The following is a 72089-nucleotide window of genomic DNA, read 5'->3' on the forward strand; positions in this document are numbered from 1 at the left end:
TCGACATCTCTCCCCTTGTTGATTACTTTAAGATTGCATTTTATGTATGTTTCTGGTGAGAGATGTCGATGCATAGATCGAACGAGGTGTCCGTGCTCGAGAACTGGCACTGCGCGTAAGGCATGGATCGACATCTCTCCCCTTGTTGATTCCTTTATTTAAAATGGTTTTTTCGTATATTTCAGATGGTAGATATATATTGGAAGAGGTGGTCGTGTTTGGGAAATGGTACTGTGCGCTGGGAATACATCCGACAGTTTTTCTTCTTTCTTTTTTTAACTTGGTATTTTATGTATGTTTGTGGTGAGAGATGTCGATGCATAGATCGAACGAGGTGTCCGTGCTCGAGAATGCGCGTTCGGCATGGATCGACATGTCGCCCCTTGTTGATTACTTTATTTAAGATTGTATTTTATGTATGTTTGTGGTGAGAGATGTCGATGTATAGATCGAACGAGGTGTCCGTGCTCGGGAACTGGCACTGCGCGTTCGGCATGGATCGACATCTCTCCCCTTGTTGATTCCTTTATTTAAAATTGTTTTTTCGTATATTTCAGATGGTAGATATAGATTGGAAGAGGTGGTCGTGTTTGGTAAATGGTACTGTGCGCTGGGAATACATCCGACAGTTTTTCTTCTTTCTTTTTTTAACATAGCATTTTATGTATGTTTGTGGTGAGAGATGTCGATGCATAGATCGAACGAGGTGTCCGTGCTCGGGAACTGGCACTGCGCGTTCGGCATGGATCGACATCTCTCCCCTTGTTGATTCCTTTATTTAAAATTGTTTTTTCGTATATTTCAGATGGTAGATATAGATTGGAAGAGGTGGTCGTGTTTGGTAAATGGTACTGTGCGCTGGGAATACATCCGACAGTTTTTCTTCTTTCTTTTTTTAACATAGTATTTTATGTATGTTTGTGGGGAGAGATGTCGATGCATAGATCGAACGAGGTGTCCGTGCTCGGGAACTGGCACTGCGCGTTCGGCATGGATCAACATCTCTCCCCTTCTTGATTTTTTTATTTAAGATTGTATTTTATGTATGTTTCTGGTGAGAGATGTCGATGCATTGATCGAACGAGGTGTCCGTGCTCGGGAACTGGCACTGCGCGTTCGGCATGGATTAACATCTCTCCCCTTGTTGCTTCCTTTATTTAAAATTGTTTTTTCGTATATTTCAGATGGTAGATATAGATTGGAAGAGGTGGTCGTGTTTGGTAAATGGTACTGTGCGCTGGGAATACATCCGACAGTTTTTCTTTTTTCTTTTTTTAACATAGCATTTTATGTATGTTTGTGGTGAGAGATGTCGATGCATAGATCGAACGAGGTGTCCGTGCTCGGGAACTGGCACTGCGCGTTTGGCATGGATCGACATCTCTCCCCTTCTTGATTTATTTATTTAAGATTGTATTTTATGTATGTTTCTGGTAAAAGATGTCGATGCATAGATCGAACGAGGTGTCCTTGCTCAGAACTGGCACTGCGCGTTCGGCATGGATCGACATCTCTCCCCTTGTTGATTACTTTATTTAAGATTGCATTTTATGTATGTTTCTGAGAGATGTCGATGCATAGATCGAACGAGGTGTCCGTGCTCGGGAACTGGCACTGCGCGTTCGGCATGGATCGACATCTCTCCCCTTCTTGATTCCTTTATTTAAGATTGTATTTTATGTATGTTTCTGGTGAGAGATGTCGATACATTGATCGAACGAGGTGTCCGTGCTCGGGAACTGGCACTGCGCGCTCGGCATTGATCGACATCTCTCCCCTTGTTGATTCCTTTATTTAAAATTTTTTTTTCGCATATTTCAGATGGAAGATATAGATTGGAAGAGGTGGTCGTGTTTGGTAAATGGTACTGTGCGCTGGAAATACATCCGACAGTTTTTCTTCTTTCTTTTTTTAACGTAGTATTTTATGTATGTTTGTGGGGAGAGATGTCGATGCATAGATCGAACGAGGTGTCCGTGCTCGGGAACTGGCACTGCGCGCTCGGCATGGGTCGAAATCTCTCCCCTTGTTGATTACTTTATTTAAGATTGTATTTTATGTATGTTTGTGATGAGAGATGTCGATGCATAGATCGAACGAGGTGTCCGTGCTCGGGAATGCGCGTTCGGCATGGATCGACATATCGCCCCTTGTTGATTACTTTATTTAAGATTGTATTTTATGTATGTTTCTGGTGAGAGATGTCGATGCATAGATCGAACGAGGTGTCCGTGCTCGGGAACTTGCACTGCGCGATCGGCATGGATCGACATCTCTCCCCTTGTTGATTCCTTTATTTAAAATTGTTTTTTCGTATATTTCAGACTGTAGATATAGATTGGAAGAGGTGGGCGTGTTTGGTAAATGGTAATGTGCGCTGGGAATACATCCGACAGTTTTTCTTCTTTCTTTTTTTAACGTAGTATTTTATATATGTTTGTGGGGAGAGATGTCCGTGCTCGGTAACTGGCACTACGCGCTCGGCATGGGTCGACATTTGTCCTCTTGTTGATTCCTATATTTAACATTTTATTTTTTGTATGTTTCATATGGGACATTTTGAGCGAACGAAGTGTCCGTCATTCGTAACGGGAAATGTGCCCTCGGAATGCCTGTACTTTTCTCAACGTGTTGTAGTATTTTGTAGTATTATCAACGTTTTTTTAGTATTCTTTGTGGTTGGTTTGTTATTCGATTTTATTGGCGCAAAGGCCACTCTTGGCTAAACGTACAGTCGATAAAGAAGATCGTGTTGTATAAATATATGGTGAGGTTGTATGAAAGTGTTTAAAATTCTAAAAACATTGAAATTTTTCATAAAATTTATAATTTGTAAAATACAGTTAGTTTTACGCATTGCAAAACTATATATGCAAAATACCTCTAAAACATTTAAAATTAGAGCAACAGATGTAAATAAATAGATCAAAGGGTTAAATCTTGTCTAATTAAACAATGTAGAATTAAAAACATACGAAATTGTGTTATGTGATAAAAACCAACAGAAAACTCATGGTAATAAATAGCAATGTTATAGAGAAAAAATCGAGCAAAAATGCTAAATATTTTTGTATTTTGTCAGAATAATATACTTTCTTTTCTCTTTTGTGTTTGCAAGGAGGTGGAGAATTAATCACTTCTGGGGAGTCCTCAGACATGTTATATTCTAATGTATCCCCATCTGACACAGAGGAGGAGCTCATCTCGGCATCAGTATCGGATTCCCGAGATTTTTTCACTTTTTTAAAGGAATAAGAGCATCAGCCGAAGGAAGCAATTTGGTTTGAATAGAAGTATCTGGAGTATTTTGTAAAGTTCCTGTGTTGGGATTTTTACGATACGATACGATATAAAATTTTGAACTTTTTTCAGCCTTGGTAACATTTTTTTTTTTTTGTTTTAACAGGTGAGGCCTTTTTCAAATTTCTCATGTGCCTAACAAGTTTAAAACCAGCCCTCGCCTAGCCTCGAGGGAAAGAAGAATGAAAGTCAAAAGCAGAAAGTAGAGTAAACATAAAGGGAGTAAAGATCCCTGGGAACCTCGGGATTAGGACACCCGTACTCACCTATAGTAGGTGAGCCCCTGAAGGTAGTAGTAGTGTGTGTGTGTGTGTGTGAGATATATCAAAGTATGGATCGATATGTTTGTCTTTTTGTATTCGTCACTCTGTGATTCGGCATGCTTCGACATTTCTTCTTTGTATTTTGATATCTGGCAGAATGAATTATTTAGCTTGCCACCGAATTGAAACTCTTTGGTATACAGTACTCCACCTTTCTGCTGCCTTCCACTGAGGGTCAAAGTTCCGGAATTTTACTTTCTATCAGAAACAAGAAGCTAACAGATCTTCTGCAGCTTCTCTAAGCCCTTCGTTTACTGTTGAGGGAAGAAGGAACGTTTTCCAAAGGAAGAAGAATCAGAGAGTGCTTGTAATTGAGAGTTCATCAAGTCGTCGCAACAAAAGAAATGCTGTACTGATGGGTTGCAGAGTCTGATTTTGACATTAAAGAATGCCCTTTAATTGAAATCGTACTGAATTGCTGTGTACATCATTTAAATAAAATGTTTATCTTAAACCATGCCGTCTCCATCTGATCTCCTTTTAAGACATGTTCATGTCGAAACTATAAATCGTGTAAAATGAATCTGATTCAAACTTAATTTATTTGAAATATTTTGAACAATCATGTAAGTCAACGTTAAATAATCTTGTATATTTCAGGAATTGATTAATACTATCTACCTAATGTTAAGTAAATTTTAAAACTTTCTATGAATGCCTCCTACTGGTTTCGGAGGATGTGCCATATTTAAAAGACGATCTGTATTATGTTGTAGAAGGATAATATATCAACAATTGTACTGAAATAAAAGAGGGCATGAAGCACGATTTCTAATCTGCTAAAATGAATCCGTCACATTCACTAGAATCTTTCGTTGAAAAGGAACCAGCTGGGGAAATTAAGCTGCATGGCATTCAAATGACAGTATTTAATAATCAACATAAAAATTGATGCTTTTTCCGTGACCTATTTAATTCAATGATTCATCAAAACAAAATGGTAACTAACGAACAAAAGCAGTATTACTTAAAATTTCAAGTTTCTGATGAAGCCGAAAGAGTAATCAAACATTTCGATGTAGTAGAAACTAACTGCACTAATATTTTGGATACTTTAGGAGATTTAAAAATTCTAGAGTATTGACAAATATGCAAATGAAACTTTTATTTTCCCTCTATTTCTCTAGATAATACTGTTGGTCTTAAAAATTAACTAGGTATAATGATAGAATGCATTTCTGCTCTTCCAAATTTAATAATTGAAACTGAAAATCTTAATCAGATTTGTATATTACATATAGATTGATGCAAGAAACCATGCGATTGAGGAAACAAAACGTTTAAAGAAATCGGGGATCTTAAAATCCTTCTTAAAAGGGCAGAATTCAGGAAATTTATAACACGATATGTAAGTTTATTCTTTTAAAATCAAATTGCCAAGTGGCAAAATGAAGTTGCAAGTTCTGTTCCGTTGAAGAGTTGGTAAATAAAATCCCTATTTTGTCAAATATTTTCAGAAAGACTCAAAATAGGTAAAATCAGAATGTATGCTTCATTTGCATCGAATTAGAATTAATAGACTTAATCATACGAGTCGATTTATATTCTTTTATTTTGATTTTATTTCTATTTATTTTATTTTTGACTGAAAGTTTGACGAAAGCAAGGAATACTCCCAATTTCCTAAACCAAAGAATTTGATGGATCCGTTAGAATTAAAACCAAAGTTCAATTCAAACCCTGAGAAAAGGTCAATAGAAATAATCATGATTGCATACTTTTACATATATTCATGCTCAATTAGATTTATTTTGGGAAACGGAAAAAACTCTGCTCATAACATACGTATGATGAAAAAAGATTAAATTTCAATAATCGATTCACATTTCAATTACTTTTCAAAGAAAACGTCCTAGATTTTTGAGATTCTCTTGTCACATTTCCATGATTCGATTCAAAAGGATAATATTCAAATTATCTAGCTGAAAACCTAACTTTGAATCACATGCACGGGTTAAATACTGATGATCCAATCATCCAGTTTACAAAATAGAAAATTCAACAACAAAACTTAGTTCAAAAAATTACAACCGGTATGTTGCTTAGTGATAAGTTACTTATCAGCCTAAATTTACAAGCAACCCTTTTTGCTATTTTACAAAGACAGTGTATATTGCAATCATCATATGTCTCGGATATCGATAAAATGTTGATTCGAAATACGAAAATCAAATACGTAAACGAATATAAATACGTATCAACGAATTCCAAACTGATTACCAAGGAATAAATTGTCGAAATTCAATGAAAATTTTTATCGAATAATTTCAAATAGCTTACAATAACGTTCAGCATGGGAAGCTTTGTATGTATTTCTAGCTATTCGTACTTTGAAATAATTCGCAGATGACGAAAAAAAAAAAAAAAAAAAGATTTCCAATAGGAGTTTGTATAGTCCAAAATGAGTTACATCGATAATTTAATGCCTGAAATAATCGAGAAAGCAATAAAAAAATATATGAATGTATTTAAAGTCATGAGATTCGCTTTGGGAAAAAGGGTTTATAACATGATCGAAAAAGATATTTTCGAAAGTAATCGAGAAAAGAGCAAAGTAAAAATAATGGATTTCAATTTTGAAGTCGAGACATTAATAATATGTAGGATTCAAAATGGCAATAAACTGTTACAATATGAAATTCGAACTAACAAGAAAAAACTCAACGGAACGAACCATTTTATTTCATAATAGTCGATTTGGCGATCAGCTGATTCACCGAGATATTAGTTATATTTAATTTCATTTGAAGTGTTTAGATCATATTCATGATACATTGAAATTATAGATATTATTAAGATATATTACTTTGTTTTGCATACAATCCATGCATTATGCACATGAAACCATCTTAGACCAGTTCCATCACATAATGGCATTATTTCAAATGTAAATATGTGATTGATCTACGTTATAAACTTCACTTTTATTCCGTTTCGTAAACTTTACAGATATTTAAAAGAATTCTCTTTCATTAGCTTTCAACAATGGAAGAACGTTAGGCGATTAAAAATTGTTGAAAAATGAAAAGAGTTGGAAATTAGAGAAAATATAACTTTAAAAATTTGCCAAAATTCAAGGAACATTCACGCGACTAATAAATGGTATCATTTAAAAGACAATTTTTGAAACGGTATTAAATTTATTTTTAGCAATAATATTTTCTGACGTAATTGCAGAAAAACGCAATAATTTAATTAAATAAAATTAATTTTAAATAATTAAAATTTTACAATAATTGATCATAGGTTCATATTCCTTTCTTCAAGATATATAAGTGCTGAATTTAATACTCTAGATAACACCTTCTGGCCTATAGATCGTCAACACATACACAGATTCATTCATGCTTATTAGTAGTAAAGATTAATAGACTACATGATACACTAGGTTGGATCTCCCCGATTGACCACGTTGCCCTCTTACAGATGCTCCTAAAGATTACACTGCATTAGCACCAATGCGCTTTCTGGTGGGCAGCGTTCTCACATTTCTCTATGATTCCTGTCTACTGGATCTTGCTGAAAATCGCATAAATCATTGGAAGAAACTGCAACACATTTTCAAGCATTTCTGGAACCGGTGACACTAAGAATGCTGTAATCAACCAAAATCTAAACACAAATGGCGTAGAATAAAACCCAACATACTCTAAACTCGGAATTGTATGGAAAGAAATTTCGAGCGGAAAAACTCAAATTTTCCGTTCCTTGATTTTTTATCGTCACCAAAGCAGGTTTAAATAAATCAGCAGAGGACACTTGTGTGAATGCATCCCAAGAATATTAGAAACATCTGTGGGAGGGTAAGTAATCTCATTAGTACGAGAAAGAAGAAATTTTAGTAAATCCCATTTGCAGATTTTTTTTCTTTGATAACAATTTGCTGGAAGTAAAGAATGTAATTGAAGATAGAAAGCGGATCTAAGAGTCCTTCTGTCTACGTCAACGAATGCGACAAATATTATCACTGGCAAGCTCTAAGATTTCCAGTTGACGGGTGCCTGGGACAAATGTTTAACGGACACGTCGTGCTTCATTCCAATGCGGTCTGTGAAAATTTTGTAGACTGTGGGAGCTTTCTTGGGATGGTGTTATTAGCATCGAATATAATGCAAACAAGAACATTTTGCTATTGTGATGTCGGGAGTACAGATCTAGAATCGGTGATTTCTACTAATTGCATGAAAGGAATCCGGTCTTCCAGCTGGAATAGAGAAGTCGTATCGCCTCTATCAGCATGAGAGACAATCAAAGAAAAGAGACAATTATTATGAAGATCACTTCCAAATGTAAAGGTCAGCAAACTCAGGGGAGCAAATATCTAAATCAAGACTGTGGAAGGTTCGTGTGGGTTCTGAAAGTACGTTTTTTCATCACTATTCAGCAGACAGAGACAGTTACAAGCCGTTCAATCTGCCGCTCAATAGTATTTGCACTCTCCAAAAATTATTTGTACTGAAATCACCAGTTATCAAAAAAAAAAAAAGTGTGGGAAACAGACTGCAGAAAGTGACTTTGTAACCGCTACAACTTGTAAGAAACTACTCTAAGCGGTGTACTGAGGAATAGATTAGAATTAAAATGGAAAACACTTCCTGGATTATTTGTTCCTGTGGCTGCATCATTGCGGATAATATTATACCCACGAATTTTGAAAGAAACATAATGGATTCAAGAACGATTCTTGAAGTGCAAGACAAAAAGGATGAAACTAGTTAATAATACACTTGATGTCAATAATTTTGGATCTTAGACCCCGATAGTTCCATGAAACGAAGGTACTCATCAAGAAACTTTGTTAGGAAAAGAATCATTCGCGCTCGTGGCTTAAGTTATCGCAACTCATGGTAAATTCATCCTCCTCCTCAGATGGATGGATGGAAAGGTGATCAGGATTTCTTGTGCATAACCAACCATCCCGCTACGATTGAACGAAGCAGTATCGACAGAGATGATCAAAACTATTGGGCTTGCCAAACATGGACGGTAAGTCCTTGTGAATTAAGGCCTTAGACCCAAAGATTCCTTATTTCTGAGGCTGAAATTCTGTATCTTTTACACGTCTGTTTATGAACGGCCAGGTGCAAGCATCGCTATCGCATTATGCAAGTTGAGTGTCAGAGATTTTTCATAAGTAGGTTTGTGCTTCTTTCTAATGTGTTTGTAATAGGAACAATGCTAGAAGACTGATCACATTCGAAGTCAGCAATTGTGACTGAAGCATTAGATTTGGAACCTTTCGTATCGCACTGGATACCCACAGTTTTAGATGATTCTTTACAACCAAAGCATAAGTGGTTCCAAGCGCAGGTATACAAGCTCTAGCTTCAGAAAATAACACCTACTCTTTAATCTTGACAGCAACACTTTTCTGTCTTCCAGGCGGAACATGAACGAGAGAGACTTGTGCTCTCTTGAACAATTTACACACTTCTTGAATGTACATTTAGTGCTGTCATGACCAGCTACTGCACAACAGGCGCATGTTACATCCCGCGGCAATTAGCTTTTGAGTAACCGAAACACTGGCACTAGAAGCATCTTGAAGGTTTGGGAATATAGTCTTTTGGACAATTTAATGCAAACGGTCTTTATTGACGCTGGCAATTTCGGAGAATTAAATGTTAGAATTAGATGCTTCGTGTTAAGTTGTCTGTCTCGCTGGATAGCTATGCGGTAGACATGCATCACTCCTTCACTTTGCAACTTCTAAGTAATTTCCTCCAAAGGAATATTAAGTAACTCCCTAAAGGTAATAGAAAGGTGTCTCAATTAAGTTTATTATTAGATATAAAATTGATTAAAATGAAGTTATTAAAGTAAATATATTATTTATATATATATTAGTAACATTAAAACTTAAATACACAAAATTTTAAGAAACATTAAGATATTTTTCCTTTTAAAATTTGAAAGACGAATCTTGAGAAGATAACAGAATAAATACACAAGCAGTCAAGGGTGACCGGTACGTTCGTCCAGATTATTGATTTTTCTAGTCTGATAAACAAATTATTTGGAATACATTGTTTTTATTTGTTCATTTGATATGATCTAAAAATTTGATAGAATTATCATCATAAAATAAGAATTAGGTACTGATACCTGTTCTCCACAACTTGATGGTCTTAAAATATTCTCTATTATATCCAATGTATGTCTCCATTTTTTCCTCCCAGTGTTTAAATCAAATGCTGGAGAAATTTTTTTGATAGGCCTTTCAAGCCTTCACACTACTTTTGATGGCAAAAAATATTTATCCTGGAAATATGTTTCTTTTTTTTAAACTTATGAAAAGAAAAGAAAAAATTGCAAGATACTAAATCAGGTTTATAAGGAGAATGGGAAATGTATACGATGTCGATTTTTGAAAGATAATGATGAACGGAACCCATTTCACACTAACATATGTCACGGGCAGTTTTCTTGTAAGAAACATAGTGACGATACCCAATGATATATTCGGTCTTTGTTATAGGCCTTTAAATGAGATTTGATGATGCTGGTGTTACTTATAGCACTTTAAACGCCCGTTGACAGTTATCTAATTTAAGTCGTTAAGTATGAGTTATCAGATTTAAGTCGAGTGAATGTCTTGTTTTTTTCAGTAGCGCCAATTAGGGTTAAGAGCTACTTCATACGTCACATTCGCTAGCACAATCCATTTTTACAGGGGGGGGGGGCACATTCACACACCTCACAGACAGAACACAGAAGAAAAGCAACAACCGGGACGCCCAGATCACGGGGAAGACGCGCTACCCCTATAACAGGACGCCGGCGTTTGATGACATTCTTTCATTGTTGATGTTTACTTCTGTTAAAGTTAGAGTCCACCTTCTTTTAAAATTCATAATATTCTATCCTTATAAAATTTAAACTTTTTCCAGATATACTAAAATTTTAAACATTTTCTAGCTGTGGTCTATGTGATACTATAATGAAAATCCAATGTGCTTATTGTGTATCACATCCATTTTTGGCATAGGCGGCAATGGAACAGCAAAATGCCAAGACAACAGCAGTGACACCATAATCATGAACCATCTATTCTCCACTTATTCTATTATACCTGATAGATTAAATTATTCCTTTTTTTTTAATTAACCTTTGAAAATGATGAAAATTCTTTATTGAACAGCTGTCATCAGATTTGAAAATTAGAGATAAAAGAATTATATTTAATTTTTCTAGGAGAAACAATTCGATTTTAATTAAATGCTTCCATCATTTTTTTATTTCTAATTACAAACGATTTTCAATTAATAGTTTATGAAAGACTTGGATTCCCAAAATATTAAAAACAAACCGATTTTATAAGACGATATTAAAAGATGAAGTATGATTTAATATTCAGACAAAGAAATTAGAAACCAAGTTAAAAATTCAAGTTTATTAGTGAAGTAGAATGAATATACAGACATGCAAACAATTAATACAGACTAATATTAATGATAACAAATGAATATGAAATAACCACAAATGCTTTTTTTTTATATTCACAGAAATATATTTATGAAAATTCCAACATCAGCAAATATTTTGTTTCAAAGATATTGATATTAATCCATAAATAAGATACTGGGAAAAAATTTAAGCCTGAACAGTTTAAGATATAATTTCAAAAATATCCCACATTAATTCTGACAACCATGAAAATTTAAAATTTTAATGACAGAATGATCCTGTACTGAACATATCAGAACAGTTCTCCTTCATAATCCTGTAATTCAAAATATCGGATTCAAAATTTCACTTTAAAACCAGTTATCAAACATAAGAACAAGAATGTAAATACCACATTAAAGTTAAATCAATATTTTTTTTATTAATTTTAAAATATTTTTTTTTTTGTGAACCATGAATTAACATTATAATTTTGATGATTTTAAAATATATTTGGGGTCACCAAGAAAATCTTTAGATGGGATAGCAAAATATGTTTCCTCTTTTCGCCAATGCCGTTTGCAAACATTTCAGAAACGTCATTCTAAATTACTCAATTTAATGGAGAAACACTTTTGTAATTTAAAATTTAACTAACTACTCTTCCAATAGTGATTATAGATAACCAGCCTTGATATTTATATTTCATTTTAACATAATTCCACATTGTAAAATATACCCTTAAGATTAATTCAAAGCTTTATCATTTTAACTGAAGTGAACACTGATATTAATAAAAACTTACTAATTTCATATTTCAAGTCACAATAAAATCAATACAATGCTATTCTTTAAAATGTCTTCATTTTATATTTTAAATATTTCAGAATATTATTTATTAAATACAGGAAAAGTAATGCACATTAGGAATTTTAATTTCTTCCAGAAATGGAAGCTGGATGCTCAAACAAATTTACTAAAGACCCTTTTATATATATATAAACGTTATTACGCAATGGAAACCAAGAAGGGAATTTAGAAATTTTTATATATTTACCCTTTAAAAAAATTATGCTGCAGAAAATGATGGGAAAACAAAAATATAATAAATAAAAATATATAAGAAGATATGTATAAAAATGAAATAAATAAATTTTATGACAATATACTGGATTATCATATTGACTTGGATAGGTGAAACAAAAAATACAGAATTAATACATCTGTTACATAGAATGTACAAGAACGAATATACATAGAATATACAAGAATACATTTACAAATATTAGAAATAACACGGAGTAAAATAATGTAATATTATATATGAAAAAAATAGGATGATCTCATAGCAGCATTCTTATATACAGTTTTAAGATACTTATAATTAAATAAGAAAATACATAATATTAGTTTTAAATATATTCATTAATTTTTTTTTCATAAATATAGAGTACATTCATATATTTTACCATTAATAAACATATTTTCAAATTAACACTTCAGAAATCTATTCATTTGAAAAAATTTTACATTATTACTTTAGCAGAATAAATTTCACTAAAATTTGAAATAGATCAAAAATCATTTAGGTAGAGTTTTAGTAAGGTAAGTTTAAGGTAGTTAGGTAAGTTTTTTTAAATTTCTTACAGAAACATCAAATAGTCAGTTCAAACTGAAGATAAGCAAAATTAAAGAAGCACGTTCATTGTTCCTAACCAGTAAAAATATCCTGGCTACACCAGAAACCTATTTCACAATCTATTTTAATCATCTAAACCTTGGAACCAACTTTTCTACATTTCTCATATTCATTTCAAAAAACAGATAACTTGCATTTATATGTATACATTCTTAAACACATGAAAAAGGATTCTTAAGATTTCAGTTATACGATTCATTAAAAGGTAAAGAAAGGTTCAGTTCATTCACTTTAAAATTTAATTTTTAAAACCTCAAAGCTATATGATCCAAATAATTGTGCGCTTGGAATGTTAAATTCAAAAATAACTGCACAAACATCAATATTCTTATTTACACAAGAAATCCAAAATGATCAAGCCATGTAATATCATAGCAAAACTGTTTTGAATTGCATGAATGATGACATAGAAGTTACCTTTAGTAATTCATACTTAAAAGAATTTTAATAATAACAGTGTTCCTATTAAATATATATCTGATTACTCCTGTATAATTAATATGTTAATTGTTGATGCTCTAGGCAATATTATATTGCAATATCAGTCAAAAGAAAATAAAAATTTTTGGAGAATAGCAAGAGAAATTAAAAATATGTAATAAATGAACTGGAAACCAATAACAGTAATGAGCATACCAAAACCTATTCATTTCTTTAGAAAACAAATTTTCACACTAATAAAATATAATAGATCAATATGTTTCATAAACAATTGTAATTTCAGTTTTTAGAAACATTTAATATCCCTAAAAATTTAAATTATCTTGAGAATACAGTATAATATAAAAGTATTGTTTAAAAACTAAACAGTTTTTATACATTCAAGATATAGTGGCAATCATATTTTCTGCACTATATAATAAAATATATTAACTGCATAAATTTAAAACAATAACAGATGACAAAATAATCCTTTATCGAATAGCTTTAAAATAACTTAAGTAAATATTGCCTTGTTTCTTGAATTGCTATTGATTATTAATAGTCTAAATTTATATTATTTGATAAATAAAATAACAACACAAATCAAACTATAAAGTAGATATATTATTTCTAAAAAAATTATTACAATAAAAGGATTAAAGCTACTACCAAACATGTTAACTGTTTAAGCTTTAAATATGTTAAATGTTTTTAAAAAGTACTTTACATGTTTGATTGAAAAAAGCACTTTAATTTTTATATAAGGATTAGAACAAAATTTAAGGGGGGAGGGGGGGGATCCACAGGGAAAATTTTTAGGATAAAGATTTAATTACAGATAAAATAAGACTAAGAGCTAACAATTTAGAGTTTAATATTATTAGATCAGATTAAACAACTGTTTGTTTAATATGCTCTTCATTTCAAAAATAGAATTTCTCCACAGATAAGTTACAGTTAACATTACAAGATGCACATTGTACCATGGAAGATAAAAAATATTTACATACATACTGCAAATATGACTAAATTTAAAGAAGGAAAATAAATCAGACAAACATATGACTAGGTTTAAAGAAGCAAAAACAAATATATGTGACTAGCTTTATGCAAGAGAGACTAAGTAAATAAAAATGACTAGTTCTAAAGATAAGGTCAGAGATTCAAACCAAAGCAATATCATTAAAAGAGGAAGTTCATAATGCAGAGAATATTTTCAATAGGAAGAAATAATTATTAGTATGGGCTTTTATATATTGGAAACATGTTATTTTGCCTTAAAAAAAAACATTTGAAAGTTAATGTTAACTGCATTTCTAGACCAAATAATGCTACTATTCCAACTTACAAACTAATAATGAAATACAAATGTGTCTGATGAAAAAATCATTTAAATCAATATGCCCTTCCTTCTAATAAAACTAAATAAATTCTATTTGAATGAAAACAGAGAAGACAAGTAAATTGTTTTAAAATTTCATATTATACTATTATCTTAAATATTTCCAGAAACAAGTCTCAAATAAAGTTAAGAGTTTTTAATTAGCATTCTCTAATAAGAATATATGTAACAATGTATTAAATATAGCAATATAATATACAGCTAATGTAAATTTGTTCATTATTAATATTGGTATTATATTTAAAGAAAGTGTTAAAAAAACTATTTTTGTACATAATTAATTGAAGTAAAAGCTTTTATTATCTTATTAAAATTTTCCCTTCCACATAAAAAATGAGGGCATTTCATTTAGTTACTGTAAGAAATGAAAAAAAGCGAAATAAAAATTTTAATCTTTACGTGTCTAAAATATAGTAATAAATTTTACTGTACATGGATATAATGCGAGAAATAAGACTACAAATGGTACATGCTTCAAAACTTGCAATCTTAGAAGTAATATGCAATTTAAAAGTTATATATCAATTGAAAAAAACATGCACAATAGAACACTTGATATGTTTATTTGCAATGATCAATAAAGGTAATTATTTAAAAATTTCTCACAAAAACAAGCTATCTGTATTTACTTAATATATAAGATATCCTTCTGTTTCTTAGATTACTATTTATATACTCATTAATTTTTTCATACAGCTTAAATACAGCACAACAAACTTCTATTTATATTATTCAATAGCTAGAACTTAAATCAGGATATTTTACAGCTGCAACCTCAATTTATGTCATTAAAATTTGACAGCATCTCCAAGATTATAAACCTAATAAAGAAACAAAAATAATTCAAAAACCATTAACTAATCAGAAATTCAATAAAAATTTAGAGCATTTTAATAAGAGATTGATTAATTTTTGTTACCAAAATATTGAAGACCTTAAAAAAACTCCTAAATCTTAATATCTTTCATCAGTTTTAGATATACTTTCCTACATATTTCATGCTTTTTTTTTTTAAATCTGTTTGAAAGCATCCGATATTCGACATAAATTACAGTCTTCAAACAATTTCTTATTAATTCAACAACAAAATTGCAAGATTAACTTTATAGGTAAGTAAACTGTCTTCTTTCCACTCTTCAAGTTTAAAACAAAATATGACAATATGCATTTACTTGTTAATAATTTTAAGTGTTCTTATAATTAATAATTTTATTATTGGATAAACTGTGCTTTTTAATATATAATCATATCTTCATTTACATTTAGTTTGGAAATAATATTTTTAAATTTAAAAATACACTATTCTGATTGCAAATAAAAAGGAAGCATGTATAATAAAATCGTAAAGAAAAGTAATGAATGAGCCCATTTCACTCCAATATCCCTCCCTCCTAACAATTAATGGAAAATTTAAATCTAGTTTAACTATTTTATTTATATATGATAAAAATAACATTTTTCAAAAATGAATTCATTTCTAAAAATTGTAAAAATATTTATTTCACTACACAATAGGATAATGTTTAATTATTGACAACAAAATAATACACATACATAATCATACAAAAGAATAGCCACATTTATCTTACAGCCATTGATATCTTATATAATAATATATTAATTTTCATAATCATTTTTTCCTGTGATCTTTGTCATTAAGTCTTAAATTTTTCATGACATTTTTTTTTTTTTATTTAATACAAATTTTCATTTAATATTGGATTAGGAGAATGGTCCAGCTACATATAACTGAGAAAATGCAAGACATTTTGAATGCTTTAATTGTACTCTATCTCTTAACTAATTTCATCGTAATATACTTTCTGAACATGCAAGAAAAATTAAATCTGATAAGAACATTTCATACAAAATAGAATAAATTAATGGAAAAAATAGTCTCCATCACCAAAATTTTAACTCGCTAATATAACAAAATACAGAGAATAACTGGTTAACTAATTGAATGTTTACAAATTAAAGTCATTCACCAGATTATACTCACCCAAATGGTGATGGTATATTGAATGTGATATGATCTGTACCTCAATACAAGAAGGTCTTGGATGATTGGAAGAACTGTACAAAGCTATACTCTATACAAGAAAAATGCATAAATAAGTTCAAAAAGAATTTTTTAAAAGCTGAATACTCTTTCTTAATCTTTTTTTTTTTTTTTGTAATAAAAACTAATAAAAAATTTCAAATGAATTCAAAATTTATACCATCTGGTAAAATACATATATCCATTATTACTAATTTGAATGCAAGAAACAGAAAAAACATTGCTAAGAAAACTAATTTATTAAATAAATTTTATTTACAATAATATTTTTTCTTTAAAATTAAAAATAAAATGTAACATTAATGTGAATTTAATTCCATCTATTCAACAGCAACCAAAATGAGCCAATCTTACAGAATAAAATATATATTATGTTTACCTGTATTGTCAAATTTCAAACACTTATAGATATTTTATCAATTTTTCACCAGCATAAACAAACATTTCTACTTATTATTTAAAAAAGAAATACAATTATCATTTTTCTCTGAAGAATAAGAATTTTTAATATATAACAATTCAAAGACTATTTTATTACATATGCCAACCAAAACTGTTTAATTATATAGTTACAATTCTTGATGTCACTTTAGGAATTATGGCAGAAAAATAAAAATTTCACTGCCCAAAAAATTTACAAAAGAAGCCTAAAAAATTTTCTATCTTCTTAAGATGTAGGAAATTTTAATGAAAATCTAATATTTAATTCAATCAAAAGATAAAAATACTCAAATATATTTAACTATTAAAAACAATTAGATTAAAAATAAGTGATTAGAAAGCATGAATTAGAATAGTTATAAAATAACAGCTTTACTTTCAACTTATATAATTCTAGTTGTACCATCAGGATAACAGTAGCATTATTTATCCAGATCTTCCAACATACATTCCCATTAGCAGATTTTCAGTTTCTCTTATTAGATTGTACTTGTACATATTCAATTTTCTCTGTTAAGAATATTCTATATATTTTTAAATGCTTCAGACTGATGGATGCCTTTTCATTCATATATTTTGAAATATGTAATTTACATATTTTAATAATTTATCTGCTTGTGAGCTATTTCCTTCAAAATATCACTTGTTTAAATATGTACGAGGCATACATATTTTGCATTTTTTTCCCTGTATCAAATTTATACATTTGTCTGTATACCATTTGACAATTATCAGTCTACACAATTGGATCTGCAATCAGAAGTACTACAGATTTTAAATAATTATGTAGATTATAAGAGAAGATGCTCAAAGGCTGTGTTACTCTGCAGTATTAATATCTGCAGATAAGTCATTTTCAATGGGCTGATCTTTCTTATTTATATCTTTTTCAACTTTGCAGGTCATGTCTTCTAACATTTTTGTAAGTCTAGCATTCATATTTGCTAATTCTTCATTGGCAGTTTCATATTTTCTCACTTCCTCCTGATAGATGCGGATTTTGGTGATTTCTTCCAGCCTCTTCTCAGCTTCCACTATTTCATCTTCCAGGTTCATAAACCACTCTATAAGTTCATCACGGGTCATTCTCTCAAATCTTTGACGTTTTTCTCTATGCCACATGACATTGAAATCATCACCTTCCGAGTTACTGCCGTCATACTCACTCAGAGAACTCGGATCTGAATTGTCAATTTCTTCCGATTTTCTTATAACTCGGTCATCAAACAGGAACTGATTTGTGTTTTGAGGCGCCAAAGAAACACCACAAGAACGTAAAAATTGGCGCTTTCGAAAATTTCTCTTTGCATTACGCTCGTCCACCTTCTGTCGTTCAGCAAAAGACAGTCTGTGGTAAGGTTTATATTTCCGCTTCTGGTTTCTGCCTGCTCGGTGTTTTTTCGTTCCAGATTTGCGTCTTCCTTTTTTACGTTTCAGTCCGTTAGCTGCATTTGTACGCGTTTCGATGGCAGAGGAATCATGATGAGAAGGTATTTCTTGTTTTTTCACAGCTGCTTCTTCTACATTTAACGGTGTACTACTCCCAGGCTCTGTCATTTGCTCACTCATTTGGAAAAAGATTCCACACAATTACCGCTTACAAACACTAACCCTAACTAAGCAAACTGATCGCGAACTGTCGAGAGCAATCACCTTTTATTGATAATGAAGTTTGTTATTTCATTTCAGTTCTGAAAAAAATTAAAAATATTTAGTTTGTTTCAGTTCCAACGCAATTTAAATGGAGAGGAGGGGAGGAGGGACACGCTCTTGGATATAACTTATGAACATTATTTCTAAAGAAATACACAAATTTTTTACTAACACATATTTTTGCTATTATCAATTTTAGCTATTTATTCTCAAAAATTTTATTTCAATCATATTAATAAACGTCTTTCTTTTTTCGATTTTAATTTCCATTATGTATTTTTACCCGTAAATACTGCCAACAAACAGCACAGCTATAAAATGTTCTGAAGTTGATTAGGAAATTGCAGTATAATAACTGGTACATGCTCAGAGTTGCTATTTAAAAACTATTAATAAATCAAGCCATTTCTATGGCTGGACTTTTGATAGATTACAGCCAACCTGCGTTTTGAAGCAGAAAATTCTGCTTCTTTTGCTTTCTCAAGTTGCTCAAAACATTTGCTTTTTTCCCCAGCCCAAACGTGTATATTTATGAAGGCTTCTCCCTTTCCTCTCATAGTCAACTTGCGCACTTTTATCCTGATAGAGGATCGTAAATTTGTGTCTTTTCCCAGTTAGCACAAAATATTGTACGATATCTCCATGATGTTATCTAACATATCGTAACCGTCTCCCAATATCGTAAAGATATCGTAACAATGTCGTTGGATATTTTGTGCTAATAGGGTTAAACTCAGTAAATGTTCTCATATTGTTTTTATTTATCACATCAAGAGAAAGAGAAATTTCCTCTTTAAAATTTCAGTTTTGCTCTCCGAACTTGCCATTCAAATCAAAGTTTGGAGAATAAAACTTGTGCAGTTTCGAGCAAATTGTCCTTTGGTGAAAGAGAACTACATCTCATTCATTGCGAGTTACATTGAGGTCACATTTCGAAGTAATGCATTATGTCAAGTAATACTGAAAAAAAAAAAATGGAAAAACAACATTGTTTTACATTGCTGAAATATGTAAAATATAAGACTTTTGTTATATTTATTTGTACTGGGTTCATATATTGTAGAAAATAATTTTTCCGTTTTTCGACAAGTTTTCCCTTTTATTATTCCAACAATTAGTTATACTAGAAATATTCCCAAATCAATGCTAATTACCTATTAGAGTACGAAAAAAATTATTAAAGCTTTTAGCGTTTGTCTTTATTAACTTTTCATCCTAAATTTGCTATATTTTAGGGTTCGCTCATATTGAGATTCGAACACAGAACTCTCGTTTGCAAATGTCGTTTTATTTGCGAAACAAATGAGTCCTAAAAACGCAACCGTTGATTATGGTAATTACATGTTTTACTTAATAGAATAAGTACTTACATATCTAATTTCGGATTACCCTTTTAAGTAATTAACTTTTTTTTTTCTTTTTTTTCAATTTTGTGTTAAACATGTAATTTGAAATCAAGGAAGAAGCGATTTCTCTCATACTAATATTTGCTATAAAATAAATAATGAATTAAATTGAAAAGAGCTAGCTTTTTTATATACAGATATTAAAACATTATTTTCTCGAAACTATTTACCCTTTTTTGGCTTTGATTATGAAAATTAAAATTTCAATAATAATATGATAAAACAAAGCTCTGTAAAATATGAGTTGCTCATCATATTACTTGATAGCTTGCTTAAAAATAATGTTCCATTTATAGAAAAAACTGGATAAAGAAATTTTCAAAAAGATTTTTTTTTCCCCTATTTTGTGACATTTTGCTTTCTTTATATATTTTTCTTTCATTTTCTACTTCCAATTATTTTACTTTAGGTAAAAAAAGGAACAGCTAGAGCAATTTATTAAAATTAGAATGTTTTTAAAATAAATACAAAGAATTAAAATCATGATATTAACAATTGTATCCGGGTTGTATAATCACTCCATGTAAAACACATAAAATAAATTATAAATCGTTATGTCGTATTGCTAAAAATGCAATTATAGTATTGTCAACACAACATTGATTAATGTAGAATTTTCAATATTGTTTTCACAATATTACATTATATATATTTGTTTGTTTTTTAATGAGGAGTTGCTCCAGCTAACATTTTGAGGCAAAATCTCAAATTAAATGAAATGTTAAGCTAAAACTAATGTTTTGTGCCAGAATTTTACAGCATCATTACCTTTTGAATATTATTGATACCATAATTGGCATTCATTGGTATTTACAATATCATTAAATATTTCTCAAAATATTGTACCTTATTATATTGCAGGGGTATAAATGAAACTGACTTTTGACTGTAATGGATATAAAGGTATATCAGTCGTCCGAAGCTTTCAAATTAATCAATTTTTTTTTTTTTTTTTTTTTTTTGAAATATCGCTGTTAAGCCTAGTCAAAATCAAAAAATTTATCAGAAGATCTGATAGCTCTTTGTAACTACTGTACAAACCTTCAAAAAATTGTAAATGTTTTTTAAAATTTTGAAAATTACAATGTCTATTCCTTTGCTAATTTATTTTATAGGCTAACGCCATGTATTTAAGCGATATTCTTAACTGAATATATGTCATATGTACATATTTGACACTGTCTGGTAAAAATATATAAATAATGTTAATTTTGTGTATTTATCAAGATAAAAAGTTTAAATGAAAAGTTCAGTAGCTAACTTCTTAGCTAAAGAAAAAATGAAAAAATCACGGAAGGGTAATCGCTTAAAAATCACTAAATTTATTAGAAACGGTATTTTTTCAAGCATTAACCAAGGCAATCCTCTGGATCTTCTCATTAGATTGAAGAGACTTGTTTAGGCTTTAATGAAAGATTTATACTATCTCCTCCCTTCAGCAACTGCACTCATCAAAAGTCAATTGGCCAATATTTCTGTGTTTATTTGTGTATAGTTTTTGTTGCATGAGAAATGGAATTTAGCTGCTGATAGAGGTTAAACTTTAGAACTAAATATGACCAATACCTTCTCACTAATAATTTTCTAGATATCTCTATCCATCTCATACTTTCCTATAAGTCCTTGTGCCACTCTATTCTTTTAAGTTTAAACCCCCCCAAAAAAAAATGTATATTATCTATTTAAGCTCAAAGGAATGCATAGAGAGAAAAGCAGTGTTTAGATCTTCTCTGTAGCTCAATAAAGATGTGAATGATATTTATTTTTGGTTTCACTTTATTGAAATAATCAACTTTAGAATATCAAAAGATGTAAATAACTAAATTAATACTAGATTATTAAAAAATATTATAAGACAATTAGCATTTTTAGACTTTGTGCAGTTCAGTGAAATAAGGCTCTAGTACGAAAAACGCAACTCAATCCTTAGGCCTTGTTTAATAGGTATTTCCTGTTGGATAAAGGAGTATGTCTCCCTTTTCTTACCACCACTGAGAGAATGGAGCTGCAAGCAAAAATAAATAGGTTTCATGAATCTAATCTTGGTTTATCATAAGGTAATAAAATAAATAGGTATATTATAAAATCATGAGAAAACAGATACTTTCCTAATCATTCTTTCAAGGAAAACTATTCCACAATAATCACTTCCTCTTACGATGAATAAAATTATGATGCTTTGTAAACATTAAGTATTTATAAACCCACAGCAATAATGGGAAACGATAAAATAGAAAGTTACATGTAGCAATTGGTATTTCTGAAAATATATGTAAGTGTTTGCATGAATAAATAAAATTTGAGTTGAAAAAGATTTTAAATCATTCCACAAATTCATTTATTTAAAAAAAAAAAATGTTTTTTTACAATGACCGACTGATTAAAATAGAAACACATAACATGCCCCGCGGAAAAATGAAATAAGGTGTTATGCAATGACATTGTAGAGTATTTTTATTAACATTTTCATTGCTCCTGAATGTATATTCAATTTTTTATATAAAAACAGAATGCAATGATATAACATTCTATACCTTGGATAAAAAATACTTTTCACATTGTTGATCTGAACATCAAATCTTTACTAAGGCATGACAATTTACATTTGATTTATGTATACATTCTTCACAAGGAATAATTGATTCAAATTAAGAATGGATTAGCATAAACTTGAAATTGAAAAAAAAAAAAGTAATTAAAAGTAATAAATTAAATTTTCCTGAAAGACCGCAGTAAATAAATTGCAAACCAGTTTCTTAAAATGTAATAACACACATAAGAAACGTGCAGTTTTAAAACCAGGGTTTTCAAATGAGTGTCCCTTATATACATATACAGAATAATCCATCTTGGTGCTTTGAGTTCACAAATTGACTGAACACACACTTGTCAAAAGTGCATTGATTTCAGCTAAGTCGTCAAAGCGGCACTTGGACACTTTTTCACACTCTTCCATCATGTCCAACAGATCGGAATCTTCCTGCCACCTGCTTCCAGCGTAAGGAACCAAGGACTGGATAATCCCTGAGAGAAGATGAACACGATCTGCAACTTTCTCGTTATTTTCTTCCAACCTGAAAAACACATTTTTTTTAATACACTCTGAAAGTGTTAAAATTGTACTCAAATGAAAAGAATAATAGAGTTGTAAAATAAATGCAAAGTGGCTATTATCTGAGGTTAGTTATGGTGCCCCTCATTATTCATCTTGGAAAATAGACTTAAAATCTATAAGAGAGTGAAGACAGTCGATTACTGCCGATTAATACCAACTTTTTGCACTTTCTAAAATCTTTCCAATAATATAAACTTCGTTACAAGCCTAGATTTGAATATTTTTATTATAATATTTGTACTTTGATATTATTTATGTGGTAAATTAACTCCACGAGAGGGCACTCTGAGTTCATCCGGTGATAGCCAGCAGTCGGAGGGCAGAGTTCAGAGTTCACTAGACGAGGGGAGAGAACGGACGTCCGCCGAGAAGGGTGGGACCGGAAACCGAGAAGCCGTGATACTCTGAGAAAGGGCCGAAACTGGAATTCTTGCGTTGAAGGATTCCTCTGAAAATGCCAGTGAACCACGCGCAGGTGGGAAAGATCCTTTAAACAACATCAACTGTCCATCTTCATGTAATATAAATTCCTTCATCATTGAATTCTCATTTGTAAAATTCATCAGAATCATCATTTGTTAATCAAGAATAAAAAGATTAAGCTAATCCAAGTGGACTGATGCATTAAAACCCATCACACCCACAACCATGGGGGCTCGAAGCCGGTGAACAACAAATTTTAAAAGGTACTGTGCTACTTCTGTTTTATATTTATTCTGCCATATTTCTGAAAATGAGTATCTTAAATAATTTAAAGAAGTGTGATTTAAAAATACTTGCCGAAGAACTCGGTGAAACTGTGTCAGAAAATGCTAAAATTTTGGAACTTAAGAAATTAATTGAGAATTCTGATATTTTTAAAACGGATCAAGAATTTGTCCGTGGCGTCATCAAATCGATTGTTGAGGATCGTACGGCTAAGGCAGTTACTGAACAATCCAAGTTAGAGATGGAAAGAATGAAATTGGCCCGACTCGAGAAGGAGATTGAGCTAGAAAAATTGAAAAAACAATCATTGCCTATTGAGCGATCAAACTTGCCTTTTAGTGTTGAAAATTTAATAAGAAGTATTAAAACACTAACAATTTCTGTTCCTGATAAACCCGAGGCATTGCATTTGTTTTTTACTTCCTTAGAAAAGGCATTTATTACTAAAGAAGTTCCTAAAGACTTCCAAGCTGAGATATTAATTAATTTGCTAGGGGTTAAAGCTAATAATGTTTTAACGTATGCAACTGAACAGGATTTGTCGGATTATGAAAAATTAAAAGAGTTATTTTTAGCTGAATTTCAGCCGACACCTCGAGAATGTCTTAGTAATTTTAAAAATGCTCAACGTTTACCAAGCGAATCGCACGTACAATTTGCATCGCGATTAACTGCAACATTTGATTACTATTGTCAGGTAAGAGAAGTAAAAAGAGATTTTAAAAAATTATTTGATCTAATTGTTGCTAATAAATTGTTCGAAACTTTGGATTTCAAAACTAAAGAATACATAGGTATTCGCGAAGGAAAAACATGGTTTCCGCCAACTCAGTTAGGTCGCGAATGTGATTTATTTTTTTCATCTCGGGGTAAATCGTTATCTGAAGTCAGTAATTCTAATGTACATAGTAGTGAAACGAAAGCATCAAGGTTTCAAAAACAGGCAATGAAAAGTGAATCATTCCGTCGAAACAAAAATCAAAATGTTAAAGTGGAAAGGGTTTGTTATGTATGCGGGGGAAAGGGAGAAAGCTTTCATTTCGCTCGTAATTGTCCAAAACGATTAGACAAATCTACAAATGAAAGTGAAACAGGAAATAAATTGGTTATATCGAGAATTGGAACCCAGTCAAATCAACATCAGCAGCAGAGGCACTGCAAAAACTCAAGATCCAACAAGCTGTCTTCGGAAATCCTTCGAGAATTATTTCCGACAAAGGTTCTGCCTTCACTTCTAGAGACTTTGAGGACTACTGCAAGGACGAAGGAATTGACCATATACAAATAACAACAGGAGTGCCAAGAGCAAATGGCCAAATAGAAAGGATACATGGAACACTTATCCCAGTGCTTGCAAAACTGTCAATAGACGATCCTGCCAAATGGTTTAAATTCGTACCAGACGTTCAACGTATCATCAACAGCACTATCAGCAGATCCACCAAATTCACACCCTTTGAGTTGATGACAGGTGTGAAGATGCGAAACAAAACGGACCTAAGAATCAAAGAAATCCTAGATCAAGAATTCTTGCACTCCATGATTCAAGAAAAAGAAAAAATTCGTGAGGAGGCCAAAGCAAATATCTTCAAAGTGCAAGAAGAGAACCGAAGGCAATATAATAAACATCGTAGAATTGCCCCACTCTATAAAATAAACGACTTGGTAGCAATTAAAAGAACACAGTTAGGAGGAGGTCTGAAGCTAAGACCTAAGTTTCTTGGACCTTACAAAGTGGTCAAGATAAAGCCACATGATCGTTACGACGTAGCAAAAGTAGGATCTCATGAAGGGCCTGAGGCAACTTCCACTTCAGCTGATCACATGAAGCCCTGGACTGATGCAGTTGCAACTTGAGATCAATACATTTCTTTTTTCATCATCACCCTTTTTTGTTTTTTTTATTTCTATCCTTTGTCTTCAATGTCCTCTCTCTTTTTTTTTCTCCTTCATTTGTGTGTTTCAGAGTTCGGAGGACCTCACATGTCGATGGCCGAGCGATGTGGTAAATTAACTCCACGAGAGGGCACTCTGAGTTCATCCGGTGATAGCCAGCAGTCGGAGGGCAGAGTTCAGAGTTCACTATACTCTGTTTCACCCTAACTTGGCAGTAGTGTATATTCTAGGCAAGCCGAATCGCAGTCGTTGTCAGGGGAACTGGGTTACTTTAAAGTACAAAGTTACTAGAAATGCAGATCGCTGGCGAAACTTTATCTCGCAAATTTTTCGCCAAATAGTAAATATTTATTTACTTTATTATATCACTTTATCGGATAATTAATTGTTTCCTTATTTTCATTATTTTTTCAATATTATTGATACATTATTTTAATAAATCATTAATGTTATTTCCTTTCGTTTCATCGTTTCTCAAAAGAAAACCCTAAATCTTTCAATATTCTGTAAAGCTTAGTTCGGCTAATGTTTTTCGGAAAGATATTTGTATCATCGTTCACATCTTTTAAAACTTTATTTAATGTTGGGATCTCATTTCTACTAAAAAATGCATGGATTTTTCGTCAAATACAAGATAATGTAAAATTATCATATTTTACAAGACCTGAATGTTTACCTACTGAGCCAGGTCACTTCTTTCCAGGGATACTTAAAGGACTGGATGCCTTTATTTCTTTTTTCAAAAGGAAAACTGTTCATTGCGAAACACCTGTAAGGTGCGAAACTTTATCGACGATTTGATTGATAGAATCTTGAGGGTTTTCTCGGAGTCGAGAATAAACATTTAATATGTTTCTGCATGCTGCACTTTTTGTTGGTTTTACTCGTCTTGAAGGTGTGCACAGCGTAGTCGTAGTTTTTCTCTTTTTCAGACATTTTAGAAGTGAATAAAATGACGAATCGAATAAATATTCAACAATGAAAACTAATAACTACTAATGTGATTAACAGTATCAAAAATATCAGCTGGTAAAAAAGAGAGAATAAAAAAGTAGGAAAGATGATAACGGTTGCGAACTGAATGAAACTGAGTTGGCGGAGACGTAAAAGAAAAGCGCGCCAAATATTTGACCTTGAAGACCGGTTCTAGCCAAAGTGGAATCTTTTAGTTTTATTCGTTCGCTTTATTTACAAAATACTTAACAGATAAGCACTTCTAACTTGAGAATAATTTTAAATACATACTGATAAAAAAAGGATTTATGCAATTTATGATATTATTTGATAAATTTCCGCGCATTTTAAGTATTTTAGAGTCGGAATTGATGGGGAACTCTTTCCCAACGCGGAGCGTCACATTTTCTGCCTTTTACAATACTGCCAAGTTAGGGTGAAACAGAGTATAGACGAGGGGAGAGAACGGACGTCCGCCGAGAAGGGTGGGACCGGAAACCGAGAAGCCGTGATACTCTGAGAAAGGGCCGAAACTGGAATTCTTGCGTTGAAGGATTCCTCTGAAAATGCCAGTGAACCACGCGCAGGTGGGAAAGATCCTTTAAACAACATCAACTGTCCATCTTCATGTAATATAAATTCCTTCATCATTGAATTCTCATTTGTAAAATCCATCAGAATCATCATTTGTTAATCAAGAATAAAAAGATTAAGCTAATCCAAGTGGACTGATGCATTAAAACCCATCACACCCACATTTATTTTGCAAAAATCCCCAATTGTGCGATATCAATATAATCATTACCTACGTTTGCTTCAATATGCAATATTTCATTTTTACTTTACTGTATACTAGCCGCCTTTGGTGACCAGCCGGTTCGCCAATCTTAATGTTCGTTAAAATTTTAATAATTAAATATTTTATGCAATTCCTACTTTAATAGCTTCTTCATCAAAATATTTTAATTTGATAGACATATAATTCACTCATAATATTATAAACGCCTTCAGTCATAACGTAATATGTATTTCTCTAATTTTTTGTTAGCTCCCGTAGAATTTATACTTTAAATTAAAGTGGAAAGGATGAATCTGCAATTAATATAATAATATTTTTTACTGAAACAATGTATTTTTTGTAATATGATTACTGAAAGCAGTCACTGCGCGTTTAAACTTTATTGGCACTAAAGAATATCTTTCTTAATTTATGTAATATTTCAAGAATTTGTCAACAAATTTTTCTCAGATTCATCATGACCAGATCGATTCATTAACAATGTTTAATTTTAAATGCATCAAACACTAAGAAAATAAAACGAATCGTTTAAAATAATCGATCGAAAACAGGTTAAAAAAACTACTTAAAAAACGATGTACTTAAAACTATTAGCATATACAAAAAATATATAACTAACATAAATATAATTTAATTACAAAAGCATGCAACTAACCTAAAAATAATTTAAATCATCCGTTGATAGTGATTGTCATGTCAACAATCAGAACACAACGCGCATGAGTGAATTTTCAAAGCCAGTTACGGTAACGCAAATGCGTGAGTTTTTCTACGCCAGTTGGGGTAACGCTATGCAGATTAGAAATTTTTAATTTCCTTTATTCTGTTTTATTTTAATTCAAAAGTACTTCAGAATGAATCTGAAAGATCGATTAATTAACAATGTTTAATTTTAAATGCATCAAACATTAAGAAAATAAACAGAATCGTTTGAAATAATCAGCCGAAAAATCTTAAGCCTAGCCTCATTAGAGTGGGGAAAAAACTGAAGCCTTACTCATTTGGCGGTGGGGAAAATGAAAAGATTTTTTTGGTGGGAAAGTTAGTTTTTAATTAATAAATAAAATTCTAATTAAAAATTCAAAAAAAAAGGGACCCCAGGTGCACATTCCTGACCTCCAAGGTATACATGTACCAAATTTGATAGCTGTAGGTCAAACGGTCTGGCCTGTAGAGCTCCAACACACACGCACATTGAGCATTATATAAGTATAGATGACGTACACAGAAGGTATTTTAATTCTTAAAAAAAAATTCAAACTTGGGATTTTCATTAAAATCTTCATTTTGGACGTCGTTCCTGAAACCGAAAAACATATTTTTGGCTCTATGGCAGCCTGTCTGTGACAAAGATAACTCAAAAAGTTTCGAGACAGAAAATGAAATTTTATACGGTCTTTTCAACAAATTTATAGATTTCTATCAAATAACGAGCATATTTTTTTTTTTTTCAAAGGAAATCTGTTTGTCCGACTGTTTTGAGTACAAATAGACTCAAAAATTACAAAACAGAAAAACCCATGTAAATAAAATTTGGTAAACAGGTTAAAATCGAGATTCGCATGAAATTTTGAATTAAATCTGTAAAGTGGTTGACCATCTGTCGATCAACACATTCTCGGACATGTAAACGCGATGACTTAAAAATCAATGAAATTCATTATGTTGTTTGACCTTACCATTAGTTTCGTGTCAAATTTTGGAGTGAAGCGGTCTGGAAATGGGAAAAGCGTCCAAAATACGTATTCTTAAAATAGATTCAGTAAAAATGCTAGGTACAGGCTAGAGATCTGTTCTTTGTAACTATTACCAAATCTGCAATTTGTAATTACTTATGGCGTTGGTGAACACAAAGCAAAGTATTCCAGACCTTAAACAAGGTCTACAGTTTTATACGGAGGTGAATTAATTGGAGGGTATGCAAGAATGTTTCGGGAAGACCATTTTCCAAAGGCTTTTATCTAAGTATTGAAAGCAATTTAAAAATAGTGAGTTAGATTAAAAGGAATCTACCTTTCCCTTCCAGTTTGCAGAGAGGAATGTTTTTCTACCACAAAGGAAAAAAGAATGAGTTGAACTAATTCCTGAGAAAAGAATAAAAATATCTTAGCTGTTTTTGAATAGCGTGAGTATTCTCTCCAAAACTTTCTCACTTATTCTCTAAAATAAAGATGTTATCACCCCTCCCCCTTTGATTAAGGCAGAAAATGCTTGCATGGTAGTGGCATACGATAGTTATGAAATATTACCTTTACAAGTGAATTTAGCACTTTTATTGAATTTACCATGTGATCCTTGGTGAATTTTTTGGTATTTAATTCCTGTTAGGCGTTTAATAGTTATTCTAAAATTGATTTCGAGTTTTATGCGCATTTTTACAAACCGAATGGAAACAAAATTTAATACAAAAGGCATTTACAAAGGCAATTGTATATACAAAATCACATAGCAATTTTGGTATTTTAAAATCCATCGCGGTTTTGAATCATCGTGTTTACATGCTTCTGAAAGTACAGACAGACAAATGGTCAATCCTAGGTTGGATTTGGCCCAAAATTTGATGGGTGTCTTCACTATACATGTTAAATCTGTATACCGAATCGTATCTATATAGATCGCTTCGTTTTGTAGTTATCGTGTTAGCTTATATTCGAAAAACCGAACACACTTTTTCTGAACGCATTTTGCTCAAGATCTGCTGGAAATCTACAAATCTGGTACAATAAACATATACCAAATTCCATTTTAGTTCAAAGCGTTTGTGAGATATCAGTGATAGAAGGCATAACGCCAAAAATGTGTTCTTCGAATTTAAGAGTGTGTGAAGCATGGTAATGAGTCAAAATCTTGAGTTCGAATTGTGTGACGATTACACAACTTTCTCTATATTTCGATACGAGAAAGTAAAAATATAGAGGGAATACTCAGTTAGTTTACTGTTAGATATTTTAATATAGGCCGTGGTCTATGTATATTAAAATAGACTTTATTGTAAATACTGAGCAATTTTTGTCAAAGAATATTCGGTCAAACAATCAACATGGCATGATTAGTTAATCAAAATTTTCACTCTAACACAAATCGGGAGAAAAACTGAACATCAAGAATTATATATCATGCACACTTTTTGCTGTTTACTGTTAAACACTTCGCATACAATGACGAGTCTGACTCGCGCATCGAATTAATGAATTTTTAATTTTAAACCTGCAATTAGATGAAAATTATTATAAGAATTAAAATAATAGATGTCCCAAATAGAATATGTCATCTAATTCGGAAGTTAAATAAATTCGTAGGTCAAGAAGTTAAGGAGCATTGTACTAAAGCGTAAACAAGTCTTAAATTTCGTATTTAAAACATTTATTACTGTAATTTATTTGGAATATATGTTGCTCTTTTTTCCAATTTCTATACAATTTAAAAATGTTTCTTTTTTCTTTCCCCTTTTTTTATTATTATTTTTCTGCATCCCCCCTTCAAATATACATTATTTTCAATTGCTTGAAAAATTTTGCATTTAATTGCGTCAAGAATTTTTTTTTTTTTTTTTTTTTTGTGGAATTATTATTATTATTTTGGTTTTAACATAAAGATTATTTTAGGGATAATTTTTCCATCCATAACTGTCTTTTATATAACCCCATTTTGTTTCATTTCCCTCCCTTCATTTAATTTTTGCACATTTTATTTTAATTTTCAATTGTGTTATTTCATTTCAAATTTAATAATATACCAAAATATTGAAAAAACCAATCTGAAATGGTTTTAATATTCAGAAACATAGAATTTTATCTGAGTGTTGATTACTGTTTTTTCGTTGAATTTATATATAATGCCATATTTTTCTTTTATTTAACCATATTGTGTCATAATTGAACGAAAATCGGAAGACATTTTCTATGCATCATTTTTCCGTAAATAAACCTACACTCTATAATATCTGCTATTCATGTTTTACACATTTCGTAATTAATATTTTTCGTCTCTTTTTTACTTCTGAAATAGTAAATTGCATGAAACTACTCTAATTATCTAATCTACCTATTGTTAAAATTCTAGTGAATATTCAAATTAAATCTGCCAATAATGCTTTTTAAAAAAACAATAAAAATTTATGTTATTCATATAGAGAATTAATTTTTCAGGACATTGAACTTCAAATTTTTAATTCGAGTTTTATTCAAACTACTCCTTTTTTTATTTAATAAAAGGCATTATTATGTCGGTTTATATATATATATAGATAGATAGATATAAAGAATGAAAGAAACGGGCACTTTCTAAATCAGCAGTAGAGAAGTTTAAAAATTTTTAAATATCTATATTATTGAAAAAACGAATTATGATTAATTGTAAGATGCAGACATTGCTTTAACAATTGATACACTTTATTGAAGAAATTTTAACACATTTTAAAATTATTTTTTTATTAAAAAAAGCATGAATATTTTTTATAATATAAAATGAAAATTCCTTCTATTTCAACTCGTTCTGATCAATATGTTACAAGATCCTATTTATAATTTATAATAACAATAAATAAATAAATGTATAATGATAGATTGATATATGTTGGATAATATATTGTGGTAATGAAGTTCGTTCATCATCCAGTTCTTTGTCATCAAATCAATAAGGCATTTCATTAACATCAAAACAAGAGAATGCTTCCAACAAACAAAATCAACTGGCGATTCAGATTGGAGAAGCAAATTATCCATGTGCATCTTTTTTTTTTTTCCCCTTAATTTCTTCATTACGACTAATTTTGATTTTGGGTAAAAGCAGAAAGCCTTTTAACCAGATTCGTGGAAGATTTTTTTTTCTTTTAATAAATTGCTGATGTTTTGTTTTTCAAAACATTAGGAAAAGATGCAAAAAATGGAAAACCACAGAAGAATTATATCTTTGGATAGAATATGAAATCTTAAATATTCATGCAAGCTCTAAAACAAACTGAATTTCAATAATGATGGCATATATTTTTGTGTCAGTACTTTACACAAGAAACTCTTAAAAAAAGTACCTTTCTAATTCTTCTAAGTCAGCTGCTTTTGTACTTGTATCATTCAAAACATGAGCATCCATTCGTTTGCTCTTTTTCTGTTTGTTAGCTGAAACAAATGGGACAATTTACTATGAATTCATTATCAATGAAACAATTTAAATTTCATTGTAAAATATTTTACACATACTTGATACAGTTTTTTTCAGCTTCAAGATATCTTCATCCATTTCAGCAATTTCCTATTAAAAAGTTTAACTAATTAAAAAACTTCCTTTGTGAAAGGAAAATCTTACCTTATATAAAGGAAAGTATTTATAAGTTTCCTTAAAGTAAAATTTTCCTTTTCCTCAGAATTTTACAATCTAAAAAACTGCTGTAACATCCCCAAAGCGGCATCATAAATAATAAATATAATCAACTGTAATAATCTAAAGTAAATATTTATTTATATTTTGTATACACTTTAAGCCTTAAAATACAATGAACTCACACTTGGTTACATACCCCAACCATGGGCAAGTACTATGAGCGAGTATTCATATGACCAATCAGAATTTCTTCCATAATCAATCTGCAGAATTCTTTGTGTAAAAGCTTGGTTTTGGAACTTTTTATAAATCCAAGGATATCTTCGCTCCCCACAGTGTTTTACCAATCACATCTAGTCTTTTGATAACCAGTGTTCACTTTCACATCAAGAGAAAATGATACACATATACTTTTCCCACCTGTGGGGTCCAATGAAGGAAAGAAGACATTGTACAAATATATTTAAAGTTTCTGATATTTCTTACATAAATTTTTAAAAATATTTTTTAATGGTTCTCATCAAAACAATTTTGGTACAAAATGTCAAAGATTTAATGTTTCAAAAAGATGAGGAATTTTTCAGGTTTACAAACTATCAAATCTTATTTCTCAAAACAACAGTTCATAAAAGGAAAACTATAGCATATTTTTTAAGATTCTATAACAACTGTCACATAAGACCTTGCAGAATTTATAATTGTAATTAGATGGTATGGAAAAATTATCAGTTTATATATATATGCATAAATATACAAAAATAAAACATTGTAAACATAAAAATTCCTCCTCAAGATTTTGATGAATTTCAAAATTTTTAATTTCCTTTAATCAATAATAATTTTAAAAAATGAATGAAATTTGGTATGTGGTTTTTATTAGAATTTTATATATGTATTGCCAAATGTAGATTTTGATTAATAATCTTGATTAATTAATCTTGATATGAGTATTAAATTTTAGATGAAATCGATCATTATGCTGACTATTTATTAATCTATTCATAAGCACACAATTATGATAACTTAAAAATACAATCAGCTAATGAAAGGATCTTAATATAGGATCTTTACAGCAGAATTTTAAATGTGTATTAAATTTTGAACAAAACCTTGAAAGAGCAGACTCTCATTCATGTGCATATGTAAGCATTAATTTCAAAACACAACTCAGATATAATTAGTTTAATAAGTAGTTCTGATATTATAATTGTAAATTTGTTTTTTAATTTTTACATATTTATTTAGTAAGGCAAAACTAAACACAAAAGTTGTCATATTGTAAAAATGTATAAGAAAAGGAATTGAAAGATATGCCTGCTGACGATTAAGAGTGATCATCTATTCTAATAAAAACCATGCAATAAAGTGACATGAATCCATATACCAGTGATCTAATATATTTCATAAATATTTCATTATAGAATATTATTCTGAAAGAAGATTTTTAAATATTTTCTTTCTCTATAATTTCTGGCTACATTATCATTTTTATAATTTTTATTTAATGTTATTTTTATTAATTAGTACCAACTATATGTAACGATCCTTAAGTCCAATATATTAAAATTGTTTTGGAAAGTTGAATATTTTTTTTAAGATTTTTAAAACTATCTTTTAATGAAAAGTATTTATATTTCAAAATATATGAAGGGATGCACAATATAATGTTCAATAGTTTAAAAAATTAATTAAAATAATAACTAAAACTATGATTAAATCAAAAATATTATGAATGCTTTGATATGAAAAAAGATTCTTAATAGAATTTCATTATAATAGATGACCACTTAGTTGTAAATTTTAGCATTCAAAATAAAATTAAACTGCCAGAAATAAAATTTATATACAGAAATAATATATATGAAGTAAATTGTGAATTTCTCAGGTTAATAACAACCAAACCCTTATTTTGAGATTTATACAGTACTTTTATATTTATAAATGACAGTGATGCATGATAAATGATGCAGTGAAAAAAAGCAAGAAATGATAAATTTAAAACTTCACAATTACATGAGTGGCATTTATGGTAAAATGTGATACTAAATATAAACATAAAAGCAACAAAAGAAATTACTTTTCGCCTGACTCCTATCCTTCGGTTCAACTCTTTTTTCTTTGCCAATAAATCTTCAATGTGCCTGAAAGATAGAAACAGTGCTCATTACATAAAATAATAATATTGGTGCATGACGGATTGATGGAGTACTTGAACTATAAGGCATTTATTTTCACAACAGAAATTGTTTTAATCAAAGAAAAATTTGCTTTGCAAATACAGTTAATTAATGAAATTAAAAAAGGAAAAGAATATATAAGAATATTCTAAAACAATTGTCATAAAAGTGTCCTATTTAATTATCAAATGGATTGCCAAACTAGCCTTTAGTTTAATTATTAAATAATTATATTTTAGCTTTTAGAAAAAATTATGCATCCACACAGTCTTAATAACTACGAAATTTAAATTGTAACTTTTTCCTATTTGGAAGTTCCACTTTCTTCTTATAGATTTTGTATACAATCAAAAGTCTCAAATTTCTTAAAAGAAGCATTTTTTTAATTGTTAATCACTTTCAATTAATTTCTTGTATTTTCAATGAATATTCTGGAATTAAATAACATCAAGAGCAAATTTTAACAAGTAAACAAAGTTAGATTGTTTTTTAATTCAAAGCAAAAAAAATTTGCAAATAGTTTGAGGAAGGATACAGTTGTATTGCTACTTTGAAAGGGGGGGGGGACAAAAACATCCTGTTATCTTATCTTTATTTTTTAAAAAATTGGCAATAATTCCCTGATCCAAACATCAAAACTTCCAAATAAGCCAATATTTAAACTTCGCAATTTCGAAATTCAAAAAGAAGTAGTTTTATTATTAATATTGTTATAAAATAAGCATAAAAATATTTACTGATGAAATAATAATAAACACTAAGAGCAAATTGAAAAAAAAAAGTAAAAGGATTATTTCTTTTGAATAGAAATGTAAAAAAAATTTTAACACTAAAATACTTAAACATGTACTAAAGGAATGATTTCTGCTTATAATTAATTTACAAATTTTTTCATATTATCAGTGTTCCACTGATTATTCTGTTACTTTAAAAAAAATTAGAAGAAAACAAGAAAAGTTTTACTAAAATTTAAAAGATACATAAGCAACATCAGAAGGTCCTAAATTTCAAAACATCATCAAAAAGAATCACACATATTATTAGTTTTAAGAAAATTTTTAAATATAACTTTGTTTTAAAATATTTATTATGGAAAATGAAATAAGGAAGAATTTATTAAAAAATTAGATTTTTTCAGCTAAAACTGAAACCAAATTATTCATTCATTCATTATTCACAAAGCAATTAAGAGACAAAAATTAAGGAAGATATTTGTAAATACTTTTGATCAACAAATGTTATTTTTTCAAGGTAAAAATTGTTACTTTATATGCACAATTAAAGATCACTTAAAAATTTTTTTTTAGCTGGATATCATATATTTTATTTCCTCCAAAACTGATAGATTGTACAAAGCAGAGATTATTTTATTAGCAAGTTACACAAGATGTATAGAAAATGATCCTTATGTTTTAAGCCATGGCAAAATGCAAGAGCATCTCTTAAGTTGATACCCACTCAAAGTACTATAAAAACTTCTGAATGTTTACTAAAGGTGAGAGATTTATCATATACCAAATGCATTCTGAAATCATACAAGTCTTTGATTCAAAAAGCAAAGTAATCTAATCCTACCAAATGATTCATCAAATTTGAACTACCTTTAAAAGAAATGACATCAGTACATAATTCTAAAATGGTTTACTGTATTCTCTATGCTTAGTGTTTAATCTTTCATTTCAAGAATTGTATTTACACGCAAAGTAACAGTATTTTGTGAAAATATTATTATTATTATTTTATACTTTCCAACTAAGTAACTACAGTGGAATTCCACTGAACAAGCATAACTCATTCCCGAATCTTACTAGTAATACAAAACACTCATTAATTCAAAGAATTTTTCCCATAGGATTAATGCAAAACAGTAAAATAAGTCATGTAATTATTATTTATAATACATGCTTTTTTTGTATGAAAGTTGTTTAAAATTTATTTTTACCTGTGTTTCAAAATTTGGCAAAAATAAAACACATTATTTTTGTTAAATAAATTTGCAGTGCTCATGATGGTGATATATTCTAACTTATTAAGGTGATATATTCTCTTCATTGTTTCATTGAAAGGTTGGTGCTATACCTTAGGTAGTTATATTCTCCTTTACTGATGAAATCTCCTGCACAGCTTCTTGCTGCAGCACAGAATGCACTTCCTATCTATGCCAGCATGTTATTAAAATACTTCTCTCTCATATTGCAATGCAAAACTATAATGCTTATCAAAGTATCACACATTTTTATTTTGAAGCTTCAATAAACTGTAAAACATATAATTCCACTTTTATTTGGGGAAAAAACATCAAGAAACAAGTGTTAAATGCAGATTGATAACTTGGATGCAGGCATGATTCGGAATGTGATGTCGCAATATATCGCTTCGTCACTTGTTTTGAGAAACAAGTATTGCTCATTAAGGGAGTCATTTTTTTTTTTTTTTTTAACATTTTGTTGTGCTCCTTATGTGAATCACTCGCAACGAAAAGAGCTTTCTAAGTGCAGTTTGACTGAATTTAAATGTCATGAATGCCATAAATTAAGCAGCAAAATGAAATTTTTTTAAAAAAATTTGTAATCTCAAAATTTATTTCTCTGGTGCTGATTTGATTTAATTTTTGAATTTATTGATCAAAACTTCTTTTATTAACTTAATTTTGTAATACTATTATATTGCAGATGCAAGAAAAAAATTGATGATGATAATAGTAAAAACACAAAATTACTTTATTCATAAAACAATGAAGATATTTAAAATGCATTATATGTATTAATCTATAGTATAACATTTTTCAACTTAGGTCCATACAATAATTCCATAATTTTAGCTATAAGAAAATCATTGTACTGGAATACAATAACAATGTTCCTACAAAAAAAGTTTTGAAAGAATTTCAACTGAGAAATGAGAGGGAAAAAATGGATTTGCAATTAAACTACATAAGAATTGTTAAACTAATAATAGAAAATAATAAAACTGGATATTCAGGAATTAAACAAAAAATGATTACTTTTGCATAAATATAGATATTTTTTCACATGCATAAAGATTTTCAGTTGTGTTAAAAATCTGTCATGTTTTAATGACATTAAAATACAAGTTTTGTATATGCTAAACTATGTCTTGTTGAGAAAGAAGGAGGCACAGAGGCTTAAAAAGCTAACATATTAATCTACAAATTAAATGGCTTTTTGTTTGTTTTTTAATCTTATAAGATAAATTTAGTTTATATGTCTAAATGTACAGGATACTGCAGTAGATTTGAAAGATGAGGAATCTGCTGGTAAATATTTAATTGCAGTATTATAGAATGCATTTTTAACTGTGCCTTCTTTTTAGGAATTCTAAAACTAAGAGGGTCTAAATCATTACCAGAAAACAAACACTCTTAAATCTGCAACTTTGATACATGTAAGGAATGAATTTGATGCAATAAATCATTATTAACAAATAATAATATTTTAATGGTGGCATCATGATCAAGGCTTATTATATAGAATGTGACTAGTATATTAAATTTTTCAAAAACAATCACATACATAGTGTTTCAATGAGGAGGAAATAGTTAAACACTGTTTTCTAAATTTCTGTACAATAGTTGAAATTACTATAACTATAATATAAAACACTAAATGTATATATACTTATTAAAACTCTTAAATAACTTACGCTTGACGACACTTCTCAGATTAACAGATTGTTTTATAAAATGTTAAGAATAAAAGATACTAAGTAAAATCAGAAAAGCAACTGATTTATAAAAATATTGCATTTAAAAAAAAAAAGAAAGAAGAAGAAGAAGAAATGAGCCAAAGGACTTGTGGGCAATTTCCTGCGATTCTTTCTTCAATGTTTTTTTTAATTCATTCAGATTTAATATCTTCAAGTAAAATCCAATTGAGTAACTACAAGTTTGGAATGTTTTTTAAGAGACAGCCAGTTATTTAACACTTTTGTGATCTGAAGAAATGAATTCGATAGAAAGAAAATGCTCAACTATTTGTTCTAAAATATGGTGAAGTAGGTGAATAATATAAAGACACTTCGAATTGTAGTTCTCCAAATGTTTTAAGACCAAAAGTTTATCTGAAAGTATAATGATCTGCACTTTATTTTTGTAGAAGCAGATAAAAGATAAAAGAATTGCATCACTTTGGAAATGAAGATGTTGCTCACAGTGGTGATTGTTCCTGAAACCATTCTAACACTTTGAAATTCATAGCTGCAATGAATTATTATTAAAATGTTTTTGAAACATTTCTTGTATTCCAAACTTTCTTTGCACTTTACAAAAAAGGTCTATAAAAACATTTCCCAACAGAAGACTATTGGAATTGGACTATTCTTTTGGAAAATAAGATCAGAGAAATAAAAAACACAATCACATTACTTGCTATTCATGAAAAGGATGAATATTTTTGCTTTGGATATTCATTTTGGAAAGCAAGGCTTTGAGCATAAACTTTAGAGATACAATATGCTTGGGATGAGGAGAGATGCCTTCCATTGGAACAGCTAAGGGTGAATTTAAATTTAGTGAAATATGTTTAATAAAAAAAATAGCAGCCAGAAGATGACAATGATCATAAAGAAAGGCAGCCCCAACTTTTTTTCTGCAAGAATGCAATAGAAGTCTAACAAAGTAAAGACAAAACAAATCAGAATTCTTAAAATAATATTTATCAAAATGTTGATAAAGACAACATCCAAATTCTAGTTAGCACCTTATTGTTGAATATATTTGCAAGAAATGATAAGAAAAGTATCCAATCAGATCTTACTATCAGATCTTAACAATGAATAACATTTAGTAGTGTCAGTAGTTTTGTTTGGAGAATGACGAAGTGTTAGTTGAAACTAAAGTTTGAAGAAAAGTGTAATTCTAAGATATTTATTTCAGATTTCAAACAAATAATATTGCTATTAAGTTCAAAATGGTAAAACAAGCATTCTTTGCTATTAAAAAAATCAGATCGCCGTGTATTTTTCTGGAGAAATTGTGAGCTGTGATATTTTACACTATTTCTACAATTGATGTAAAACTGATTGAAATTTGAAGGAATGTTGTGACATATCTGCATTTAGCATTAAGAGAAATTGTCATCAATATAAAATGAAAACTGAATTATTGGATAAGAAAATTTTAAAAATGTCACTAATGCATATAACAAACAAAAATACAAGGAGAACATTCCCATATTTAATGTGTTGAAAGAAGTGCATTTATATAAAAATTGCAAAGGGCAATTTCATACTGAGACCATTAATATATATTTAATCATGAGCTTGTTCAGTATTCTGTGATTCAAGTATGCCTATGTATTCTTTGCTTTTAAAAGTATTTATTATTTAGTGATGGACAAGAGGTCTAAGAAGTGATAGCCTTTATATGATATGAAGTTAACATTATTTGGATTTAATTTTGAAATAAATAGAGGTGAAATCTATTGTAGAATTATCCTTTAAAAAATTTTGCACAGAGATAAAGTAACGCTAATTGATCTGCATGATTTCACAATTTGTCCAGCCAAGATAATTATTGGGATAATTTTTATCCAAATTTAAGATAATTTTTGGGAAGGAAAAGAGATCTTATTCATATATATTATTAAAAGATATTCATATATATTAAGTAAAGAAACCTTAATTGTAGAAAACTTTGGCTGACATATTATTCATGTAAGTATGACACATGTATGGTACAAAAAAAAAAGTTCAACTTCACAGATAATGAATGGATTGTGCCAAAACACACCACACATAAAATAAGTACAATTAATTAGATAATAAAAGAAATAAATTTATGCAAAATTATTACATAAAAGAAAATTAATCTATCTGAAAATTAAAATTTGATTTCATAAAAGCAGAAATCTACATTTGTATGGCAATGTGTCATGTCTGCCTATGACAATAACTCAATTCATTGTTTTGTAGATTGAATTGTCAGGACTTTCGGGAGAAAAAAATGGTTGATCATAAACGTTTTCATTAAAAAAATAAAAAGATTAACTTGAGGAATGATGTTGCAAAGATAAGTCTAAGCAAACCAATTGTTTAGCATATATATGATCAGTTCTTGTCAGATCTTTCAGTACTGCCTATAATGAGGATATTATTCATTTCCTTGTAATAAATGTATCTAATAAGTAGAAGCTTACAATTCTGTTTAAAAAAATAAAGCGATTGTTTTCATGGACCAAAGAGAAATTAACCTCTTTTTATGACATCATGAATCTTAGTAAATTTGAAAACAAACTAATTGTTACAGTCTGCAAAAGAGAAATTAATCTCTCTCTTTTTTATCCCCTCTCATGAAGCTTGACATTTTATATATAGCTTAGCCAATTTTTGGCCACCAGCTATTTGTTAATTATATTAATGCAATTGCATTAACCAATTTTGATGAAAATAAAAAATTTTGATGATAAAAGAATGGACTATTTTAAAATTGAACAATGTAGAGAGAGCATTCTTGATTGATTAGCAATGACTGCAAATTAGCAAAATTGATCCAGTCGTTAAGCCAGCCAAGAAATATTATATCTATTGTTGCCAACTTTCTTCAGGACAGTAGGTGAGAGCGCAAGTGACCATTAATGATAAATTTAGAGTCATAAGTGTTCACATGGAAAAAATAATAATAATAAATTAGCAGATTCAAGTCAGGGTTTGAGACTTGTAGATAGATTCATTGGTTCTTCCTAATTATTTTAAATACATAAGTTTGTAGTTAACATCAGAAATCATACAAGAAATTTGCTTTTTGTATTTACATCATAAATTCTTTCCCACCCCCTCCAAGCATAAAATGCAATAAATATGATTGTTTAAATGGAAAATTTAGTGGAAAGATTTTGAGCAAATAAAATATATAAGACTGGTTAAAAATGATACTGAAATCAAATTTTCTATGAAAAGATAATCAACAGGGAAATCCTTCCTAATAAAATATATGTTCACTTTCTAGATTAATGAATGTTTAAGAAAGCTTGCACTCTTAATTCAAAAGCAAGACTGAATAAAACTAACTTTAGTATTCGAAACAATTATTTTTTGACATAATATTATTATAAAAAAGTTGATAAAAAAAACATCACTTACTTTCTTTGAGAGGCAGAAAAACCCTTTTGTTTAGAGTTTGTTTTTGTTTTACCAACAATTTTTTGAATGGTATTAGTCAGCTGTAAACTAATGCAAAACATATAAATTTCTAATGATAAAATAAATATAAAAGATGTTTTAGAGAGAATACATGAAGAAAATTTTTAAAAAAAATTATTAAATAATGTCAAACACAACAAGATTTAAAAAATAACTTTATAATCAAATTGAATTATATCGAAATTTCAGCAATTTAAAATTACATAGATAAATTTAGTATATATATATATATATATATATATATATATATATATATATATATATATATATATATATATATTACAATGATTTCTTTTAAATGAAATATCTTAGAATTTAAATTAATAGTATGTTGTATTGCAATAAGCACAAGTTAATTATGGAATTGAATATAATTTATTTATAAGAATTACTTTTCAATTCAAATCCATCAAGCATCTTAGCAGACAATAACGTAACACTAACTAATCAGACTGACAAGAAGAGAATATCAAAATACTTATCCCTAAAAATACTCAAAAATTTTTGGACTTTGCTAAATATATCTAATTTTACAAAATATCCAAATATATCTCCAAATAAATCTCGTATATCTTATTTTTGTTGTAATTTATTGACAACAATTAATAAATTGCAATATAAATTTTCAAAAAAAAATTATTTCTTTTATGCAATCTTGAAAAATTAGACTGTACTCATTTTTTTATATAAAATTTATATTTTGTTCATCTATAGAAGATGAAAACCCTCCAGTGGCTTTAAAATAACAAAATACTCACTTAACACACATTATATTTTTCATTTTATACTCATTTCTTGCTTCTTGTAGTAATCTTTCATAATCAGCAATTCTGAAATGATATAAAAGAGATGTTGATTAAATTTTATAGATATGTAGAATTCAAATTTTGAATATTAATTACAAAATTTAATGAAGCAATATTAAGAAAATTTAAAGCATCTAGAATACAAGCTTTAAAGTTATGACAAAAATCCTATATATAAATATATTTCAACCAAAATAGAAAATATAATATTAAAATAAAATCAAAATATTTTATTAGATAAGATGCAAAAACAGTCCATCTGCTTAGAAATTAGCAGTACTGTATAAAATGTTTACCAAGAGAATGGATTTTTTTTTTTTAAAAAAAAAGCTGCCTTACCTGTAAGTAAAGTTAAGTTTTTAATATCAAAAGCACATATGAAATTTGTCACATTCCAAACATATTAAACAATCAATGCATGATATAAATTTCTTGTTATTTTTTCAAAAGTTCTGCGAATGTTGAAGTGAGGATTCAGCAGGCAAAATTATAAGAGCATAACTTCTGATATTGGTTATCCATCAGTAGAACTTTGTACTAATATATTATAATAATATAATATCAACAAATTACTGAAATATATATATTTTCGAAAATTTAATTAAAACAAATATTTTCAAACTTATTTTACTGACTAAATATTTAATTAAAATAATTTTATTAAAAAAAAATCACACAAAACAATTTTGCTGATCATGCAAGTTAAAACTATTTTTTAGACATTTACAATTTTCTTTAAAAAGCATTTTTACTTTTTTTAAAGTCATTATTGCTCATATTATCATCATAGCAAACTCTCATATACACTTTTGTTATGAGCAGCAACTCCAAACACGTTTCCATTTTGTTTCTACAATTCATGTTAAAAATTCTTTCATTATCTGCATTGTGAGGAAAGATTTGGAAAGAGGTAATATTTTTGGAAGAGCCAAATTCTGTAATGGTTGAAAGATATGCAAGAGTATCTCTCTCCATGAAAACTTCCATCTTAGCTCAGTCAGATTGATAATTCTCATCCAAAAATGAATATTAAATAAGACATGCAATAAATAATTTTCAATGTCCAATGTTTTGCGCATTTAATAATTCATAATGGTTTATCTCTTATAAAAGTTTTCATCCAAATATTTTAGAAAATAATCCTTTTTTTTTCTTTTTTTGGAAGAAATGCCTCTAAAAAAGAAAATGAATATTCAATAAACCAGATGTGTTTATGTCAGGACAAAGTGCATCTTTGTTCTCTTGGGGTGACAGAGTCTTTTTTTTCCTTTCATTGATTGTTTATGAGAGTAATAATAATAATGTTCAGTTGACTATACTTCAAACCAGATCTGATCTTTCTGCCATTCTAGTGCTTCTGAATTCAGAAAAAAGGCCTGCTCTTTTGATAAATCAATGAATCAGTCTAGTGATGAAGACAGACTGTATGATTCATTGGGGCAGTAGGCCTTCCACTTGTACATGTAGCAAATTTTTAGTCTGGTATAGTAGGGTTCATTTTTTAGCTATTCCAGTGGTGAGCAGATGAAGAACAGGAGGTAAGGAGAAGGAGAGGTTGCAATGGGAACCAGGAGTCCAGGAGCATGCATAGAACCAGGAACTGTTAAGGGAGCAAGTCAGCTGGCAAAATATTTAAATTAACATATACCAGTTTTTAAACAGGGGGCAAAACAGCGAACAATTAAAAAACAACCCCACTCAAACAGAGAGAATAAACACAACTAGGGAAGAGTTATATCAGACAAACTATGTTTTAAGACCTTTTGCAACTGTGGGAATCAGCTAAGTCATATTGGGGGAGGGCTGATATTGCAGAGTTACCAATGCTATCTAGATCACTATAAAATTTAGTGGATATTTTTTGTATAAATTACACTGAGGAGGATTTTCTGTGCATGGATTGATATTTCCATTTCTGTGCTACCATCTGGCATTCACGATCATTCTAAGAGCCTTGGATTCAAGAACTTGGATGAGATCGTGATAGATTTTGGCTGTGCAGGCCCTAACCGGGTTGGCATAAGTGAGTATTGGTCGAAGATAGGCTAGGTAGACAAGTACCCTATTGGTGACAAAGAGACTAGAGTTTCTGCAGATGAGAGAATATTGCTTCCTTAAAGTCTGATTGCATTTTTCCTTGATAGATGTTTATCCAGAATCAATCCTAGGTGTTTAACTTTATTTTTCCAGTCTATATTAGTATTGTGTATTCTTATTTTGGGGCAGGTGTTGCTTTTCTTGTAGGAATGAATCAGTTATATGCTCAATGGGCTTCCATAAATTTCTTAACATATTTTTATGTTTTTATAGTCTTTTTCTGTTTTGTTGATCAGTGAATGCTCATTATGAAAATAAGAAAATGAAATCAAATTCTCAGAGTGAAAAAGTAAGCAACTTCAACAAAAAACATAAATCTAATTTTTTTAAATAATCTCAAGAGTGGTTGTAACTCAGCAGCTCTAATAGTCAGCTGCCCTTGACAAGGATGTTCATCTTAATCAAGGTCCAGCAATTAATTTCTAAATAGTTAGAAATATATTTGGACATATATATCCAACTAAAATAATTATTCAATAAAGGAAAAAAAATATTTGTATTGCTTTAATCAATAAATTTGGAGTTGAAAATTATATAATTCTAAATTTTTATAAAGTCCTTCTGATCAAATTTAGCAAAACATTCTCAGCAACATTTTAAACAAAAATGTTTCACAAATCTGCGATCAAATTGGATCAAGCCATGAAGCTTTGAATTTCAGATTAATCAATGACCACCTAAAGAAAACAGTCTATTGGTGAGTGATCCTTTTTGAGACAGCGGTTCATATGGTTTAAAATTCTAAAACAATAATATTCAAACTTCACTTGATCACAGAACAGTGGAACTTTTTTGTTTAAGTAGTTTGCAAACCAATAATATTTTGCTAAATATGACTAAGAGAACTGGTGGGCTGCATAAAAGTTTAGGTTTTCTAATTTCTTCAGCAGCAAATTTATTAAATAAAAAATATAAAATATAATTCTTTATGAAACGTAAAGCACTATTCTTACTGGGATTATATGCCTATTTCAAACAATTTAGAAATTTGCTTTTCAGTCATATTTAGACAGCCACATTGTGTATTGTACACTGACTGCATTCTTATATGTAATTTTTCTATCAGGAGACATTTTAAAATAACTTGAACAAATTAATTTTTCTTTTGATTTGATCATGTTTAGAAGTGTGGCAACAATATGGTCTTAACAATACTGTAAATTTCTACATTGATAAGACACAGGAACATTCAGTATTCTCATTAAGAATAATACATTAAATGCATTTGATGAACATCGATGAAGCATAGGTTAATATGCTATAATGATAATTAACTCTTTTCACTCAATTACATTTGCAAACTAAAATCATATTAATTCAATGCCTATGCTTTAAAGTCTAACATTTAAGCATTCTTATATGTAATTTTTCTATCAGGAGACATTTTAAAATAACTTGAACAAATTAATTTTTCTTTTGATTTGATCATGTTTAGAAGTGTGGCAACAATATGGTCTTAACAATACTGTAAATTTCTACATTGATAAGACACAGGAACATTCAGTATTCTCATTAAGAATAATACATTAAATGCATTTGATGAACATCGATGAAGCATAGGTTAATATGCTATAATGATAATTAACTCTTTTCACTCAATTACATTTGCAAACTAAAATCATATTAATTCAATGCCTATGCTTTAAAGTCTAACATTTAAGACTTTTTAATTTCATCACACAGAGCACCATGATTAATTACTTTTTTTGTATTCACTTTTAGAATCAATAAAATTCTAGCCTTCAAATAGGACACAGGAATGTTACTAGGAGCAAATTATCATTCAATATATTTTTGATTAAATTGTAAAAAGAGCTTAGTTAGTAACATAAAACTAAACTACCCTCAGAAACTAACAAAGAATTCTTAATAATTTCATAATTAATTTTGGAATAATGCAACACGTGATTCTTTAATATTTTGTGAAAATAGTTATATTTAAAAATATATGTAATGAATTAAGTTTCTAAATGCACAACTACATTCAATTGCCTATTAATAATGTCAGTAGCATAAAAAAGCAAAACTAAAGAGATTAAGAATCGACAGATTTTTGGATTTTAGCTTAGTTTAGTTCTTTTTAAGTTAACTACATAAATATATAAAAATAGAGGAATTTGAATGGTAAGCAATATTTTCTATATATACCATACTATAATGGAAAAGTCTTATTTTTAAATGTTTTGAATATATACATGTTTTGGCTTGTTGTAAAATTTTTTTAAAAAAAAATCTATGTTCATAATGATAATTTTTCTCTCTTTTCCAGAATTCTGTGAAGATTTGTATGGTATAAGTTAGCAGGTCTAGTTTTAAATCAGCATTATTGTTATTCGTAAATTGCAAGACTCCTAATAAGGCTCATATCATGATAATTCAACTCAATATATGGAGAAAGAAAAAAAAAGAAGAAAATTTCAAGATAAAAATTTAGATAGCAAGTTTCAGTTTTTATATTTACTTGAAATAACCAAAATGCATTTGTGTATTTATAAATAATTTCAAAAAAGGACATGTACAAAAGAAAAAGATATGAAGCTTACTTCTGATTAAGAATTTCTGAATCCAAAAATACAGGTTGTTCTTTCCTAAGTTTTTCTATCAGAAAAGAAAATAAGAGATTTAAAAATAAACATGTGAATTCAACTCAAAGAATTTTTACATTAAGTGTACATTAAACTAACTTTCTGAGTAATGTGAAAAGAGAGAAATAGAGATGGTGAATTCATTATTTCTAAGAGTACAATGAATTAAATTATATATATATATATATATATATATATATATAGAGAGAGAGAGAGAGAGAGAACAAAATAAAATGTTATATAAATTTACAAAGTCATAACTAGATGTTTTTTTATATTATTATTATTAAATGGTATTTTATAATCAATATTGAAAAAATACAAAATATATTTTTCATAATTTTCATGTTCCTCCAGTTGTTTATTTTTATTGCATATTTTTAAACTGTGAATCTCAGTATGAATATATCATTAAAATTAAATTTTAAATCATGAAAACAATAAATAAAAGGTTAAATAAAGGTTACTCTTGCAAAAGTTTAATTTTTGTATTAGGTTTTTGAATACTAACAAACAAAATTAATTATAATTAATTAATTCAGTTTAAAATATTTCAGTAAAATGTTTTTAATAAACTTATTTACTTATTATTTTATTTATTTATTCAATTTTATATATCATTCATTATAATTTCATTGACCCATTTAATTTTCTAACTTTAGGCAAGAGCCAGCAAGAGTGGTCCCCAGAAAACTTTCTCACACACTTATCGAATTTGTGTTTTAGACATTTTTCCAAACCAATTGAAACAAAAATTTGATACAGAACTACATTTGTAGTCACAAAATCACATACCAAATTTGATATTTAAGTCGTTGCATTTACATGTTTATGAAAGTACAGATAAACAAATGGTCAACCCCTTGTTGGATTTAGCATAAAATTTGACAGTTGTCCATACAGATGCTAAATTTGTATACCGAATTTTATCCATCTAGCTCTCTTCGTTTTCTAGTTATCATATTAACCTATATATATATTAACCTCCTCTGAGCAGACTTTGCTCAAAATTTAATATAAATATACAAATTTAATGTAAAAATCATATACTAAATTTCATCCATCTATCTTAAAGTGTTTTTATCTGGAGGGACAGACAGACATTTTACAAAAATATCATAAAAGTCAAAAAGTATCATAATGCGGATCATAAACACTTATTAAAGAAAATGTTAAAGAAGCTTTGATGCATACACTTATATTTCCAGGTAATACAAAGAAATCCTTTAAGAAATATGTTTCTGAATTATCACAGCAAAATTTGGTTGATTTGCATAGTAGAATAAAATATTGTTACAATCTATAATGTGAAATAGTTTGAATCTAATGACTAGAAAAAAATATATATATTAGGCACAGATCACAAGAATAGTTAAAGAACAGGTTTCATTATATAAAGTTGCACAAAATGCAATATTTCATTTTTGAAATAGTTATAATTTGAAGTACTGTAAATAAAAAATTAAAAAAAAAAATCATTCCAACTCGGACCAGGGTTTAAAAATTAGTACAGTGATTATACAGAAGGCAGTATTTTAAGACACAAATAACTCATTTCAAATTAGCATTTTGAAAAATATTGCAGTGCCATAGAAAATAAAATGAATATCAGAAGAAGAAACATAATGCAAAAATATATATTCAAATATATCCAATGCTATTCAATCATTTAGTAACACAAATTTATGATTGAGTACACTGATAAATTACACAGATACTCCCCCTCCCCCCCAAAAAAACTAAGCACATATTATTTGCAAGGTGTAATAAAGATTGCATCCATCTTAATAAAAATTGAATTTGTTTTATTTCTTTCTACAAGTATTGACACAAAAAACGTTATGTTATATTTTTACAGCAATGGATAGCATTATGTATATAAATACAGTGCATTTTGTACAACAAACCAATTAGAACTATTTCTATGTTGTTTCCAGGCTTTAAAATACTTGTTAAAAATAAAAAGATAGTATTCAACAGATTGTAATAGAAATTATATACAAGATAAAATACCCTCATATTATATTAATTATTATTGGTCATTAAATAAGTTATTATTGAAAGCATGTGCAATCACATAATTGAAATAAAAAATTAGTTATAAGATACTGATTAATGACATCATTTGTCAAATATTTATGAGAAATCAACAAAGCATATATTATTAATTCATATTATATACATATTAATTGAATTTGTAACAGAATGAATGAATATCATCTAATCCAACAGCTATTAGTGATTTGGCAATAAACTGTAATTTTTTTAAATTAACATGCTATGATTAACAATTTGAAAAATTTGGTAGAAAAAAATAACCCAAATTTGTTATTGCTTTTTTCTACCAATATTTAGAATTTATCAATCAATAAATCAATATATTATATGTACTTTCAATTCTGACAAATAAAAATTTTGTAATAAAGTGTTTAAAGTATTTGGACTTTAGAATACACAAATTTTATTTTTACCATAAGCAATAGCAATCTTCAACTGCTTTTCTTTTTCCCTAAGTTGCTGTAGAATAAGCTTTTTATCTAAATATTCTTGGGATGTGAAATTAGTACTACTTCCAGGCTCTTCATCATCCAACTTTCTCTTGTTCCTTTTCTTAACATTAGCAGACAGTTGAAGAATCTTGTCCACATTATTTTTTGCTCCAATATGTTTTACTTTGGAAGAACATTGTGCCTTCTCAAGAGATTCTCTGAAAACAAAAAATTGTGGATTAAACTCTCTATGCAATGTGATTTAAAAGAGAATAAATTCCCTCCAATCCCCCTCCTCCAAAAAATTTAGAAAATTTTATATCACTAAAGAAGTAATAAGATCTTCACTAATAATATAAAAGAATGTATATTTGCCTGTCCCTCTGTGTGTATATGTTTGTTGATATACTACAGGACTGATTGAAATACAAAGATGGAAGGTGAGAATGTGCACCTTGGAGTAATGTTTTTGAAATTTGTGTTAGAAACTTAGTTAAAATTTAAATATGATTTTAACATTTTCCCATTAAACACACACAAAAAAAATATTACTGCATGAAAAATATTTTTTACACAATTTAAAAAATTTTCATCAATGATAACAATTAAGGTGTCACGCAAAAGTTTTCCTGAATATTGGCAATTTATAAAAGGATGTTTGTATAATTTTCAAGAATAGATTTCAGTGTTACAAAGTATTTGTTTTCATTGTTTCATCAAATATTTATTATTAAAAGCTAAGGATGAAATCTATTCTTGAAATTATTGAAACTTAGTATCTACTACTTAGTATCTAGATTAGGAATCTGGAAAAGACATTGTATAACCGCCTCCCCCCCCAAAAAAAATGTGGAATTTGAAATTATATTTTCTTACTTAATAGATTACCAAAAGTTTCTAATGTTACTGTAATAACTTAGGACTCAACTTCAGGAAGAATATTAATGCAAACAGAAGAAATGTAAGGCTATTGAAATAATATAGCATTTATTATAATTTGATGCTTTCAAATAATTTGCTGAAGGAACGATGAACTTCATGTACAAGCGATTTAATTGATATTAAATACAGCCAATATTCCAGACAAACCAGTCATTGCAAAAAGTTGTATTTTAATGAAAAGAATGAAAGTAGTGACAAATGGTAAGAATTTAAATGAAAAGAATGATGCATTTCAATGAACATTCCCCAACTATTAATTTGAAATACATTTTTTAAATTAATAAGAAAATTATTTTCTTTTTTCTTTGCTCTACAAAATTATAATTTTATAAAAAGGAAGCTTATGTTTCAACAAATGAGGTTTGAATATTGAGAAATAACTTGTGAAATATTAACCTTAATTTGTAGCTAAATACCAATAAGTCATAAAACTTTACTATCATAAGGAAATGTAAATTTTATAAAAACAAAAAATATTCTCAGCAAAAAATAGATTAAAAAATATTCTTTAAATACCAATAAGTCATAAAACTTCACTATCATAAGAAAATGTAAATTTTATAATAGCAAAAAATATTCTCAGCAACAAATTCGATTAAAAAATATTCTCAGCAACAAATTCAATTATATAATGTCTTTTATAAGGATGATAAATTTCCTTTACCATTGTGTTTGTGTGTGTAGTAATTACAATTTATTAGTGCTCTAAAAATTGTTTTCTTATTATCTGAACTTGTACTCCATTGCAACTTTAACTTTTTATTTGTGCAGTTTTCATTTTGGATCTTATCGTTCAACATTGAAACTAACACATACCAAAACCAAAGTGCTGCATCAGCTGAATTCCCTTTCGAACTATACAAGTTCAAAATACTTTCTATGCTCTTTTTTTCCCCTGCTTTTCCTATTTAGACAATGCCAATGTTTGATCATGGATCTAACAAAACAAATATCTTAAAAGTTGAAATATTTCCATAATTATAAAGAAAAATATATATATATAAATGTGATTTTTCAGTTAATCATATCTGTTTTTATCTTGCAAGAAAATTATTTCATATATATTTACAGATATGTATATAGAGAGAGATGTATAATTTTTTAAGAGATATATAATTATTTTAACATTTCAGTTTGTTAAAAATTTTAAAATGAATTAATTTTGAATCCCATTTTTTATTAAAAAATAAGACAAAACATAAATAAATGTTTGTTTATATTTTTAAATTATATGGAGATTCAATATCTTTAGAATTTTCTCCATTTCTTACATGTCTACAAAATAAATTGAGTGAGTTTCCCTTTCCTCAATTTCAAAGAGTGAAATCTCTTCAACAGAAAATGTATTGCTAAATATATGAAATCATTAAAACACAAAGTAAATAAATATTAATGATGCTGTGCTTTAAATTTTGGCAATTGAAACCCAATTTTCATTTCTAAAAGATGTGAAAATTGAATGTGTTTTTAATAATGTAAATTGCATAATTATTATAACCAGTTTATTTTCCATCTATATTTAGGATTTTATTTTATTGTAAATAAAAACGAAAGCATTTTTTTCTCTGCTTTCAACAGCCTATTTAATGTATTCATATGAATTTAAGCAACTTAAATTTTTTGAAGATTAGACAAATAATAAAATCAACCAATGACATTGCAAAACCACCATTAGATAACTATTATATGGGATTCCTAAAATTCACGATATATAAAAATGTGTCACATGAAAAGAGTTCATGTGATTTCAATAAATAATAAAATGCTATAACATTGTTATAAAAAGCAATTTTCTTATTTCTGCAATTTTCATCAAATATATGAGGTAATAACAGTCATCAAATATTATTTTGTTCAAAATTTTAATTTTGAACACTAAACAAAGGTGATTTTTTTTCTCAAGTTCCATTTTCTTAATTTAATTTGATGTTATCTTCCAAGTTGTACTTCTTGCAAAATCTCTTTAATTTTCCGAATCTTTACTTTTATCTGAATTATCTTCATTATATGTGGCTATATATAATTTTGTACAGTTTGACCAAGTTTGGCCATTATATTATTATAACAAATTTTCATTGAAGTTGGGTTTTTATAGTTACAAAGATAGATTTTTATAATCAATTCTTCCTGATGTGCTAGCTATAAAATTTTGTACACTAGTGTATCATTGATAACAGTACTTTATTTCAATATTTGATAAGTTTAATCATCATTTAGTCAATTAATTGATTAAATTTGGATTACATATGAGAATAAGGTAACTGGCATTAATTTGAGGGAATTTATTTTATTATATTTATAATATTGAAGTACAAATTAAAATCTAAGATGTGAAAAATTAAATAAAATTTATTTTTTAGTACACTAATAAGAGTGTATTTATAAAAATGGACTTTATTATATTAATTCAAATTCCTCCATTTTCAGTTTCGATACTGATCCTAAATTACTTATCAATTTCAACAAACATATCTCAATCATTTGAATATCCTTGAATGTCATGTTGATTCAACGAGTTTTATCATAGCATAAGTTTTTCTGCTTGCTCAATTAAAATTTCAACTAAAGTATATTTTGTTGAAAAAGTATATACTTAAAAATCTCTAATTCTCTGTTTTAAAGCATCATATTATACAAATATTTTCCTAATTTTTTTTTAATATGTCAAAATGAAATCATATTCTAGAAATGTTCTATTTTATTTGATTAACCTCTGTTCACGAACAGGCCTTAAGACAAATAAAATTTCATATTATACACAGATATAAGCCATTTATCTATAATTTCTGTTATAATTGTTTTCATATTGAAATTTTTTATTGTAAAACATGAGTATGTAGTGAAAAGTTTATGACTACATAACAAGCATGAAAGCAAAAGAAATTATATGACTCTAAAATATATATGTATAAGAAATATTTAAAATAAAAATACAAAGTAAAATGAGTATTAATTCTGAAATATAAATGATAAGAAGAAAAGAACTCCTAACATAGAAAACAGCAGTATCTTACTTAATATCTTCAGAAATTCCTGAATCTGATGAAATCTTGGATAAATCTCTTCTAGAAATACTATATCTTTTAGAAGCTATTGAATGCATCTTTTCTAAAAAAACAGAAGTAAATAAAAAACAGCTTTACAGATAAAATCTCAACATAAATATAAAATATTTTTTTTTTTTAATTTGGTACGGATATATTTTTTAACCAAATTCTTGCTAATTTGATCACAAAATAAGTAAATTTTAAACTCTATGGTGAAAAAAAGTTTATTTGTTGCTTTTATAATATTAGGCAGTAAATCTATTAAACACTTCCTTTAAGCACTCCAAATATGTTGTCTATATTATATCCTGCTTGCCATTAACATATCTGTCATTCGTATATAATTGGCTAGGGGGTTATTTATGCAACAATGCAATATTGTAAATTTAGATTGCATTAAACTTATTCTTTGTATTTTATATAACGTATTAATTTTTTACTTAATTCACTAGCAAAAAACTTCCTGTTTCAGCTTCTTTGCTATTTGTATGCATATACATATTATATTGTAAAAATGATTTGTTTCTGCTAATCTATCTCTAAAATCTATTTTCTGATTTTAGAATCACCTTGCATATAAGATATATTTTAACCTTTCTGTGGTAAATTAAAATTTAATTTTTCAAAAAATTATGGCTATTATAAAATGAAATTAATGAAAAGAACATAAGATGTAGAGGATATGTTACCCAGAGAGTAACATTTTTAATAACGCTATGACGTCACAAAACTTGATTTTACTAAGGTGGTTCATACACATAATGAACAAAATAAATACAAGGCTATTAAAATAATACAACTTTGATGCTTAAAAATATTCGCTTGAGAGAATCATGAACATCAGATGGGAGTAAAATTTTTATTTGGAAAGACAAACAATATTCACAGCAAAATTTTGATCACTAAAAGTGGCTAGTATGAAATATACTGTAAAAAAATTTCTCCTTCCTAGATTGCGAAGTAATGATGATTCATTATTGAAACTACTACCCATAAAGAATACTATATTGCTTTATTTTCTAATTGTGAATTTTACTGGCAAAATAATGGATGCAATCATTATATTGCTTAAAATAATTAAAAATCAAAACAGTATAAAAATCAAATTATTTTATACAATATTCATACATTTTATTACGATAATCAAACTATTTTAAAGATATTATATAATTTACAAAAATGTATGAAATAGAATAAAACAAATTATCTCCAATATATTCTTCAATTTAAAGGAAACATTTATCTATTAGAAATCAGTGAAATTTTTATTTATTCATAAAAGTCAACATATGGAATTGAATTTTTCAAAATAATGCAAAGTTTCTTCTGCATTTAGGTAACTATTAATGGCATTTAAAATAAATAAGGAGTTATTATACAAAATAAATCTTTCAAAATCATAAATTGCACTAGAAAAAAAACTTATTTCAACAGGAAAAAAGTATCAAGAACAAAATTGTCTTGAATGGCTATAACTAGTGTCATTCCAGGTAGCATTTCGTCCATCATATATATAATTAAAAAAAAAACTAATATAATTTAAGCTAAAATAAATCATTAAAATATTGAATAAAAATTGATGTTCATTAAAATAAATTGACCATTTATTAAAAGATCTTCAAAATGTGCATAGCCAAGAATGTTCAGAATAATGAAATCTGCCATTTATCATATTTAGATGTTTCATAAAGTGTCATTTTAATTAATAATGCTAAAACGTGTATGCAAGCGCATTTCATTTAAGTAAGAATTAAGATAATCAAATAGCAAAATAATAATAATGATCTAAATAATTAAGCAGACAATTTTACTTTCTAACAATATAAAGCAAACAGAGATTTTCCAAAAAGTAAAGATTGGGTAAAAAAACAGTGTAAGCAGATAGTGCTAAATTCTACTATTCAATTACGAACAAGTCTTATCACATACACTGTTCGAATGTTTGTAAGATTTATTGCTTTTATTTATTTGATATAATGAGATACATATTCCTTCAGAGACCCATCTTTTATAGTCAAGTACTATGGTTTTCTAAAAATCATACCTTGTTATGTAAAAAGAAAATGTTTCACATCATTTATAAATATATATAAACATATAATTTGTAAACATATTACTAATTTTTCAGGATGTGGCTTGAAGAAAATAACTAATTAAATTTAAAAAAATTCAGAATAATAAGTTAAACAAATAAAAGCCCCTAGATTGTCATGTCACGCCAGACAAATATTTGTTTACGTTCGAGAAAAATTAAAATTAAATGTTAGCGCGTCTGACATCTTCACTTCGCATCGCAAGGATTCTTAGATCAAATCGCACTACAGCAGTTTCGGGTGAAATTTCTGATTTTTAATTTAATATTCCTTTCCTATCTAAATTTTAAAATATACAGCTCTTTTTCTTAGTACTATACCACATTTGTAGCAGCAGGTAATAAAAAATTAAAAAATACATAAATTGAGAAAAAATTAGCAGGCAGTATTTTCTAAGACTATTCTGAATGCTTTTTTCATCTGAAGGAGAGCTTTAATTGTCGTCGGGAAAAGATATATTGGATATTTTTCTGTTTTCCCAACAAATTAATTAACAACGGATTGACTACAAGATCATTGTTAGAATCTTATTTTTGAAGCTTCATAAGTCAGTAAAGTTTTTATGTCAATATCGAAATGACACATTCAGTTTTAAATTATCTCTCTATAAATCTGTAACGCATAAAATTCTATTTCAAATGACTATCCATTTTTCGCATTTGGACCTTATTAATTTAAAAGCACTTACATTTGACGATTTATTTACATAATTCAAACAAAAAGTTTTAAATCAATAAATCCCTTTCACAACTTTTGATTTACTTATCCGCTGGCCATTCCCTCCCTAGAGTCAACTATGTCGATTTGGGTTACAAATTTTACGACCAGAACTTAATAATCAAAAAGCAGGGCCGTATAAAAGTAAAGGTGTTGAGATGGGTATCAATGATAGAAGCGGAAGGCAGTTTCTATTTGAAGTATAAAATGCGGTCCTTGAAAGTATGAAATGCTCTTAAATATTGTTGCGATACCTTCACGATATTGTAAAGCATTCAGAACGTCAAATTACATCATAAAGATTCCTCGAAATATTTCTTGCTCTAATCAATGGAGGATTTTGACAACTTGAAATCACTGGCGCTAAATTATTCTGAGGCCCCTTCTAGGTAAATTGTATTGATGATTAGAAAGTAACGTGAACTAAACTTATTTGCGCTGTTAAATTCATCTTTATACTTATTTTATTTATGTAATATTATATATATATAATATAATAATATAATTTGATAATATAATGATATATATATATATATATATAACCAATCTAAAGTAAGAAAAAGTTTGAAAACGAAACTAAAATGAAAACGAAACAAAACAGTTTCGCAATCGCAACTAAAATTTATTACCTATTTAAACTAAAACCAAAAAGGAACTTCATAGTATTTAGAGAACGCAATTGCAGCTACTTCTAAAACACAGATGAATTGATACAAAAGTATTAGAATCAAGTTAATAGGAAAAACAAAAATCAAATAAAAATTAAACCAAAAAAATTATTAAAAAAATATTAAAAAAAGAATCCGGCCTGAAGACTTTTTCAAGGGTCACCCTCAGGCAGGGATTCAAATAAAGGGATTTTTTCTGTGAGGACATACAGACATTGTCTAATAATGATTCCTCGTGACCCGAAAATCCCCTGAAATTATGCTCAAGAGATATACCATTTTAACAGAAAGGAAATACAAAATAACAAATTAGAAAAAAATAACCACAACAAAGTAAAAATACAATAAAAAAATAACAATAAAAACAAAAACAGCATTAAAATTAAAATTAAAAACGAAAAGGCCAGGACATACCATCCAACAGTCAAGGAAACTTTAAACAATCGATTGTGATTTCCTGTTTTTAAAAAAGTTAACGGTAAATTATGTTAACAGAGGTAGGCACCCAGCGCCATCTATTGAGTGATCCAAAATGCAAGTAAAGTTCTATTTTTATAAAAAAAAAAAAAAAAAAAAATAGAACTTTACTTGCATATTGGATCACTCAATAGATGGCGCTGGGTGCCTACCTCTGTTTACATAATTTACCGTTAACTTTTTTAAAAACAGGAAATCACAATCGATTGTTTAAAGTTTCCTTGACTGTTGGATGGTATGTCCTGGCCTTTTCGTTTTTAATTTTAATGCTGTTTTTGTTTTTATTGTATTTTTACTTTGTTGTGGTTATTTTTTTCTAATTTGTTATTTTGTATTTCCTTTCTGTTAAAATGGTATATCTCTTGAGAATAATTTCAGGGGATTTTCGGGTCACGAGGAATCATTATTAGACAATGTCTGTATGTCCTCACAGAAAAAATCCCTTTATTTGAATCCCTGCCTGAGGGTGACCCTTGAAAAAGTCTTCAGGCCGGATTCTTTTTTTAATATTTTTTTAATAATTTTTTTGGTTTAATTTTTATTTGATTTTTGTTTTTCCTATTAACTTGATTCTAATACTTTTGTATATATATATATATATATATATATAATTTGATAATATAATTATATATATATATATATATATATATATATATATATATATATATATATATATATATAATATAATATAATATAATAATATAATTTGATAATATAATGATATATAATATTTGATATATATAATATAATAATATATATATATAATATAATTTGATATATATCAAATTAGTAAAGTTTCTACCCTTTATTTTCATTTTTTTGTTCTAATTTTTTAATAATATAAAATGATAACGAGACACTGATTTATTTTTGTCTTTGCATATTTTCTAAATGTGTGGCCATTACACTGCGTAAGCATTCAAATTTTGAAACCGAAAAATTATTTCTAACAAATTTATTAATATAGTTTTTATTTATTTAAGTTTTTTTTTAAAGGCAATTTAATCAATTAAAAAATGGTTTCAATGGATAAATCCACAATTTTTTTCATTAACTATAATGAGTTTTATAATAAACCAAGAAATGTTGAAGAAAAATATTTTTATTTATATTCCTTTCGAACTGGAATAAACAGTGTCAATGTTCTTTCTCTCATGGACTGAATGGTATTTTTCATCCAACTGCATATTTGTATGTTAATTTTTTAGTGAAAATACATACTGAAATAATTAAATTAGTATTTATATCTTACTTCAATTTATTAATACTTATATATATAAAAATATAGAAAGAAAAAGGACTGGAAATAATTTGATCTTGAAATGTCTCTAAATCCGGAAAGCACATTTTTGGAATACTGTTAATTTGTTCATATACGCTGCGGGACTTAGAAGGATGAAATTTCGCTCGTGATATTTACCACAAAATTGTATTTCTACTTCATTTTGGGTGGAATACATTTAACAGAAATTCGTCTGTATAGATACGAAGACGATATTTTACAAATGCAAGAAATTAGATAAATCAAATTTTAGAATAGATTTTTTCTCCCAGGCTTGCCAGATTTTGGACTAAATTCGTCGAAGGTTTTATTCTTTGTCGGTCTGCCTATTCGTGGATTTGTAAATGTTGGATGAAAAATGTAATAAGCTAGATGAATGTAATTTAGTATGCAGTCTTAAACAATTGTCAGCTGACATTAAATTTGACCCAATCAACTAAAAAAAATAGGTTTAAAAGACAAATTTGATTCCTTTCACTGCATTCCTAAGCTTAACTCAAACAGTTGATGAGTTTAAGATAAAAAAGAGAACAGAGAGATAGCAACACAATTTTTTTAAATTTTCTAGTTTACATAGCGTAAAGAAAATATTGTAATCGTAAAAAATAATTTTAAAAAAAACGAATGCGATATTTTGATGAAACTTCAAATTTTTGACCTTCCTGAGTATGAAAAACACATTTTTGGTATTACATGTGCCTGCACATCTTTGACAAAGAAAACTCTAAAGCGCTTTGAGTTAAGAGGGATGAAATTTAGTGTATGGTTTTACACTAAATTTGAAGATTCCTTTCACAGTGTTAGCAAAATCCGTTAACATGAAGTCTATCTGTCCGGTTGTTCGAGTATAAGTCAATACAATGATTTACAAAACGCCGAGAACTAGATGGATAAAATTCGATACGCATCTTTATATCGGACACATATGTTGAGGCAATTCCAACATGAAATTGACTTTGTGTCTGTCTGTACTTTCAGAAACATGTAAACGGAATTATTTAAAAATACACTGATTTAGATATATCAAATTTGGTATGCAGTTTCGTGATTGCATTTATAGTCCTGTACGAAATTTTGATTTGAATGGGTTTGAAAAACGCGTTTAAAACACAAATGCACCTTTATTAGTGAGTATACTAGAAAGTTTTAAGAAGATCATTCTCATTATTATTATTATTTCTTTAATTCCCCGGGGGAAACAAATTTCAAAGCAAATCATTCTACTTTTAAATAAATGAACAATTTTGCTAATTTTCTAAAGGCAGTGAATTATTAAAGATGAATAAACTGATGAACAAACGTTATGGCTAGTGAATCAAACGGATGTCAAAGATAAAAAAAAATTTAAATTGCTTTTATAGAATGATATTAGTAAAAGATGTCTAATGGTAAATTCTTCCAGTGAGTATTGTAAGATTCTACAAAAAAGGCGATCAAAATGAAAATTGAAAAGGTCAAAAATAAATTTCATCTTATTATTTGGTACTTCTATAGAACAAAATGTTGATTATCATGTTAATATTACTTTAAAAATTCATGGAAAGTAGAATCTGTGATTGAGTATAAACAACCGAATAGTCTTCTATAGTCTTTTTTTTTTTTTTTTTTTTGAAAATAACAATTATATTTTTACGCATAAAACAGCATTCTTGGATCAAAAAAATTAATAATACAATATTTTTTGCTGGTGAAATGTTTTAAAACAATTTTCTGGGTCTTACCTTAGAATTCAATAAGTGAAATTGTTTTTCTAAATTTATATTTCTTATATAATCAAAATCTTGTTTTATTCAAGAGAAAATTATGAATTATAATGTTTCAAAATGTTCAAATATTTTATAATGTTTCATGTATACTTGAAACATTCAGTTATTTTTTTTTTTTTTTAATTTTGGCCACATAAGTTATAAACACGTATAAAAAGTTGAGTAACATTATAATTATATTCAAGTTATGTTTCATTTTGAAAATATTTGATATTTTTAAAAAAGTGTATCGTTGTAAAATATCGTTGTAAAAATCATTTCAATAAAAAACAAATGACTGATTCAGTAATATATCATTATTATAGCCTCTAAAAACCAAACCAAAAATACAATGCTTCAAATATGACAATTCTGTTCTGTTCAAGTAATTTGGCAAATTTCAGGCTTTCGCTTGTAAAGAAATGAAACACAGAATGCACACTTTCTGCTATATACAACATTGGCATATATATATATATAAAGATAGATAGAGATAATATGAAACTAAACGGCACACCAAATACCATATTTTTAACACTGACATATCCAAAACCTCCAAATGGGGATCATGGGTTAATAAAATGGCCTGAGACCCTAATAATTAGAATAATCCTATTACCAGGATTTGAACGGGACTGAAAATTATTCCAAATTAAAATAAGATGCTAAGGCCTGTCCTTCTTTAATTTAAAATAATTGATGCATATAAAATTTATAAAGGATTACTTTGTTCGAATTTCAAAAAGAACTTACAGAATATAGACATACAGATCTTTGTATATTTTGGTAAGAACCACATGTTTTTACACTTTTTTCAAAAAACTAATTTTTCTTTAACTTTCAATAAACCCATGTAACAATAGAGCAAGTATAACAAGACAACTACTGCTAAATTTGAATGCAATTTTCTTCAAAAGATATAAAAATAAAACGTTATTAATGATCCATACTTTAAGATTGTCCAATCCAACATTGCTTTGTAGAGAAAATAAGTGAGATAACAGATTTTTTTTTTTTTTTTTTTTCTGAATTTAACGTCAGAAATTTGAGTTCATACTATCTCGTTTTTCTTTTATTGGAATGCTGATGCGTCATAAATTAAGTAATATTATTTAGAATGTATCGATAGACATAAAAAAAAGAAAGAATTATTCTATTGAATTCTTTACCTCTATAAAAAATGAAAGATTTTATTCACTTTTTAATTTACTGGCAGACTCCACTCTTTATTTGAGCTTGGAATCTCTTAACTCCAAAGGGGGACGACGAATTCTATATCTAGAGACTTTGATTTGAAATTTAATATATATATATATATATATATATAATAATTTATTTTAAATTGTAAATTATATTTGAAATTAACTTAACATCACTGATACGCATCAAAAGAATTCACTATCCAAGTCAATTTATAAAAAACTATAAACAATCTAACTTCAAGAGCCTTCTTTGACATTTTTATTCCCTTTATGGGATATTATCACGCTTCTAACGTTGTAACTCGTAAAGCAGACGCCCTTACATAATCGGTATTGCACTTCAACTACAAACGAAAAAAAAACAAAAAAAGAAAGAAAATTGATACTGATTTCCAAGATGCATGAGTGGAGAAAATTTTCTTCCCCTGTCTACCCTTAGCAGAAATGAGACTAACTCGGAACCAAAAGAAAAGTTGAGTTTCTGAAAAAAAAATTAGATGAAAACATTTCCATTTTCGGTCTCCATCCGTCGTGCTTGCGGTTCCGCGCATGCTCTGATCGTGACATCATGCGAGGTCGAGTGATGACGTAATGCGAAGAATGCCGCTCTTTGATCCGCGAATGAACTTTTTCAAAAAAAGCAAATCGGGTTGAAGTGGAATGGCTGTAAGAGCGCTTGCGATTCAGTTTTCGAGTGGACAGTGACAAGTGCTATGAGAGACATGCTTTTTTATTTTTCGTTCGATTTAGAAAGTTCTAGAATGCTATTCCTAGTTCGAACTTCATGAATATAAATATATATATTTGTTCAAATTTGTATTATATCGAGATTGAATTCATTTGTTTCAAGACTGAATTGGTTTTGTTTAGACATTTCTGAAAACTAGACATCTTTGATGATCAATTTGTTGGCCCAAATTATTGACTGTTTAGGTTGTTAAATAATTAATATGTCATTTTTTTAAAAAAAATTTCATTTTGTTGTACGATATAATTGAAAACATGAATTCAATTAAATAAGTTTACTGCAAATAAAAAAATGCATATATTATGAAATAAAAGTTGAAGGGACAATCCTACTTGAAATTAAAAGGATAATCCTACTTGAAATTAAAAGGTAAATGTTTTGATGAGTGAATTTGAATTCCATCATAATATTTGCAGACATTTTTTAGATTGAATAGTATAAAGACCGTAGTGTTATAAAGTTAGTATGAAGACCATATAAGAAATTTCATCAGTCTAGCTAGGGGCGTTTTTGAATCACTTTTATCACAGCAGATATTTCCAAAAATGTATTTTTCGAGTCCAGAATGGTCTAAAACATGGAGATCCGTCAAAATGCCGTGTTCGAATTTTTTGTCGATTATAATACTTTCTCTATACTTCGTAAGTAAAATATTATGAAAGTCTATAGATATTTTTTCTGAAGTATTATTTTTATTCTGAAGATTATTATTTTGGTTGTACATATTTTAAAGGGACTAATTATCCCAACTCTTGATAAAGTTAACTTGAAAACACGAAAATCCTTAATTAGAACTAGTTTGAATTTAACTCAAGTTCAAACAAAACAAAGAAATAGAATCTGTGATCAAATATAAATCTTTGAATTGAATTGCGATAAGATGCATTGTTTGTATATCTAGGTAACTTTTTGAAACAATTAACATTTTTTACTGCATTCATCATAAGGATTTTATATTTAAATTTATTAGAGCAAACATGATTTATTTCAAATAAGATAAGAATTTAATTTAAACAACCTTTACAAATAGAGAGTGTAGTTTTGTAAACATTTTCAAACATCCAATGATGCATTTCTCTTTACAAAAAGAAAGGGCGTTTAAATATATATGTAATGATATCTCTTAATTTAATTAAAATTCTAATTAATTTCTTAACTTTTATCTTAATTTTTCTCATATTAAGTTCATTCTAAAATGTTATTGTATTTCCTCATCCAATTTTTATTTAATTTATTCTACACTCTCTCTATAAAAGCTGCTGGTGTCAATAATTTCCCACTCTCCCGGTGAGGATCCTTCCTAATCCGTAAAAAATGCTTAATTCTTACAACATTCTTTAAGATTCCCGTTCCTAAATCTACATGTTTCAAAAAAATCCTTATCAAAATCTCATTGTAAAATCACTGAAGGAAAATTTTGTTTTCTTCTGCTTTTGTGTCGCGATGTTGACTGACATATTTCTTACCACTTATCCATTGCACGTAAATTATGCTTTACGTAGTGAAATAAATCGAAGTTTAAAATTTCAGCCATTTGGTCACGCAGCTTCTAAAATATGCTTATATATATATATATATATATATATATATATATATATATATATATATATATATATATATATATATATATATATATATATATATCTTAATATATATAAATTACGTGTCACGTTGTTTGTCCGCGATGGTCTCCTAAACTACTAAACCGATATTAATCAAATTTGCACACCGTGTGCAGTTTGATCTAACTTAAAAGATAGGATAGCCCTTTTTTTTAATTTTTAACTAGAATTTTAATTATTAATTAAAAACTAACTTTCCCGCCAAAAAAATCGTTTCATTTTCCCCACCGCCAAATGAGTATGGCTTCAGTTTTTTTTCCCCAACAGTCATGAGGCTAGGCTTAAGATTTTTTGGCTGATTATTTAAAACGATTCTATTTATCTTTTTAATGTTTGATGCATTTAAAATTAAACATTGTTAATGAATCGATCTTTCAGATTCATTCTTAAGTACTTTTGAATTAAAATAAAACAGAATAAAGGAAATTAAAAATTTCTAATCTGCATAGTGTTACCCCAACTGGCGTAGAAAAACTCACGCATTTGCGTTACGTTTCGAATCCGAATGTTCGAATTATTTATGATCCTATCCGAAAACGTTTATCAGGAATAAGATATCATTTTCAACAATTATTTTTTAATGCATACAATAAATTTGATACGTTGCAACGGATAAAGTATCACGATCTTATGTTTGAATTTTGTATTACTGTGCACAGTGGCAATTCTCAGAAATAAGATATTTTATTTGAAAATAATTAATTACAAACGTTTTAACGGATCACTGATTAATATAACATACTAAAATTCTGCTTTTTTTTAATTATAAAGAAGTTTGGAAAAATACTTGGAGGTGCACACGGATAATTATTACTTTTCGTTTTGAATGAATTCCGATTCTTTATTTGACTGTTTACTAAGAAAAATGTTGTACGGCAATAACATTTGTTACCTTCATTGAATTTTCAATTAAATGATTTTATTTCTTTTGTTAAGCATATCGTAAAAAAGGTAAGTGAACGAGCCAATAATAAGTTCCTCTAATCGGATAATAAAAAAAATATTAACTCATTTGTATGCTAAATGAAATTTAATCTTTTTTATATAAATTATTGAAGATATGATAATAAAAAATGGTTACAATAATCGTTTCAGTTTTTCATTTCTTTACTAATAAACTGCATGTACGTATCAAGTTATGTCAGCTATCATCAACTCAGCTATCATTCACTTCAGCTACAATGCTTATCATTATTTAATAAATGTTTCTGAAACTGATTTCATTTTGTAAATGAATTCTGAATTATTGCAACAGACAAATGTATCAATGAAGGAATAAATCTCATGGCAACTTCATGTGTGGAATATAGAACTTTTTTTTTTTAATCTTTCCTTTAAGCTGAGGAAGCCAGAATCGGTATCACTGAAGTTAGAGGATTTTTTATACATCATAAAGGGTTTATACTAAGAAGGAAGGTTTTAAGAAGGAACAAATTATTTGTTCATTATTTGACAGTCACAATTATCTGTTAGCTCCAAGCGATTCTAACAGATGGTGGTATCTGTTGACTGGATTGAGTAAGTATTCTAACAGATGGCGCTGTGTTAAAAGTACCAACGTTTCACATAAGCTACAATTTAATGGCATAACCACCACGTGTTGCTGAGGCTAAAGTATAAGTTAAATTTATTTCGTAGTAAACGCAATACAATGAAATTCAATTGTTCTTACTTTTTCAATTTTTGGTATTAGCATAGCCGACCACGTGTTATTTAGACTGAAGTATAAATTGAATTCATATTATAGTAAAAGTAATACAGTGCAATTCTTTTTGCTTTTTAATTATTAGTGCTTCATTGTTCAACAATCTTTAATTAAAATGCATGTTTAAAACAATCATTCTTATGGCGAAGTGTTGAAACACTTCGATTGGCCATAAACATGCGCGTACAATTGCAAAATGATCCATCAGCACAAATATTTTCTGAACAATTACTAGATATTGGGAACGGTAAAATAGAACTGCAACCAAATACGCAATGCATTAAATGCCAGACAATTTCTGCACTGTTCTTGAGGGAAAAATGAATTGATTCAGAGTATTTTTCCGGATATACAGAGTAATTACTTGAATCATAACTGGCTCAGTTATCGGGCTATTTTGGCAGCCAAAAATGTTTATGTTGACGAAATTAACCACATAACCTTCGATTAAAGATTGGTTCACCTATTATTCTCCTGCGTAATTTGAATCGATCTCGATTATGCAACGGTACGCGTTTAGTCATCAAAAAGATCACCGGAAATATACTTGAAGCTACCATTTTAACTGGAAAGTTTAAAGGAGAAGTGGTCCTGTTGCCACGTGTTCCGATGATACCATCAGAATCTACGATACCCTTCAAAAGGTTACAGTTTCCAATTCGTTTAGCTTTTGCCATGTCTATAAATAAGTCTCAAGGCCAAACAATGTCCATTTGTGGTTTAGATTTGGAAAATCCATGTTTTTTTCATGGGCAACTATATGTTGCATGTTCACGTGTAGGAAAACCGTCAAATCTATTTGAGTTAGCTAAAGACAGGTTAACCAAAAATATTGTGCACCGATTAGTGCTAAATTAAATTGAAATTAAAAGTATTTATAATTCAAAATAATAAACATTAAGATAGTTTTAAATCTTTTATTAATAAACATTAATAAAAGATTTAAAACTATCTGCCCTACCTACCTCATTTATAAGTTTAAGTGTTACGTGTTTTTTACTAACAACTTTGTAATGTACTCATTTGTTACAAACTTGAAAACAAAAAATAAAGAAATTTAATTTTTTTGTATTGATTTTTGCTCAATATCAACGGTAGTAGAAAATAAATCATGGAGGTCCCCATGTTTTTTTTTTTTTTTACAAATGGCATCTGTGTAAAAAAGCATGGTGGTCCCCATGACTGGTGTTCTCCTACCGTTTCCCTTGAATAGTTTACTACTATGTAATACAACAAAAACCTTAGCCACAGCAACGAGTGGCCGGGTCTGCTAGTATATATATATATATTAGTATTCCTGCATGCATATATGTATGCTCCTTCTCTATATGATAAGAGCAAGCCGAAAATTCTCTATATTGCGCACGAGAAAATCCAGGGAGAATATTCCTGCTGACTGGGATTGTATAGGATGATTTTGTTAGATATAAATGCACATACAGCTCATTTATAAAGTAAAAATTAAATCACACCAAAACTATTTCGTATATTTGTTATTTAAACCAATAGAAATTAATTTATGATTATAAAGAAAATTCAAATTTTCTTCGATAGAAGCAAAAGTGGCGCTGTGTGGTGAATTTTGACATTACTATAGGCATAAGAACAACAACAAAAAATAATTATTGTAAAGAATGTATGCGAACTTAATTAAGGTGTTTTCATTTTGTAACATTATTTTTAAAATTCTTTCTAGCTTGTAGAAAGAAAAAAAAAGTTTTCTTTCATTAGCCGGGAAACCTACCTCAGAAATTAAGAAAAATAAAAAATAAATCTTAACAGATAAAGAAAAAATAAAAATAATATTAACAGAAAAATAAATTAGATGAAAGAATTAGAATTTCCTCATCGTCAAAACCAATATGCACTGAAAGTTTTTTCAAGGCATATTTTTTTCTCTTTTGCATTGAAAGTTCTTCTGCTTGTAGAAGCGAGGACTCTAGCTTATAGAATGCAAATGCTTTTGAAATTTGCCCTATATCTAGACACTTCTGCTCTTTTTTACTTTCTCATATACGAAGTATAGATATTGTAATTCTCTAATAAATAATGTATAAAATATTGTAATTCTCAAAAAAGTAGAATTCGAGATTGTGACGAATCTCCATGTTTTAGAGTCCCTGAGTTTCAAAAGCATTTATTTTTGGCATTATGCCTATATGTGTCATAGATAACTCAAAAACACTTTGGGCTAGATGCATAAAATTTGGTATATGGTCTTGACACTAAATTTGAAGATTTCCGCCGAATTTTAAGCAAAATCCATGCAGAGAATGTCTGCATGTTCGGCTGTTCGAATATAATTTAACATGATAACAAAACGAAGAAAGCTAAATAGATAAAATTCGGTACACAGGTTTAACATCTATAGTATAGACGCCTATCAAATTTTGAACCAAATTGTATAAGTAATTGTCAGTCTGTCGGTTTGTACTTTCAGAAGCATGCAAACGCAATAACTCAAAAACGCAAAAACTTTAATATATAAAATTTAGTACGTGATTTCGTTTTTTTTTTTGCCAAATTTTGGTTACAATCTTTTGCGAATAACGCATCTGAAACACAATTTTTAAATATTATTTACTGCATAGCAGGCACTAATTGCCAAAAAACCTGCCGTGGATCACATGAACATGCGAGAAAGTTCGAAGGAGATCATTCCCGACGGATTTGTCATTTTATTTGATGTATAACAATTTTTTCATCAATCTTCTAGCTTCACTTTTTGTTTTCTTATTTATAGTTAATTAACTTTTTATTGCATTTACAAATGGAAATTATTTAAGATATTAATTTTATCATTTAAGATATTAATTTTGTCCTATTCTTGGGCATGTTTCAAGAATTGAATTCTACATAATTTTCACTTTTGTCTTTAGATAAAAAAATTTTTTTGAAGGAATTCACAGATAATCGAACTGGCAGAGTACGAGCACAACGCTCAAAAAAATATTAACTGTTAATGCTTATCATAAAATCTGAAATTCTATTTCTTTGCTTTGGAACTTTTATCAGGGCACTAGAAAATTAAAATTTTATTTTGCAGTCCATTTGATAATGACAATACAACAAGGTCAATTTTACCCCTTCAATTTTTGAATATAAACTGCCTCGTTAATCGTCTTATCTTCATGATCAGGAACTTAAAATTTGGCAGATATCAACAAAGAAATAATTTACGAGGTTTATTCACCGTTCTGCTCTCTTATAAAGAAAATCCCCCCCTCCCCTTATATGAGATACGTCAATTCCAATTACTTTACGCTTTGCTCACTTTTATTGCAATGATAAATTTTAGTTATCTTAAAGACGGAATACTATTTTAATATGGTTAAGATAGTTAAGCTGAAATTTTTATTCTCAGAATTATAATATGGGGATCAGAAGCGACTAATTCGACCCGTCTAAATGCAAATGGAAAAAGTTGAATCGACACTATAGGTGGGAACTATGGTTGAGTCCTAAGGGCCAATACTGGCCATGGTACAATCCCTCACGTAGGAGACACGTTCCGTCATAGACAGGAGGGATGGATAGAATCCTACCCCTTTTTCATACCATAGCCAGCGAGAACCAATCACCATATCGGAAGCTTCTCATCTCCATATTTGAAGTGCCTTCCGGGTGCAATATTATGGGAAATGCGGGTATTCGTCTGGGAGATATTGCCATCCTTTAGAAAAATCGCCCTGCTCCGTTACGCAACCACTACCATCCAAGCTGTTGCAATTACCAATTTTCTATGGCAATAAACATAGCTAATAGACAAGATTTAAAATTGACTTTTAAGTGTAATTCTTCTCTCATAATGTGAATGTTGCTTGTTTTACAGCCATTTCCCTTGATAGTGGTCTATTCCAAGCTGCGCATAAAACTACAGATGCAGTTAAATAAGAAACGCTATCAAAATTATTTGCATTCTAAAAGTTTTCTTTCTTTTATTTCCTCCTTGTTTCGCTAGCTCAAAAAATGCATCGTATTCTTCTGCACTGGAGTGCAAATCAAGTGGGAAACTGAGATTGGAATGTTAGAATGCCTGTAATTTGAATGCTTTTTATGAATTGCGTGATGCATAATGATGCGACTTGCTTTGTCCCAAAAAGGATTCAAACATTATACAAGAAAGATCATTAGATCAACAACTGACAAAATTCGCATGTTCTTACTTCTTGGGAAACTGGTACTTACTGAAAAAGGTGCTTTACGCAGTTCTAATTAGAATCTACAATAGAATTTAATCGAAAATTAACATCTTTCTTTAATAACTTTTGACTATATTTATTACTTTAAAATTAAGAAATACAGTTTTTAAATTGATATTAATCTCCTTTTTGTTTTTAATTCCAATAATTTTTTTAAATACATTTTACAACAAAAAGGTTCTTTTTTATTTTTTGCTTTCTTAAAATATAGAAGAAATATTACGATCATCAAAAAATTCGAACTCGAGATATTGACAAATTTCCAATTTTTAAGCCACACCGAGTTCGAAAAACACATTTTTGGCATTGTGTCTGTTTGTGTGCAAACTCGATAATTCAAAAACGCTTTTAAATAGACTGATAATATTTGGTATAAGGACTTTGACCAAATTTGTAGATTTGTATCAAATTTTAAACGAAATCGATTCAGAGCTCCGTCTGCCCGACTGTTTGAGCGCAAGTGAACTCGGTCATTACAAAACTCAAAGAGCTATGTAGATAAAATTTGGTATACATGTTTATTATCTAAAATATAGATTCTTATCAAAATTCGAGTAAAATCTGTAAAAATGTTGACCGTTTGTACTTTAGTATGCATATAAAAGCAAAGAGTCAAAGCCAGCAAATTTAAAATGAAATTGTATCGTATCCTATGATTACACTTGTAGTTCCTTGTTAAATTTTGGTTCTAATTGGCTCTGTAAAAAGATGCCAAAAATATTTATTCTCCCTCTAGATTCAGTAAAAATGCTTCATTCACGCCAAAGATTTATATTTCAAAATTATCATTCGCCAAATGCCATGCAAAATATTCGCGGCCTTACCGGAGGTTCATAATTTTTTGCGGTGGAAAGTTTTATTGGAGAGTGTGCAAAAAAGTTTCGAGGAAGTCTCTCCAGCTGGTTATTTGCTGCATTTAAACATACACGTTTAAACATACTCGCTTTGCAACAATCTTAATGACATGATTTATGTGCGTATTATCGTTGCTATAAACAAGTATAAAGACGAATAAAACCTTATCATGCTACTACCATCGTCCCGACTAGAGGTTCGAATATTCTTTTTAACTTTTCTTAACTATACAAACTTATCGGGAAACTCATTAGTTGAATTCTCGTTTGACAATAATTTTTAGTTCAAATCGCTAAGTGGTGTGGAACTGAAAAAGAATATTGTAGAATATATACGCTAAAATTGCTCTGAATCAGGTGAGTTAAATCTTTATAATGCCGGCGTCCTGGCATAGGGGTAGCGCATCTTCCCCGTGATCTGGGCATCCCGGGTTCGAATCCAGATTCGGGCATGGTTGTTCTTGATCTGTGTCCTATTTGTGAGGTGTGTGAATGTGCCCCCCTGTAAAAAGGGGTTATGCAAGCGAATGTGTGAGTTTCATTTCCATATGAGCTAGAAGTCAGACTTCTACCCTTGGGTGCTCAGG

At 28.8% G+C, this 72089-nt stretch overlaps 2 protein-coding genes across 4 annotated transcripts; both read right to left on the minus strand.

Moving 5' to 3' along the window:
- Positions 1–14739: 14739 nt before the first annotated feature.
- LOC129972253 (protein HEXIM2-like) lies at positions 14740–18715 on the minus strand. The gene is made up of 3 exons (XM_056086318.1): positions 17413–18715; positions 16536–16626; positions 14740–15354 (listed from the first exon to the last, which is right to left on the minus strand). Exon 1 carries the CDS (start codon positions 18603–18605, stop codon positions 17856–17858), a length of 750 nt encoding a protein of 249 aa, XP_055942293.1. The 5' UTR covers positions 18606–18715; the 3' UTR covers positions 14740–15354; positions 16536–16626; positions 17413–17855.
- Positions 18716–22474: 3759 nt separating this feature from the next.
- Positions 22475–56455, minus strand: LOC129972134 (uncharacterized). 3 transcript variants are annotated; one of them, XR_008784833.1, is made up of 11 exons: positions 56232–56455; positions 54155–54248; positions 50181–50416; positions 47668–47722; positions 42980–43051; positions 42162–42248; positions 34964–35027; positions 32766–32817; positions 32597–32684; positions 29581–29651; positions 23134–23169 (listed from the first exon to the last, which is right to left on the minus strand). XR_008784833.1 is itself a non-coding variant. In XM_056086144.1 (10 exons), exons 2-10 carry the CDS (start codon positions 54241–54243, stop codon positions 22959–22961), a joined length of 954 nt encoding a protein of 317 aa, XP_055942119.1. In that variant the 5' UTR covers positions 54244–54248; positions 56305–56455; the 3' UTR covers positions 22475–22958. The 3 variants fall into 3 exon arrangements, 2 of the variants coding, with proteins under 2 accessions (XP_055942119.1, XP_055942118.1); XM_056086144.1 differs by lacking the exon at positions 29581–29651 and having other exon boundaries at positions 22475–23169; positions 56305–56455; XM_056086143.1 differs by lacking the exon at positions 29581–29651 and having other exon boundaries at positions 22475–23169.
- Positions 56456–72089: the final 15634 nt, after the last annotated feature.

This window comes from Argiope bruennichi, chromosome 6 (assembly GCF_947563725.1).
Source record: "Argiope bruennichi chromosome 6, qqArgBrue1.1, whole genome shotgun sequence".
Taxonomy (NCBI): Eukaryota; Metazoa; Arthropoda; class Arachnida; order Araneae; family Araneidae; genus Argiope; species Argiope bruennichi.

Bases quoted from the DNA above. Each gene is read 5' to 3' on its own strand.
- LOC129972134 (XM_056086144.1), bottom strand. From the start codon at position 54,243: ATGCATTCAATAGCTTCTAAAAGATATAGTATTTCTAGAAGAGATTTA. The intron at 50,417-54,154 runs GTAAGATACTGC...TTTTGTTTTCAG, and splicing joins GGAATTTCTGAAGATATTAA to AGAATCTCTTGAGAAGGCAC. The intron at 23,170-32,596 runs GTACTTTTTTTA...TGTGTTTTTCAG, and splicing joins GACTTAGAAGAATTAGAAAG to GTTGGAAGAAAATAACGAGA.
- LOC129972253 (XM_056086318.1), bottom strand. From the start codon at position 18,605: ATGAGTGAGCAAATGACAGAGCCTGGGAGTAGTACACCGTTAAATGTA.